The sequence below is a fragment of the Anopheles nili genome, chromosome 3, assembly GCF_943737925.1.
Source record: "Anopheles nili chromosome 3, idAnoNiliSN_F5_01, whole genome shotgun sequence".
NCBI classification, from domain to species: domain Eukaryota; kingdom Metazoa; phylum Arthropoda; class Insecta; order Diptera; family Culicidae; genus Anopheles; species Anopheles nili.
Window position 1 is genome coordinate 63,530,173 of NC_071292.1, and position 71,234 is coordinate 63,601,406.

At 50.6% G+C, this 71,234-nt stretch overlaps 2 protein-coding genes across 3 annotated transcripts; one reads left to right on the forward strand and one right to left on the reverse strand.

The window, feature by feature from the left end:
- Positions 1-9,893: 9,893 nt before the first annotated feature.
- LOC128724809 (uncharacterized) lies at positions 9,894-10,654 on the reverse strand. The gene is made up of 2 exons (XM_053818530.1): positions 10,409-10,654; positions 9,894-10,325 (listed from the first exon to the last, which is right to left on the reverse strand). Exons 1-2 carry the CDS (start codon positions 10,652-10,654, stop codon positions 9,894-9,896), a joined length of 678 nt encoding a protein of 225 aa, XP_053674505.1.
- Positions 10,655-18,431: 7,777 nt separating this feature from the next.
- Positions 18,432-24,706, forward strand: LOC128725213 (ras-related and estrogen-regulated growth inhibitor). 2 transcript variants are annotated; one of them, XM_053818938.1, is made up of 4 exons: positions 18,432-18,519; positions 22,624-22,680; positions 22,819-22,896; positions 24,181-24,706. In XM_053818938.1, the coding sequence occupies exons 1-4, from the start codon at positions 18,432-18,434 to the stop codon at positions 24,591-24,593; spliced, it is 636 nt and encodes a 211-aa protein (XP_053674913.1). In that variant the 3' UTR covers positions 24,594-24,706. The 2 variants fall into 2 exon arrangements, with proteins under 2 accessions (XP_053674913.1, XP_053674912.1); XM_053818937.1 differs by having other exon boundaries at positions 22,819-22,892; positions 24,162-24,706.
- The last annotated feature ends 46,528 nt before the right edge of the window (positions 24,707-71,234 follow it).

Below are 71,234 nucleotides of genomic sequence, written 5' to 3' on the forward strand. Positions count from 1 at the left end.
AAAACTGCGAAAAGAAGCCGAAACAACACCACCGGACCACTTCCATAAAGCCCCTTCGCGAAGATGACCGCAGCACGCTATCATCAAGGCTGGCATTCGCGAGGTCGCGTTGCGTGCGGTTTTTGTTTCTTCTTCCGACGACGATCGGAGCGGAGAGTTGTACAACCGACGGTTCCTGGCGTGTATGTTCCGCGTTTGCCTGCGATCACCTGCGATCGCCTATGAACCGCAATGAACTCGACAGAATGCCAGCGTGGTGCAATCGCCACAATTTTGGTCAGCTAGAGCGCGGTGAACCGTGACCGGTGTTTAATTTGGCGAAAAATGTAACCGTTTTTCACCTTACCACGGTAAAGCAAACAAATGATCGGTGTATTCATCGATCGAGATCAAAAAGAGCAGGAATATGAACCTACGGTTGTAAACAGGGACACGAAGTGATTAGCATGCTCTGACAGGTGTTTTAAAATTAAAAAAAGAATAAACAACGCAGGCCATGGAATTTATGATCCGCTCGGTATGCGGAATTAGTACGCGTTATTTTCGCATTCAGCGTTCAATCATACCGCTCATTTAAATATGGATCTTGTTTTTCTCAAACATTACCCTGCCCCAGACCTTGGTCATTACATGGGTTGCTTGAGCAATAACAAAAAAATAACAGGGCAAAAACACGATGTAAATGTAAATACGCCTTCCGCGAAATAACGGAAGCATTCAAACAAATCATAAATCTCGTCGTAACGGCGCTGTAACAAAACTCGGCGATCGACACGCACCGAGCGTGAAGTTTGGTAATTTCTCAGTTCAAGAGAGGCTGCGGGGTGTTGTTTGTTTTGCGGATGATCACCCGTTGAAGGAGGCTGAAGAGAGGCGTGTTCTGGGGGAGCGTGGAAAGGCAACAAAAAAAGGCACAACCAAACTGCAAGGATTTGCCCGAGCCGGTTTTTCTTCTACAGGCGCTGCCCGAGCCCCAAAACGTCTTCTACAGGCGGACGCTCCATTAATCAGCTCGTCCGTCCGTCAAACGCTTTTGGCAGGGAGTCCACGAGTCCAGAACGTGAATTTACGCGCTTCAGTCCCGCGATCCCGCCACTCTCGACGGCCCAGGATTATGCTAATCGGTCGCGGGTGAACTTTACATTATCGACAATCAATCAAGCCCAAGAGCCCCAAAATCCTCCCCAACCAGGCGAAGCGAAGATGGCGGTGTTTTGTACACGCGTATATACTCACACACGTTTTGGGCAACTTTATGAGCCGTTCTGGTGTGATTGTTTTGATGGGGCTTACCATTATCCGTACCGTGGGGCGCAACATTCCTTCACCGATCGTTCGAGATGATTTCTGACAGCCGAGGACGGGATGGCGTGGGCTTCCTGGTCTGGCCAGCGAAAGGATTAGCCGAAAGTGTGTGCCAAAATTCGACCGTTTGCGGTCGGTTCGTGGCAACAAACAAAAAATCAACTCCCTTCAAGACAGAAGAAAAAAAAACCCCAACAAAGCGAGCTGCAAAATTTTCCACCCTCGAGCAGGAGCGCTTGACGACAGCTAGCTCCGGTGCAGCCTTCGGTTGCAGGCGAAGGCGGACGGGCGTAGAAGAAAAAAAAAAGAACCACCGAATAAGACAACGAAGCTAGCAAACCGGCTGGTGTGGGACATTTGGGCATCCAGGGGACAACTTTTACCGTCGGCTGCGGTTGGCCGTACTTGGCCTATGACAACCGAATCCGTGTTGTAGCCGGTGTGGCGTTGTTCAAGCGCAAAGGTTACACCGCCCGCGGAAGGCGAACGGCCCCTAGCTAAGCTGGTGGATTAGCTCGCTGGCAAATAAGTCGCGACGCTTGATTGTGGTATTAATTCCGTTGTTTTTTATCTCGTTCTCGACGCGAACGCCCCGCTGGAATATTCTCGATGGTTTGTGGTGGGCCTGGCCGGTCCAAGCAGTGCCGGTCTAAAGTGCCAGCCTGACAGCATAAGAGCTGCCTGGGAGATGTCACTCCGAGGTGAATAATTCGCAACAACGCTAGTGTCTGACGTCACTAGCGAAATTGATGGTCTCGTGCGGGTCGGTGCGATCGATCAGCCCAACCCACGCGAAAAGGGCCACCGTGAAATTTCCCATCGTCATTAAATTTAACGAACGGCTCAAAAAGCCCGACCACCGGTATGAAACCGAAACCGAAAGGATCAGCCCCAGCCTCCGGATGTATCGATTTCGGGACTGCCCCATGCAAAGCGGTGATCTCGATTTGCGTCATCGAGTGCGCAGCCTAAGGCTGCGTGATCGTTTGATCCTCCCGTTGACAGTGTGAAAGGGACGCACATAATTGCGTCGGCACTGAGGGTTGAAGAAGCAAAAGAAAAAATATATGCAAACCACCCTCGAGCGTGCAGGACGCAAAGGCTCCCGGATGAGGAAGCGACCGAGCCAAAATGCCCTCCCAAAACGGGGTGGAATTCAGCCGAATAAGGGTGCCAAATTGGATTCGAATCGGCAGCCGCGAATCAATCGAGCGGTAAAACCAACCAATGCCACCGTGCTCACTCAGCCGCAACCGGCAGTTCACCTGCAGTGGGTTCGTTGTTTGGGGGGTTTATTAATTCCGTTGTTTTACATTAGCTCAGTTGAGCTGATCGAGGGCGCGAGCTGAAGCCGCGAGAAGGCAACGAAACCCAGAAGGTTTTCATCGAGTGGCCTACGTGACCGCGGCATGGTTGCCAAATATTGGGTCGTTTCCCATTCGATTTGATCAACGGTGGGCTCGATGAGTAACGTTCACTAGAACGCCATTGTCGAGCAGCAAATTCCGGAACCGCGGGTCAATTGCACTCGTCAAGGAGCCGTTTTCCACGCGGTTACGTAATGCTATTCGATCAGAACCCTCACGGTTAAGGGTGCTTCATGCACGCGCCACATTAGCAAACGACCGGTCCGACGTGTGATTAATTAGCGCGCAATCGAATCGAGAGAGAGAGAGAGAGAGATAGGGAGCGAGACCGTACCCTGTTGTGGGCAATCGAATGGCATTAGGCTAATTGCAGTGATCGCGGGTCTCCAGCGATTACAGGAAAATCCGCGTGGTCGCCATTTTCCGAGAGCCGCCATCGATAATGTGCCGCTGGCTAATGAGTCAACGTGGCTGGCGAATGGGCTTCGATGAAATCACGCTTCCAGGCTTGGGAAGCTTCAAAGCAGGGGAGGAAATTATCAATTTTCCGTATGACACCGAGTCATGAACTTTCGTCATAGTTTCCGCGTCCAATTATTAAACAATTTACAAGAGGTTCTGGGAAGGTGCTAAGGGAAACTAGAACGTGTGGATAATGATACCCGTTTGGGTAGCTGCTATAAACTGCCCGGTGGTTCTATAAAATATAGAATGTGCGACTATAAACGAGCAATACTAATTAGCGAGTGCTCGACCAACGGACGTAAACACTTATTAAGATAATCGTCCTAAGAATGTTGGTTTAGAAGTAATTTATTGGACCAATTGGGGGTTTTTTTTGCTTAGCTGTATCTTAAAGAGAATAAGCTACTTTTACTACGACAAAAGTGTACGAAAATCGTCTCGAGCAATCAATTTTGAAAGCCATCTATTTGCGTTGGATTATTGCTGATTTTATCGTACCGTTATAGCTACTGAAACCAAGCCTTTCTAATCAACTCCCCCTTTTTTCCGCCACATATGAGGCATAAGGGGGTGGCAACAAAAAAAACTGTAGCTTTTTGCATTAACGTGCCGCTCTCGATCACCCTCACGACGAGGAAGTTTCGAATTAGAATGGCATCTCGATCGTCAATCGGACGCTCCAGCTAGCACCGGGTGGGCCCTACGTGACGAACGGTGACATAAGCGAGCCTGATGCACATCAAAAGCGATTGTACTTCCGGTAGGCTGATTTCGCTTCCCACCTAACCGCATGTAGCTTCGTTTTTTGTTTTGTTTGAAGGGCTCCAAACCCACCACTAATATCGTTGATTAATTCACAAATCCGATTCTGCCCAGCGGTTCTGAATTATGCAACATTCTCCTTTGAGCGGCGCCGGTGAGCCTGTTTTTTTCATCGCACTTTGATTTTGTTCCTTCTTCCTACCTTCCGTAAGAAAAAAAAAGCCCTTTCGGAAGGCCAACGGATCGGATCGAGCCCGCGTTTATGGCGGCATCGGGTTATTACACCACGATCGCAAATGATCGAGTCGATTGGGGAGTTAGATAGTTTTTTTATTGTTGCATTCGTTACTTATTCATAATCATCCATCCACCATCGGCAAGTGTCATTTAAAGTTCTGTGAACCGAAACGTGTTGATAAAAAACAAAACCAAATCCCTCAAAGCCTGCCCTACATGCCTGCCTTCCTTCAGCATCAAATATCGCACCCGGGCTGCTCAAACGCTCGTAGGGTCTCGTCAAGGTTTTATGCTGATCGTTCGCCGCGATGTCTGGTCAGTTGCGATGTTCTCCATGCGTGTGTGCTTGTGTGTTTCCTTCATTGTTCCCCTTCAGACTCAGCCCTGCTGTCGGCTCTCGATCATTCGATGCACAGCCCGGGGGTGAATGTTTGTTGCAATCACGCGCACGGAAGCGATCGGAAGTAAGGCAGCAGCATCGCGTGTTTGCCCTCCCCGAAAAGCTCCGACACCAGGTGCCGGAAAACCTTCCAACGCGACCGGTGGCAGACTGGAGGCTGAGCTTGGAGCTTGTGTGTTTTTTTTTGCGTTGCCGCTCAGTTTTGCATTTGACTTATATATGTAGTCTGTTTTTTTTCTGTTCATGTGTGTGCTGTTGCCGTTCTACATCCACGCCGCCGTTGCACATTTGACCCTGCCCCGGCTCAAGGATCAGCGTTGCACGAAACGAAGCAACCCGACGGCTTTCGTGCTTCCGATAGCTTATCAAGGGGTGGTAGTAGACGAGTGTGGCAATGAGGAGGGAGGGGGGGACTCGTCAAATCGGATTGGAATCAAATCAACCTCCAGTCGTCTCGGAATCCGCTGGTAGATTGACCACTCGGCGAGCTTGGCGTACGTTCACGCGATCGCGCGATCGAGGATCAGGAAGGGCTTGGATAAGGGGTGGTGCACCCCCTCTCTGGAGGGTTGTTGCGGAACTTCTGACTCATCAGCGTGCGATCGATTCCATTTCGGTGGCATTTGATGATTGGCGATGATGAGCTTCCTTTGTGCGTTTCGTGATGCGATCGGTACGATTTGTTCGCTAAACTGTTCTACTAAAAGCTCACCGCGAGGTAACCAATCAATCGCCTAGGGGCAGAGGAGAGGAGAAGAGTGGAGAGGAGCGTGTAGGAGAACAAATCGTGAGCTGCCTTGGGGACGGAATTACGGTTTCTCCGCCAGCAGAAGGAGATTTCCGAGCGTTACGAGCCATTTTTTGGAGCTCTACCTGTTGCTGATGCATGTTTGCTGTTTTTTTTTCTCTCCTCCATCGTCATTTTGATTGCGAAGCGAAGGGGAAGGCCGTGCCAGCGCCATTGCTTGTCACCCCGGAACGAATCAACCCTCCGATGTTTGGGTTACCTTTCAGAACGCCTTCAAACCCCCCCACGGGCCAAGGAGCACGTCATCTGCATCACGGCAATCGGCGCGAATTTATCGAGCGGTCCTATTTTAGCTTTTTTTTTTTAGTTGTTGCTCTCACGTAGGTCTTTGGGGTTGAAATTTGCAACCCCCTTAAAAAACGGGGCCGGATGGCAATGAACTGGCCACGAATTTGCAACCCACCGTGTCCTCGAGCCGGTGGCGTGCCGTTGACGTGTGAGCGAGAGAGCCGTAAAAAGAAAGAAAGATAGAAAAAAATTGCGGCCCGCCGAACCGAAACTTTCCGCGCGAATCACGCCAAGATGCCGACCAACACCTCCAGCGTGTCACGAGACGTCGTGGCGAGAGATCGCGAAAACGCACCCCCGTCCTCCGAAGGCCACCCGCCCACCCACCCACCTACTCGATCAACGGGAAGGGTGAAGCATAAGTCGCATAATGACGCTGAAAACCGCGACCATGGTCCAAGTTCAGCGTCAAGTTCGTACCCTACAGGTCTACCCGCTTCGCTATGGCCTCCACCTGCAACACCGCCAGTGGCATATGACGGACGACGGGGATGTGGATTAGCGCCGTCATTCGTTTGCTGGCTCTTTCACCCCTTCGAACGCTACCTCGAGCAAGGACTCGGTATCCTTCGGGTTGCCTTCCAGTGGACGGCATGAATGGACGCAATCTTTGAGCGCCATTCGGGCTCGAGAGTGTTTCCGGGTTTCTGGGTGGGTGAGGAAGTGGTGAGCAGGAACGCAAGCGGGGAAGGACTAAAAAGGGTTCGTTAGATGGGAAAAGGATTCGCCGACGAGAGCATGGAAAAATGCATTTTGCAACAGAACTTTTTGCAAGAATTTAAGAAGCGTTCATGCGTTCGTTGTGAGTCATTTAAAGGGTGATTTTAAATGAAATGAATGTTATAATCACGTCTCTAATATACTGCAAGCTAATGGCACTTATCTACATTCCAGTTCAGTCTAGTTCACTATGAAGAATTTGCTTGAAAACCCTCCAAAAGGCGGTTGCCATGGCGACCACTTCCTAGAACGTCAGTTAACTCATGGTGAGTAAAAAAAAAATCTCAACCTCTCTAAGAAAAAAGGCGCAAGTGCTCCACTGAAATCACAAAAAAAATGGAACCTAACCGCTTAACATTGACAGACGATGCCTTCGACACGCATTTAAGCGTGTAATAAAGATAATTTCCCTCTTGCTTCGGCACGACCGCCAGACGAAGGTGCATTATCATTTGTCTTTCAATTACGAGGAAATAATGCCACGCAGCCTTCGGACCTCCCGCTCCTGGCATTGACCCGCCTGCATCTGTTTCCCCCCCCCAGGTCGCTCCCCTACCCCAAGGAGGTCCTCCACCGGAACACCGCTCAATCACGCTGGGCGACATAATTTTCCCACCTGATCGCGGTCGTCTGCGGTGGCCCTATTAGCTCGATTAGAGTTACGGATTGTTTGAACAGCTGGTGCGTCGAAGCCAATAAATTAAGCGCACCAGTTGCATTTAACATTTTTGCCCCCCCCCCCTCCCCCCGTGTCCCACCTCCAGTGGACCATAAATTGCCCACCCCCGTTGGTGAACGACACCCGACACTAATGGGTCCGCTTAGTACGCCCAGGTTCAAAGTGTCAAAGTGTGCCTGCCGGTGGCGAGAGGATTCGAAATCAGTGCGTTTTGAAATGTGGTTCGCATTGATCGATCGGTCGTTCCGATCGTAGCTTCGATGCTGGTGATGGGCTTTGGCACTAATGTGACGGCGCACCTCATCTCCTCACGGGGTGCGAGACAATCGAACAACCTGCTAACGTGACCGGCCCGGGTTCGGTCGAGAGATAATTCGCTCGATTGAGGTGGGCAACAAAAGCTCGGCCTTTCGGTGGACGGCTTACATAACGCTTCCACCGCTGCTGGTGCTGGTGATGATGGTGTTGTTGGTGATCACGATCACGCGCCCGTCGGAATCGATCATCTCCGGATCGCGTTCGATCCACCTGATGGTCTGATAGCGCACAAGGGCAGCCAATGTTGCAGTTGCAAACCAGCAGGGCTCGCACGAGCTCGCGAGTCTCACAGGTGCTCCAGAATAAGTGCACGGGCCGGGTGCGAGACTGGCACAGGTTCTCCCACCACCCACGGGGCGACTGCATTCCACGATCGGTGTTTGCACTTGCATCGATGCTATCGGCATTATTAATTATTGAAAATTGCACTGCCGCATTCGTGCAGCTTCCCTTCGCTCGCTTTAGGTCAGCCTTTCGCTTGCTTTGGTTGCAACACACGTGTACCACCGTAGTGAGAAGGTCCTCACCGTGAGTCCTCCTGGCTGGAGCGTCGGGGAGCGATCAATCACCCGCACGAAAAAAGCATTTCAATGTTTGTCCTCGCACTGTCACCGGCTAAGGGTCCTTCTGCTAGAAACAGGAACTCACCCGGACCCGGACACAAGCGCCAGTTCCGGCTCTAGGGGACCGGCTCTAGGTCGGGTTGAAATAAATTACGCACCGAGAGAAGGGCTCCTTCGGAGAGCCCACGCTATGTTTCTTTTTCTTTTTTGTTGTTGCGAGAACTTATTCTGCCGCCAGAACGTTGTGGCGATCTGTGGTTGCCAGTTCCGGGTTCTGGGCAGCCGGTGGAGAAAGCAATTTGTGGTCAAACCCGCCGGATTGCGGTGTATCCGTAAATATCCGTAAATAATGACCCGAGACAAAGTGGCTAAAAACTGCTTCGCACACTCGATTATCGCCGCGCGCATTAGCCTGGAAACGGGGCGCGTCATTAGCGCGTCATGAGTGCCGGACACTCGAGCCACCCTTTGTGGGGGTGTGAGGTGTCAAAGGGGGGGGGGGGGGAAGGGCGATGGAATTGAATTTGTAATAACTAGTGATTATTGGATAACTGCATATCAATTGCGGTCAAGAGTTGGTCGCCGGGGCACTGATTTAATGGCGGCTGGCGTTTAGCGCAGAATGATACTTTACCTTTTTTGTTCTTGCGGTTTTTCGTGCAGCTCGCTTATCGATTGTTTGCACGCCATTTTGTCTCCCACACCCTCCAGTTCCACGGTGGATAATGATAATGTGAGATTGATGCTAGAGTGGTGCTGCAGTGTGGAAGGTTTTAATGCTCGCACGTTTTCGCTTTCGCATAACTGCCCTGCCTAGTGCCTAGCTTTCGTGTGGGGGTGGAATTTCGATGACAGTTTTAATGCAGTTGTTCTCACTGCCCAAAGCTCACCATGCTCGCCCGCGCAAGTGGTGGTGTTAGTGGGACGCAAAAACCGCCATAAACGTGTTCTAGCGCGAGCTCGTGAAAACGCGCCGATGGTGAAATTTCGTGTCCGGTTTTCCGGGCTCCGTTTTTGCCCGGTTGTTGCTAGGCTCCGTTTGGCGAGCCGACCGCTGAGTTTGAAGGTCCAATGTTGCATTATGGGCCGGTGATGAGTGTATAACTCCCGACCGGTAACGTGTTCGCAAGGCTGCAGCACGTCGGTCGGGCGTCGAAATAATAGGTGTGAACCGGAGCCAGTTCCGCGCGACCACCGGGAAAGGGAGTTTGGCTGGGCAGTGGTTTCGAGCCTTCGCATTATACCGTTTACCTAATGGTACACCGGGTTGCCGGCGGCGATCGGTCGCAAACGAAAGTTTTATGAGCGGCGGGACCGATTACATGCGGTGCCGGATGGTGGCGCGTTTTGGCAGGGCGGAGATAAAAACATAATCATTTTCAGTTTTATTAACGTGCCGCTCAAACCAGGAGCGAATTGCCAATTAGCACGTGGCTTCAGCGAGGGTCATTGCGGCGGGTTTTTGGCAGTTTGGTGAAGTTTTTGAAACAACACGTGTACACGTTTAGCAGTGTTGTTTTTCACGTGCTTTCTTTTTGATGCAGCTCATTATAATCTGAGTGAGCGGATTCATTGATGAGTTGTTTCTCGAGTTTTTTTATTTATTTTGTCTGCAAATACGTGTAGGCTAAGTGGACAAATTAATTACAATTATAATGTACTTAATTTTCCGTTAAACATGGTAATTGTTAGCGCCCTCTGTACTGTGGTAGAAAAAGCTGAAAAGTTTCAATGAAATGTTTCACCGCAGAACTAATGAAATATTTCAGCCAGATCGTAAGTTTGCTTTCTCGTTTTCCCGCTACCATGACGTCACTAGGAAAATTGGCAATAATTTATTCGTTTTTTTTGGAAAAAGAGGATCAAAAAACAGTAATTTAAATGTATTGCGCCTATTAAAGCATTCTTTACAGAGCTTTGAAACGAAATTTCAGCATCCTACATCACCGGCTATTTAGCGCGCCCCGTTTTTGTGCGCTCATTAATGGTGCGGTAGATGCTGTAGATTATTGATGAGCGACGACAGCGTGATTTCGGCTTGAGCAACGCGATCCATCAGTGCACCGATGGTCCCACCAGCCGAGTAATCCGCCTGGGAGTCAAAAATCGACCTCAGTTCGCTGAGCTCCCCGAGAATCCGTTCGCGAAACACCGGATCACTGGAAAACCGTCCAGTGACGGATGCAATCCCGTCCACGTCTGACTTCCGCATTACCGTCAGCACTTGCATGAGAAGCGCGAAGGGTTCCGGTCGCGGTCGAACCACCGGCGTCGGAAAGGGCGTCGAGGTATACCCGAGCGGCTCGAAACGGGGTGGCGTCCCGGGAGGTGTGATGTCCTCGGGTGGGGTGACACTCATGCCGATCGGAAAATGGTCCACCAGATGGCGCGATTCTCGTGGCTGGAACTGGTGCTGCGCGACAGGCGAGAGCAGAAATTAACAATTCTAAAAAGGTGTGCTTAAGAGAGTGTTATTTTTGGACCGGATTCACTTACAGGCATCGACGAGGGAACGCGAAACGATGGCAGTGGGTTGCGGAGCAGAAAACTCGTCTCCGCGAAGGGCTCCCCGAGAAAATCTGCCACCGCTCGGTGCATGGGAAGTAGCGCCTTGCGAAAAGGCTCCAAGAACGGGTGGCATTCGTGACGCGCGTAGCTAAGCAGCGAAATCACGAGCGCACCAACGCGCTGGGCCAACGCCACCAACAGTTGACAATTTTGATGAATTCCAAACGATTCCATGCCCACAGGACACTTCTTCTTGTCGTTCGTAAAAGGCTGATAAATCGCCCGTTCTGTGACAGGGAAATGTTTTCGTGAATGAGGTTGCCTACTTGGATCCGGTCTGACGTCACACTTCAAAGCCGTCAAAGTGTCTCTTTCATTGGTTGCTTCGACAAACAGGGTTTTGGGTTCGCTTTTAATCAATAAAAGCAGACCTCTCGCCCCGGGTCGATCGATCTTGGCGCAGAGAACAAGAAAAAAAAACATACACTCACCTCGCGGAAAGTAAAGCGATAATCAGCGCGAGATGAAAGCGGCGATCCATTTCAAACGCGAATCGAAACCATTTTTCACGGATTGCACGGTACCTTCTTTCACCGCCACCTGCGCCTGGCTGTGTGTGTCCTGTGCAGTGTTACTCCGGGGTACGATGAAAAATATCGCCCTCAAAGGCGAATCCACATCCTTCCCGGGAACTGATATCCCTCCCAATCGGCGTATTTGTTCTTCTTCGCGGGTGGAGCGAAATAAAAAGAGACCGGCAGGAGAATGAAGCGAAAACATAACGCGCCCGCAAACGGAGTAATCAATCTGTAAACAGTTTGGGGCTTACCGTTCGTTGATTATATTTTTCGTTAATGGTATCGAACCGGTGTTGTTTCTTCCCTGCTGTCCTTTTCTTTTTTTTTTTTGCTCGTGAGCGCCCGTGCATCCTGTCGTCCGTTTCGTTTCTTTAATCGGCCGGTTTGGTGGGTGGCGGGTATTTATTGTTTCTCTTGTCGTGCTTTTTTTGTTGTGCTGTTGTTGCTTTTTGGGAGACCCCACCTCGTTAGCCGGTGCTGCTCGGTGGTCGGTTTTTCCGCTGCTCGGTGAGGTGTGAAAAGCGCTCATCCGCTCCACGCATTTCCCCGCAGAAGGACGCCTTTCGCTGGCGGGATATTATTACAGCTGCACCGTTAATTACAAACAGATTGAGGAAACGGCGAGACGCGCTGGACGTTTATCCGCCGTGGTGATGGTGGTGGGGGAAAATGGGTGGAAAATTCCATCAAATGAACAGCCCGTAACCGAAGGGAGCATACCTTGCCGCTGTGTAAGCACCGTGTGAAAATGCACCACAGAACGTTGGTTGGTTGAACGTGGCTCCGAAACGAAACGCTCCGGTTGTAAGAAGAAACGAGTGAAGATAAAGAACGATGGAGACAGAAAGAGAGAGAGAGAGAGAGGGATAGATAGAAAAAAAAACAACACACTGGAAGGAAGGCAGAATTGCAAATTAAAACAAAAACCTACTCGAAAATCCTCCGCTTACACGACGATGAAATGTTGCCCGTGCAAGGGAGACAGAGAGAGAGAAAGAATGCTAGAGAGAGAGAGAGAGAGAGCGTGCGAAAATCATTGAATTGCGCACAACCCCCGCAACCGGTGCCGCTTTCCACCCACGCGTTCAGGCACTCCCCCAGCCCCGGGCGATATTTTCGCTGGATATTTGGATTAAAGTACGGCACGGGCGAGGACGCGTGTGGTAAACAATTGCGGATGGTGAGGCCGCGCTTCCACAAGATGGCGGGTGCGTCTTCGAGCGGATAAAATTCACCCCCTCCCCACCCTGTTTGGGGGTGGTTGGCTTGGAGACGAGAATCGGTACACGCTCGGTTTTGACCCCAACGTCACGCACTCACATACGCACAGCGGGAAAACGAAGTAGGCGCGAGTAGGGTTTTTTTTCTTCTTGTTTTCGTTCTCGATGTTCTGCTTGCTTTTTTTTCGCTTTTTTTTTGGCAAGCCATACACCGCCATCTTGCCGAAACGCTCGTCACGTAAGCCGGGCGTAAGTCGGCGTGCTTTCCGCTGGAAGAAACCGCCGACGGTGAAAACCACCGCCTTTCGCGGACGTTACCCCCGGTTTGAGGGTGAGATTAAAACCACCCCCCTGTGCCGAGGCCACACAACAGGGAGCTGGGGGAGTACAAGATCACTCCCTACCACCACCCACCACCGCCCCCCCCCCCATCCACCTTCAAAAACATCCCGTGATCGATCGAACCTTGGACGAACGAACACGCGTGACGAGCGTAAGACGCGCTTTGTCTCGAGCTTCAAACGAGAGCAATGGCTGACCTCGGTGGGTGGAAAAGCGAAGCGGGCACGTGGGGCTGGTGTGTGTGTGTGAGGGGGGGGGGGGGCACCACAATCGATCGAAGCCGCTTTAACGGGCGGAAAATGGGGGGAAAAGCGTCGCCTCGAAGCAGTTTGATTATCTTCCCCTTCGGCGGGTTTCGGTTAAGGGCCCCCTTTTACGCCTGCTTCCATTGAATGTGGCCCAATAAAGGTGGTTGTGTGGGAGGAGAGAGAAAGAGGGCGGGGGGGGGGAGCGGGAGCGCTGGAGGGGTCCGTAATTCATTATTTTAGCGCACGAGCGCACTGTTTACGCTAGCGATGAAAAGCGATGAAAAGTGTCCTTATCGAGCTGCTTTCCACCGGGGCCGCGAGATTAGTTGACATTCGCTGGGGCCTGGGGCTGGGTGGTGGGTGGGGTGGTAGGGTGGGTGGAGGGTTGGGGGGGTGGGGTTTCTAAAGCACACCCTTTTGCTCCAACACCCCGACCCGCTGCTCGTTGTGTCGCGGCTGTTATTTTGCTCATTTAGTGCTTCAATTGACGCGATTTGTGGCAACAGGATGCGGGCTTCACCCAAGCCCCAGCCAACACCCCCCCCACTCCACCTCTCTGCTCCCACCAGATAGTTATCCTTTCGCCGGGAAAGCCGCCGGTACCGAGATTTGCTTGATTTTGCTTGATTTTCCCGCAACCCTCCAAACAACCTCGCAGGAAGCGTGCGAATCAAAGTCGCGCTCAAGCCGTGAGGATAACAAGCCCCTCCTTTGTCACTAGCTCCGCTTCACCCCTTCCGGAAAATGGAGGGAAAAATGGAGGGAAAGTTACAACACGAGAACAGCGTTTGGCGCGATACGATGGTTCCGTTCGCTTTCGAAGTGTAAATAATTACTCAGCGTTTCTCCGGCGAGCCGTTTTTGACAAAGTGCTTCTTATTGCGAAGTTCGGTTGCGGTTAATGGTGGCCGCGGGGGAGGGTTTTCTTTTCCACACCCCCCCCCCCCCAACGTTCTCCCCTTTTTTGCCTCAAAACCGACAAACTTAATTGATTTCCCCCCATGGTGCGCGGATGGCGTGGATTTTCGAGCGAACGTGCACCAAAGCCCGAACGAACTCGGGGTGGATGGGGAGTTTTTTTTTTCCCACCACCGAGCACCGGCTGGCCCGGGAAGCCCGGAAACCCGATTTTCGCAAAGTGAAAAACCATTTTTCATTTTCCTTTACTTTCCGTGTTTTGTGTGTCCCTGTGGCTGTGTGTGTCTTTTGCCACGACACGGCTACCTGTTAGCGGAAGCCATTGGCAACGGAGACGCTTGCTTGGATTTTCCGACTTTTCCCTTCGGCGTTTGCTTTCCATTCAAAAAGGGAGGGGGTGGCTTTTTCGTCCTTATTCATTCCTTCATTCTACGCCGGTGTGTTCGCTCGGGACGGGCTCCTTTCCCACCTCCGTGAAGGCCACCAATCACATAACAAATTTCCTTTCTCTGTGGTCGGATTTTTCTATGCCGATTGATTTGAAGCTGGGTGGTGAACCACCGACCGCCAACACCGGTGTGCGACAAGCGGCATTGGGGGCGAAAAATTGCGTCGAAGAAACAAGGAGGGAAAACCCTGCCATGGGGTGGTGGGTGACAACGGTAAAATCGGACAATCCAGAGCCGGAGTTTTAAACCGACCATTTCAACGTGGTCGGTGGAAGCGAAACGAACGAAAGCACACAAGCGTCTGGCTGGACGTGGGACGGGGGGTTGGTGATTTATGATCCACAAATGAATTCAAATGCAAATAGAAGTTTCCTCACCATCGGCGTGCGGGTCTGGAACGGGCGTGCGGGTGGCTCGAGGGGTCAAGAAGCTGCCGTGGCATTGACTAGATGATTGGTCGACTTGTGGCTAGCAACGAGCGAAGGCACGAATGGGCAGCCGGCTCTGGCGCCGGTTTTCGAGAGGGGCGAAAATTCCAAATCACCCCCATCGTTTTGGGGGTGGAAATAACACCCAGCGGGTGTGTGTGTGTGTGTGGGTGTGGGTGGGTGGGTGGGCGTCTGCATTGTATCCATCTCGTAAGCGGTTCAAGAAGTGCAAATCAAAGTAGGTGAATCGGCGAAAGCAAATCCCACCGACGATGCGTCCCCTACGCCCTCGCAACGATACCTTCTTTCTCTCGCTTTCTCGCATCCTTCTCGCTTTCTCGCGCGGTTCGCGGGGTGGGCTTTTGTTTGCACAACATTTTCATAATTCCCCACGAATGATTTGGCAGTGAAAACACAAGCAAATAAATTACTTTACTCGCACCCATCCAAAACGCTCCGTTGGGAGACACCCCAGCGTGGTGGTGGGCGGTGGGTGGTGGTCCCCAGTGGTGCGGGTGGTTGCGTGCCAACAAGTGGTACCGAGCTCTCGAGTGTTGATGTTTTCGTATTCTTCGCTGCGGTTTGTTTTCGATGTTCGGCCACCATTCCGATCGGTCGGTCAGTTTTCTTAGTGGGCTTTTATTTTATACGCTTACTGGTTTTTTGTCCTTTTTTGTTAGTACAGCTGGTGGTGGAGCTGGGCGAGCAAAAAGAAAAAAAAGGTTCGGTTTCTTCGAGCTGGCGGTTGGTGGAAAAGCTACCTTTTGTTTAATTCGTCCTCGCTTAAACGACGGACAGGAAGGAAGGAACCGCCCGTGTTAAACATAAAGGCAGCGAGACGTTTTTCCGTTGCGGGGGAGGATGATTTATGAATTTTCGGTTTACTTTTCGCTTCGGGTAGACCCTTCGAACATTACTCATCGAGCTGATCATATTTTCAAGAGCATCCCCTGAGGATGGAGCGCATTGTGATGTTGTGTTGGTAGCGGAAAGTGCGATACCATTTGTAGCAAATACAATTTGTTGAACGTTCTTAACTATTTCCTGTTCAAATAATGCTTTAAAATGCACGTTTCTGAAAGAGAAATAAGAAAAGGCAGTGCTTATACACACCTCATCTACACCACAATGCAGACAATGTATCGATTGAGAGCACGCGCTGCATTCAATGTGTCAGTTATTTGCATCGGATTAACGGCTCCAACGTTGCCCAAAGCAACCCAATCAGCTTGCTCTCGGTTCATCCCGATGCGTTTTCCACGTCATTCCACAACCGTGTACCGTCGGTTGGCAATGTTTACCCACCGCCATAATCAGTCAATAACTGGGCTGGGCCTTTCCATCTAATAATTAACTGATATGCGCAACCACAACGCAACCGGGCGCGTAAACACACCGGAACGAAACCAAAGCACGCACGCACGGCGATGCAGTCGTGTCAATACGCGAGCACGATAAACAGACAGCTTCTCGGTCAGCCTGGAGAAGGGCCACCGACTCACCCAGTTCCCATGCCACCCACCGTTCGAGCTCGAGCGAGAGACGATCCTTCCCAAATGCCTTTCGCGCGGAATCTCCGACGGCGCGTCGAACCATTTACCTTGGGATGAATTTTCCGCTGTTTATCATCGCGCACGGTCTGATTTCCACCCGACAGGACGGACGGGCCCTCTTTGCGTCCAGATGCTGCCCTGGTGCTTCGGTGGGTTTGGTTTGGCGGGCCGCAAACCTGCCCCGTGGTGGTATTTTTAGCCCACCACACTCACGCTGATCGTGCTCGGTCGGTTGATCGTAGACGGGCGGTTCTTCTGCTGCTGCTTCTGGCACGTCCAGAGAGTGAGTGAGAAAGAGAGAGAGAGAGAGAGAGAGAGAGAGAGTGAGAGCAGCGAAAGGGCGAGTTACACGGTACAATGAGCTAGCGGCCCGTCGGAGGAAAAGCCAGGCTTTTCCTGCTCCGATTGCCAAATCATGCCCGCACTCGTGCGGACGGTTCTTTTTTTTTGCCCCTCGCGGGAGGACTTCGCTCTGGGGGAATTAAAACGCGAACCGACAGTTGGCGTATGAAATATTCCGTGCTGCTTACCGCGGCCACAGCTGCACGTCGCTCGGCTGATCCCACGGATGGAGATATAAAAATAATAATAATAGAGAGCGAAAAAAAAAATGTGTCACCACGGCGGCATTGTTTGATTACGACTTTTGGCATACTTATGCGCGATGGGTGAGCACATTTCCCGGTCCCGTACGGTTCACCGGTGGCGACGTTTATTTGACGGCAGATAAATCATCACCCAAAATCGCATTTCCCTCCCCCCCTTGGGGGTCTGACAGGAGGCTTCGGTCTTTCTGCTTTTCCTTGTTGGAGGGTGAGAAAAAAAAAACATTAGCCTGTACGGCGTGGCATTTTCCGAACGAAACTGCGCTAGATTGCCGCGGATCAAACAATTAAGTGGCAGTAAAACCATGCACCACGCGTCACGCGATCGCGCAGGCCGCCCGCGGCCGAGCTGCGTCTACTCGCGTGAGCTGCGTGAGCGCCCTTGCGCGATCGCGCTGAACGCCGTAGTAGTGAGTTTTCCCGCACCGAAGCAGGACGCGCGTTGTCCGCGGTCCGGTGTGCGCTAGTATTCGCGTGTGCGATCGTGCACTCGAGCTCGTGTGTGATCGTGAGGGAAACGGAGGCACGCACGGGAAAAGAGACAAAAAAAAAACAGCAACCGGAAATGGCAAAAATCAACAGCAACATAGTGTTAAGCGCCTGCAGTTTTCCACGCGCAAAGCCGCACAGTGAACCGCGTGCCGCGTAATTGGAAAGCAGGACACCGCGCAAAATTCGCTGAAACTTCGCCCCCTCCCCATTTCCGGGTGGGCTTTTTTTATTTTGCTCGAAAGCACGGTTGATGACATTTGCCGTACCCCGTGCATTGAAATTAAGGTACACATCCGGTGACAGGACGGTTCGGCAGTCCGGGGCCACAATGGGCATTTTCCGGTCAGTTTGCTTGCGTGTGGAACAAACGTGAATGTGGAGGCGAGCGCCACCGAGGGTGAGGAAAAACACGGGATGAGTGTAAAACAATTAAATTTTCATGCACCCCACCCCGATCACCCTCTTCCCACCCCCCCCCCCCTTTCCCTTCCACGTGATGTGCTGTGATGTGGAAATCGGCTTCAACCCGAGCTGGCGGTTTGGTGAAGTGAAAATAAAAGCGTGAAAACGGTCGCACACTCTCTGGTGGAATAATTTCAGCAAACGAATAAAAGAAAGCTGCCGAGCGTGTGAGGGGTGGTGAGTGTAGGGAAATAAGCACGCACACACGTCCCCACGTTCGTTCTCTCGTGCCCGTGAAACAAAGTCAGACACGAATTTTGGGGTGGAAAAGTGGAGCGAATAAATTCGCCCACGGGAAAACGATTCGCCCACGCCTACTGCCAGGAGTAGCCGTGCCGAGGGGCATTTCTGCGCTTCCACCGGCGTTTGTGTGTGTGTGTGTGTGTGCGTGTGTTTGTGTGCCCTTTTTCCCTACAAAAAGCCCTGACAGGTATCCCGGAAGGATTCCCTGCACCCGGCACAAGCGAACAGGCGGCGGCCTGTGTTTACATGGCGAGGTTAATACATTTAATGCTTCATTAAACAACTGTGATTGCTGCTGGTTGCGAAGCCACAAACCTGTTTATCGGACCCGGTTTTGGGGAGGGCGGTGTGCGGAAACCCTCAGTTCCGGGCTGGTGTTTTCTCTCTCTCTCTCACACACACACACACACTCACTCGGACGATTTGCCGTCGCATCAGGCTCCATTTTCCCGCGCTCCACATAAGCTATCACCATGACGACGCGAGGCATTCGAAGGAAAAAATCATACCTAGCGGAGATCAAGGTGGCCGTGATCGGGGCACCGTGCGTTGGCAAGAGCGGTAAGTTGTGAGGTTAGGTGTTATTTTTTGCTCCCTGCTGCTGCTGCTGTGGGAAAACTAGCTTTAGCGCGGGTTTTGGTCGGAACTGGTGGTCGGAGGGCTTTACTTGCTCCCCGCTACCAAACCACATTGCGTTCACGGGCGCGACCCATGCCGGTGGCTGTAATTACCGGTGAGGAAAACGTGGAAAAACAATCAAGCGTTTGATCCTGTCGAGAACGGTGTCGATATTAAACGGGGAATAGGGATGATGGATTAGCGTCATTTAGTAATTGAACATCGTGTTTTAGTGTTACGAGTGGAGGTCCAAATTAAAACCTTTTGAAATGATCGCATTTATCCTGGCTGGAGTATCCTTCGTGTGCGTCAATTCACGTGTATTCACGTTTTGCTGTTTTAAAGCCTTTCAATTTCACAACTTTCCATGGTTTCTGAAGCTTGGCGAATGAATTTAAACGAAGCTATCTTGGACGGCAACATTTTTGCATTAACAAAATACCAAATACTCCCACGTACAGCGGAGATTAAATAATCAAGCGCACCATGGCGTGCGAATAATCGCTCGAAAGGAATTCACCAACAACGAGACCGATCCTCCTGGAGAGAGGACGAAACCATTTAGCACCAACTCACCAGCCGGGCTTGGAAAAGAGATATTTTACTTACTAATAATCCCAACCGGTGCGATTTCACGCGGATTCGCGTACGTAAGCAACGCACCAGCTAAAGGACGTCAGCAACCGAAAGGCGACGTTGTTCGCGAAATTAGTCTATCGTTCAGCTGTCATCGAGCTCACGAATCCCGTCAATTACTGTCCGCGTGGGTAAGCCTCTGTCCACTCTCCCTTTGTTTCCAGGTGTCGCAAAGGACGTCGCAACGGTAACGATGATCCTCGGGAGCGGTGTGCGAATTCACGCCTGTCAGTTGCGCGCGCGCGCGAGTCTACCGAAAAGAAAACCCCGGTTACGGAGTTTTCCGACACTTCGTCTGTCCCGGGTTTTCTCGGTGACTTTCTCCACCCACCACCGGGGTGGGGCGTTTAGCCTTCGCAAGCGACATCCGTGTGGAATAATCTCCTGTTAAGCGTTTTGTTGCGCCAAAAACGACGAGAAAATCGCAAGAACGCCAAGAAGCCCCCGGCCAACGGAACGGACAATGCCAATAATCTGGCCTGACCTAGGTTTTCAATCACCGCCTCGCGAGCGGGACGTTCTCGTCCCGGCGGGTGCGTTTTGTTGTCCAAAAATACCCGGCAAACAGCGGAATCGATGGGAAGAAAGAGAAAGCGAGCAACGCAAAAAGAAAAACACAACCCCCGAGCGGCCACGGAACAAGCAGCTGGTCGGGGAGATGAGATTAAGCAGGAGGTGGGTGGAAACGCACACACTCGCAACACCCACCGAGAGGACCTTGGCAGAGGTGACCTGGGAGGGCCGATCACTTAGAAACTAATTTTAGCTCCACCACGGCTGATTGGATGCCATTTGTCGACAAAAACCCACCGCGGTTCATGGAGAAACGGGCGTTCATTCGGTTCATAAAACCGACACCGAGGATTCCGACCGGTTCGACTCGGTGTCGTAAATAATATCTGCTTGAGAGCATTTGCCATAAATTACTACCTACCCGGGTGTTAGTTTTGCGTTTGAAGGAGAAGAGTAAGCAAACAAAAAAAAACACACGGAAACAAGAACGCCTGTAAAATCACTCATAAATGTGGGGTGGCGTTTTATTTGATCGAGCGAAGGCATGGGCAAGGAAATGGTGGGAAAAAAAAGCACTGGAATCGAGCACGGGAAGGAGCGAGTGACACGTTTACGATGCGCCAATGGTAAATTATCTGTTTATTGACACCCGAGCGGTGAAGTGTTGATGAGGCTAAGATGATGGCGCTTCATTTTCCCGCGTGTTGATGGCCCGAACAATTGCTGTCGGAATGGAAAAGCACCAGCAGTGCAAACACACACACACACGCCTTGTGGGGTAGATAATTTTATGGTCATTTCACTCCCGAAAAACGAAAGCTCACACGGGGTTTCCCTGGGCCTCGCACGCCATCACAGGATTCGATGGGGCCCTTTTTTCACGCTCACTGATCTCCAGCATCAAAAAAGGGATCCGGCACCCGGCAAAGGATGCTTCTAATTTCTCGCCTCACCCGCACGGCAGTCGTAAATTTATTCTTCCGCAAGAGGTGGACGACCACAAGCGAGCGAGAAAAAAAAACAACCACCCAACCCCGACGATGGGAAAGAGAAATGGAAATGTTTCCACACTATAAAACGCCCATTAACCCTCCGATCGGATCCGAGTCGCTGGCGCTGGGACAGAGGTCGAGCTGGTTTTCGAACTGGACGGGGTGTGATATGGGGGGTGTGGCTCATCCCCACCCCCACACTTTGCGGGTCTAAACACGCCGGTCTAACCTCGCCTCTAAACCCATCCACTTCGTGTGACGAATGGGATCGACAGCTGCAAAACGCGGTTCGTTTATTAATTTAACCGCTTCCGAAGCGGTACACCTGCCGCGGGATGACTCGCCAGCAATGGACCACGAATGGCGTGAGTGTGTGTGTGTGTCATTTTTTAGGAGGAGGCAGAATGTTATGGGTTTTCCTTTTTTCATCTATCCAACCTTCTAGCGCTGCCACTCGACCTGAGCCAAATGAGCCGTGTTCATCATCGGAAAACTCGCGCATTTCGCGGAGGTCATAAAGAGCGAAACATAATCAGGCGTGAGTCAGGCGAAATGGGCGGCTTGGAAACAACAGCAACAACCACAAAAAAAAACGATAGAAAACATCCTTCCGGGCGGAGATCATGCGTGTTTTAATTGATTGTCGAGACTGACCGGGTGGAGAACCGTAATGAATGTATCGCACGGGGAACATTTATTGGCTTGTAAAAAAATAGGAAATCACCCTTTACTAATTATGCACTCGTAACGGTGCGACAAAATGATGCGTAAACAGTGATTTGTTCAACTCGAGAGGGTTTGGGAAGGATTGAAACCGATAAATTATTGCACATATTGACCTTGCTGATAGATAATTCTAGTGAACGCAGCAGCTCACATTTCCGCTAGGTTCTTATTACGGGGAAATCAGGACATTGATGATTCAAGCGGTGGAATATGCCAAAAAATGAAACCTAGAACGAGAGGCATTTGGTCAGAAAAAAACCTGAATAAAAAATAAACGTTCAACGACCACTTCGCGGGACGATCAGAACGCGTATTTGAATAGCGACGCTCGAACGGACGCAACTCTTTTCCGATCGCTAATTGAACAATTGAGCACTGCAAATATCGAGTGGCAAGATTTCGCAAAAGCATAATCCCCGCTGGCTGGCCTCTTGAGGAAGATGGCGCTCTGGTTTTTTCCCTTCTTTATCCTTCCTCATCCTCTCCGGTTCGGAGCCCGGCATCCTCGGTTCCGATTTATTTGCCCACCAGCATCCGCGGGGGTAAACAAATCAAACCGATTGGCTTCCCGGCGCATCTTAACCGTCGCTCGTCAATGGCCCATAGCCAGAGGGCTTTTCCGTGCGCCTCGGTTGCCGGACTGTTGGCGTTATCATTGCGCCTGGTGGCGGTGTTACCGGTAATTGGCTCATTGAATTATGCCAACCGTGGCCGGAATGCGAGATCCTGCACCGGTTTGGTTCGAAATGGCCGGGAAATTCCGGGAGTAGCGCTTTTTGGGAGTTCATCTACCGAACGTTTCGTCAAATCGCGTTCAACAAGACGAGCTGGAGCGCTGAATAGAACGACTGAATGTGCTCGCTCTGTGTGCATCTCATCATGAGTGGGCAAAGATTAATATTGAGAAAGGCAGCACCAGGAGCAGAAAACGACTCGAAGTTGATTAGGAAAAGCTGAGGAACATCATGCTTTGATTCGCTTTGCTTTTTGCACCGCTCACGTTAGCTTCTTTCCGGTGGAATCTAATTTCCACCAAGCGCACCTTGGCTGCACGAAACCTAATGTTCGCCTAAAAAGAACCAAACTACACTAGCGCGCCATTTTGCCTCCCGCGAGACTTCATCGAACGTTTTGCTAATGCGTTTATAATGCCGGTTTTCGTTCTTCTTTTTCCGGGCAGCCCTGACGGTGCGCTTTCTGACGAAGCGCTACATCGGCGAGTACGACCACCAGGCAGGTAATTATCTTCATCAAGCCCGCGTGCAAACGTGCAGATTTTCATTAAAACCGGTTCTTCATCAACCCATCCTTTCGATCGTACGCACAATGCGGTGGAACAACGGCACGGTTCATCGGACACACCTGGCGGGCACAGAGAACCGACACAAATATGAAATCATGGTCGATGGTGAGGCGGTCCTGTGCGAGATCTGGGATACCTGCCCGAAGGTAAGTGGTGACACGTGGGCTCATATTTCGTAATGGCGCCTTCCTCGCAATGTCCCAGCTGTGTAAGAAACCATCCCGTTCTCGGGACGACCCGGAGCGTGAGATCGAAGTAGCCCGAAGGGTTGCTGACGTCGGCGCATTGTAGCAACCAATGAAGCCTGCGTGCACGGGCTGTCAAACTGCGAGTCAAGCGCGTGTGTGCGTGTGTGTGTTGGTTTGAGTGCACCTTTCGAGCGTTAGAAGATGGACGAAAGCACACAGAATGTACCGAGCGAGCGGTTAACGGCTGGTAGCGTCCCATCGAACGGGCAATTAGTGCAGGGATTGATGGGAACGATAATCACGCTCTCGGGCACGCTCTACCAAGCCGTTGCCGGTGACGACGGTGGATCCGAGGCACTGCTGCAATCACTCCAGCACGTGCACGACCGATTGGTACGGTTGGTGGACCAGATCGAGCCACGGGAGACATCGAGCGAACCCAGAACCCAGCGAACGAATGCGGAGAGTGTTGGCGTCTTCGCACCGAAAGGTTCGTCGACGAGAAAGGACGAAACCACCCCCGGACTAGGCACGGAAGCAAACCGCACTGCTTCGTTTGTAGCACCACCGGGATGGCGTGAAATCAAGGACCTCGAAAGCTATCTGGCTGGTGGGGCCGGTGACGAATCGCTCGATGTGACCGCTGGATCGGCTCATGAACAAACGCACAATTTTCGGACCTTTGATGCGGCGCTAGCCCACAGCAGCCCTCGAGTGGTGGGTGATTCTATGGCCGGTGGGAAAACGACCGGGCAGACGCACGTGATGGCCGCGTCGTCGAAGCGCACGATGGAGGAACTGCTAAAGGGTCAGTTTGCGATCCGCGAAACGAGCAACTACGCGCTGCCGGATGGAAGCTTTCAGAGAAGCACGAAGACGATCACCGGGCCGGATGCGTCCGTGTTGGCTCGTTGTTCGCAGCAGCTACTGGAAACACCCGCTTTGGTGCTGGGAAATCGCACGAATGTCCTCCCGAGCGCCCCGATGGAAACCGAGCTACCTGAGGAGCCGAATGTGGCAAAGAAAGGAGCTTAGGCTGTCCTGGAACGCCTCAAGACGACATGGTTGAAATTCCTTATGACGCTTGCTCGCTTAAATTAACCGTTTTGTATCACTCAAGATAAACCGATTAAATTGAGACTTCCTTCTCTGTTTCTTTTTTGTTCCCCTGCTGTCACGTCTGTGTGTGTGTGTGTGCGTTTCTGTGTGTTCGATTCTATCCCGCAGATCGAAGAGCACGCCGAAGCGGTCTCATCGCCTAGTGCCACTTCAGAAGCGGTTCAGTGGGCAGATGGGTTGCTGCTCGTTTACTCGATCACCGATCGTGATTCGTTCAACTACATCCGGAAGGCGAAGGAAGAGTTGGCTGGTGATACGCCGGTCGCGCTCGTTGGCAACAAGGTCGATATGGTGCACCTGCGGCAGGTCAGCACGGATGAGGGCGAAATCCTGGCGAAGGACACCGAGTGCAAGTTCTTCGAGATCTCGGCCGCCGAGCACGTGTACCAGGTGGCGGAAGCATTCCTCGAGCTGTGCCGTGAGGTTCTAACGGCGAAGCGAAAATCGAAGCAGAGCTTCATCGACAAGATCGACCGAATGCTGAGTGGTTCGCGGGCGTATAGCCGTGGGAAAAGTGATAGCATCTCGCCGAAGGACTGACTCACTCGGCCAGGGGGTGTAACGGTTATGTTCATTCTTGCTAGCTGAAGGTTTATTTTTCCAGGTGGTTTATTTTAGTAAATTTCGTGCCGTTGTGGGAGAATAAAGAATTTTTGGTGGAGAAAAACAAAGAGAATGTGTTCACCGTTGCAATGCGTTTGTTGTACCATCGGTGTTGGGAAAAAAGGGACGAAAATAAATCAGGTCGTATGCAGGTGCAGCGACATTTAAAGCAGGTGTACGCTGGAGCTCCGAAATATCGAAACTGCCCACCCAAACTGCCCAGGAATGGGCGCAGCAAAAGGATGTGGAAAAACAAAAATGCCCACCGCAAATGCGACCCCCAGCCCACGGGGCGACGAAGGTTGACGGAACGTCACCTCGAGAAAACCGCCGGCGACAATTAGCGCTGCAGACCGGAACGGGTGCATGGCGCGTTTTGTTTTCCTTCTGCATCATCGTTTTTTTTTTATTATTTCGGTTGTTGGAAAAAATCCGCGAATCGCGTTCCAAAAATAGCAAAAAATAATATGCCCACACAAAACAAACGCCGTGAAGTGGGTTGCAACAGAGGCTGCAAAAGCATCGCCTACAGCAGGAACAACAACAGCAACAGCAGCAGCAGTACCAACAATAATAATAATAATAAAAATATCCGTTTCGGGTTTCGCGGTTTACGGTTTCGGTGGATGATGGTGGGCTACATTTATTATTTTCGCGTTTTTTTTGTCATCGGCACTTTAACGATCCTCGCAGCACTTTTTGTTGTTGTCATGGTGATGCTGTGTGTGTGTGTGTGTGTGTGTGTTTGCGTGTTGTTGTTATGTGTGAGTGTGTGTGTGTGTACACAAGCTGTCAAAGCTACGGGAGCGTATCCGAAGCCAGAAACGGGATCACGTAGCGTCACGTTGGGGTGTCGATTTCGATGGAGGCGCCTGGTGACCCTGGCGAACCGCGCTGATGAAAAAGTCATTTCGATGCCAGGCAGGGGGGAGGGGGGGGGGGCAAGGAAAGCGAAAACCTGGGTGGATGGGGGGTGAAAAACCATTGACCGATAAGCGCGACCGTACGCGACGGGCGATCGAAAACGGGCCGCCGACGGCCAATCAAAGGAAGCCACGATTTGTCAGCCGAATGGGCACGATTTGGTGCCGCTCGAGTGGAAAGCGTCGCACGATGAGCATGAAAATATATTGCAATATGGCTCACCTGGCTCCCGGTGGCTGCGGCGGTGGTGGTGGTGCCAAAACGAGCTTTAAAGTGGTGTTCGCGTGCCCGTCACCGACTTTCCACGGTTGACAATAAACTGCAATTGAGCGGGACCCTGAGTCTAGCGCCGGGGTCGGGCTGAACCTGAAGCGGTGACGGTGGAGTGAGTGGGTGGGCATAAAAAAGTGATCATAATAAACACACCGCACTCGGGGTTTGCAGTTTGGCTGGGGCCCCAGCGAAGCAATTTCGGCACAGTTTGGAGCCAAATGGGACCAACGATTGAAGTTTCTGCTTCTAATGGAGTGAAAATATTGAATAATTTATGGACTGCGACTCACAACAAAATAAATTGCGTGTAGTATCAGATTGAATGGGCTTTCGGTTGGCAGGTTGCGTGAGAGCGCAAAGCCGAGCGCCCAGCCGGGCCTGATTGCACAGGGAGGAAGGCCCTTTGGCAAAGGGCACCGATTTTGCGGCTCCGAAACCGATACGGCCACCGGGAACTCAGGCAACCGGGCTCGGGAGAATTGATGGCGTTCAGCGCCATCGGCTCGGCATGCGGACAGCACCCGGATGCGGTGGATAAGGTGGCGAACGGTACACGTACGTTATATTATGCATAGCGAAATGTGAAAATTATACCACAGCAATAATAAAATAAACTGAAGCGGTCCTTCCCTACGGGCACGGGCACGGAGTTGCAAAAATAGAGTATGAGAGGGAAAGAATGCGAGGTGCACGGGATGCACCAACGAAGAGAGTGAGAGAGAGAGAGAGAGAGTGATCGAGAAGGGAATTGGGGTGAGTACGCCAAACGAAGGAAGCAGCGGAGGATCGAGGTACGTTTTTTGGCGCCCTGTCGCGAAGGACACATGCAGCATAAATGTGTTTTTTGTACGTGTTTTGTGCGGCTTAAATGTTTAAATGCCGCTTTTTCCCACCGCGGCCGCCGCCGCCATCAGCACGCGTGGGACAATAAACAACGGCACCGATCCCGAACGCCTTGTAATCGGTTATGTAAATTTATGCATCCAATTCCACCGCCCGTCTGGAAACGTGTGATTTAACGGCCGTGTAAATCCGGACGGATTTTACACAACCGTTCGTCAAGCGTATTGCAGCCATTTAGGCGCTCTCGGGCGGTGAACGATGGAATGAAAAATTAACAACCTCCCAGCGCATTAAGGACCTGACGCGTGGGGTCAGCTGGTAAAGAAAATGAAAACCAATGGAAAGGCTAACACCTCCCCCCCCACCCCCGCACATTACGAATAATAACCCCCGAGGAAGGGGTTTTTGGGAAAGTTTTCTAATTAAAATTCCATGACCACGGGACGAGGGTACGGAAATGGATTCATCGACGGGTGAAAAGAACTACCACCGGGCACCATGCGCCTCCATCGGCACCACACCAGAAGCCAAAGCATTCCTGCCAATGCGAGGCGACCAAACAAACGGGTAAGAAAATAGTTTGCCTATAACCGGGAGGGGCACAACTATGCCGAAGCATCGCAAAACATTTAACGGTCTGTTTTGTAAAGAGTTTTCGGTTTAAGCGATGCCACAAGGAAGAACCGAAAGAAGAAGGCAAGAAGAAGTATCATCTTCCCGGGTGCGCGTTGACCGCCGGCTCCCGATGGCTGGGTGGTGTTGATGCCGGGAAATGGCTGCTAATTTTCATTTGAATGCGCTCGGGCGAATGAGCGAACGAACGGTTGCTGCCGCCATAGTTTCTCACAACTAGACTGCTATTTGCAGCAAAACGTACACCAGCGGGTGGCGTGGTTCGAGTATCCAATACAACAGCAAGGAATACGATAGGAGGGGGGAGGTCAAAAGGACGCCTCGTTTATGGTGCAAGACACACGCACGCAGTTACGGTTGGCGAAATGCGTCGTAAGTTTAATTTAATTAGAATTATTTATGGGTAATGTGCAATGAAACTTGCATTAAAACGGGAGCGCGCCCGGGCGAGGGCGAACCCATTTTGATATACGCTCTCATCTCCCTTTCTCTCTCTCTCTCTTTCGCTCTTTCTGTCTTTCTCACTTCTCGCAGGGAGTGTTAAGAGTTATTGCCTACGCTTCATGCACCGGGCGTCCGCCGAGATGCATGCGAAATGTGGAGAATTTATTTATGAATTCAGCATGAGACCTCTCGGGTGCGGCGCGACGTGAAAATTGGTAGCGCCAGCCAACGTTTCGGCGATGTGGAAGCAATAATTGCCTTTCTCTTGATTATTGTACACTGAACTGCAGGCGCTCCCTTTCCAAGTGGGTCTCATTTGTGTCGTGAAGCGGGTTTTCGAGCTATGTGCGAAACACTTTCCATTATGAAACGATGTACTAACGTCTACGAGCGATAAATAGTATCGCTTCTTTATTGTATTTTAAACTAAAAACTCCTTGCAAAATATTCTTTTACTTCAAAGGCTTATCGAAAAATGCCAACCCGCGGGAAATTCTTTAATTGAATTGCGCGCTCGAAATGACGCTCCGACAATTTATATGTCCCGACAGGCGACAGGTTTTCCTGCTCCTGCTTCACCATGCAAATGACCTTATTTCCTTATTCCCGTGGCATCTAAATTCAAACAAAATGATTGGCAAGTTGCATGATGGGGCAAATATTTGCGAACGCCAATTTCTATATTATTCATTTCGTCGCAGGAAATTTAATAAAAATGCGCATACAAAAATGTGCTCACCCTCGGAGGCACGTGCAATGGCATTCAAAAAAAAAGAACGGAGGCCATGAAGCAATGGCCACCAACGACGCCATCGTCACCGGGACCCTGGCATGTGAGCAGCGGCACACTATTGTGCTATTATATCCAATAAATACGCATGGGTGAGCCGCTAAAAAAGCTGTTCCGTTCCCGCCGGAACCGGGGACGGGAATCGAGTTGTTGCCCTTCCGGTACAGAGCGTCGCCTATCCGGTCGCCATTCGCGTTTTCTTTGTATTTGCTGCCTCTCTCTCTCTGTGTTTCTGTGTTGTCCCGCTTTCGTGTACATTTCCTGCACGTTTCCTTCGCCCGAGCATGTGGTGCATATGGTGCCGAGGACCTTTTTTTTCTCCCGTTCGCGGTGCATCCATTCGCGCTTGCATTGCGCTCCCCCGATGCAGATGTCACTCCACACAAGCCAACATATCCTGTCAATGACAACATAAAACATTTCGCTGATTTTGATGATGGGTGCGAGAGGGTGGCATGGGTTTTTTCTCACGTCATTTTTTTCTCCCCTCGAGCAACGGGCTCAATCTCGTCCGGGGGTCGGTTTTTGGTTGTCTTTTTTTTTTGTTTTTCGGCCTGTTATCGCACACACTATCGCGCCTTCCGTCTGTGGCCCCTGGACCGAACAAAAGCAAAAAACCAAAAAAAAAAAACGAAACGCAGATGAGAGTTGTTTGTCTGCGCTGTCTCCGGCGGAAAATCATCGTAAATAAATTATGAAACCAACGGTATCACCGAGCCTCGAAAGCGAAGCTTTGGACGGGTCTCTCTCATTTTTTTTTTGTCTCGCAACCCCTCCCGCCTTCATGCTCTTCACCGCAACCGCGCTCACACCAATATGCACCGGCGATAAAACGTGCAAAAATGCGGTACCTGTGAGCGATTCGATGCGAGCTCCCTTTGCTCGGCGGTCCATTATCACGTGTCCTTGCACATCCCACGCCATTGCATTGTTGACTCGGATGGGAGGGGGCGTGGGAGTGCGGAGCCAGCCGCATAGAAGATGGTTTAATTTTATTCCATTCTTTTCTGGAATGGGCATCGAAAATTGATGTGGTTTATTGAGGAAACAATTCGTCAAAAAATCATTCCCTCTGAAAGCACGGGGTCCGAGCCGGCGCTTTTGTGACGGGACTGTTTTTTTTTTTCGTTCCTTCGCCATACGGCTTTCGTGGCCGTACGGCTTTATTCCGTGAACTATGCGTGTGTGCGATGTTTTTTTGTTTGTTTGTTTCGCCTCCACTTTTGTTTGACAGGCCTTCATTTTATTGCACTTCGGGCGGGGTTTTTGCAATTTTAACGACGAAAATAAAGCGAAAATCCCATCGCAGCAGGCGCAGCGATGGCGCGGTTTCGTTGAGCGTTACATTTTAATTTGGCAATTTAATCACGTCCGCGTACGGCGGAACCACGACAAGTGCACCGGATGTGTAACAACGCGAGCGGATTTATGTGGGACCGGGAAAATAATCACGATCCGTGTTATCGCGTTATCGGTGCAATTTTGTAAACGCGAGCGCGATCGTCTCTTTTAAGCTGCAGGTCTTACGAAAGGATCAAATACAAACCCACTACAACGGTGCACCTCGGGAAGGATTCCAACAATTGCAGCATCAGTGTGGCCTTACGTGTGTGTGTGTGCCTGTGTGTATATACAAACACACGCTTTAAGCAACTTTTCGGACAGGCAATTTTCACGTAACCCCTTTTGAGAACGTTTCCCAGAACATCGACGGTGTGACGCACGCGAAAAACCAGCCATATCGCGAGCAGAGCGCTTCGCCTTTTCAACGACACCTTGTGCAAAAGGTTTCAAAACCCCCCGCCGACCACCCACTCAACCCCTTTCCCCACGAGTGAAACCAGCCACTTTTATTGGGTGCGGTGGGTTGCAATAGTTATTATCAATTAAATTCACATTTGTAATTGAATTTAGATAGTTTTGTTCGGTGCAGCGTGAAATTTGCGCTGCAATTCGCCCAACCACGCACGCAACCCACCGCCGGGCATTAGCGCGCGAAAAAGGGAGATTTATAGCGCCGGTTGGGTGTGTGTTTTTGTGTTGACAGTTCGAGTGCCCACGATAAGGATCGTTTAGCGCGTGTGGCCGCGGGTTGTGAGAAGAGGCCCTCGAGTGTGCGAGAGCCGCCCGAGAGAGGGGGGAGGCTTTGTTTGATGAGTTAGAATAAATGGAAATATAATCAAACGCGAACGCGCTATTAATGGGTATGTCGATCGGTGCAGGAAAAAGTGGGTATAAATTGCACCCCGAGCTAAGCGGACAATATTGACACCGATAACGGTCGCTTCACCCGAGGTGGTGACGGGTTTCTACGAGTGGAAAATATAAATAAATTCATTGAGCGGTTTTTTGTTTGACCCAACGGTCGTACGTTTATCTCCCAATGCCCACTAGGCAGCGCCCCTGCTAGCGTGGGGCGTGTTTTTCCGACGTTTTTTTTGTCCACTCCCTCAACTAGTAAATGTGACGATAGCCGAGATAGGTCGCGTAGGTATTTTAGCGTGCTTATTTGTCGCCACCCCCGGAGGGTGCGATCACACAAAACGGAGTAAAATTAATGATGTTTATCCGAGCAATTAGCGTGCGGGATCACCTGACGCCCGGTGATCGAGAATCCCGGTGGTTGGATGGTTTTTAGGAGCGTGAGGGCAAAAAAGAAAATGTACAAATAAAAATAAGCGTTGTACTAACACGCCATGTTTGTGTTTCCCGTAATTGATCTCGCCGGTTAAACTGCCTCGCGTAAAACAAATCGGTAAAATTTAATGATAATCAACCCACCCACCGGTCCAACTCATCACGCGATCACCCGGAGGCTGGGTGGCTTTTCCGACTTTCGCGTTCAGCATGTTCCATCTGCGTCCCAGGTGTGGGCGAGCGAAATTTGTTCGCCATTCGAACATGCTTTTGCGTTTACTTTTTTTATTTTAATTCCACTCAATTTTACGATACTAACCGCAGCGCGAGTAAGCGACAGGTCAGAGACTAGCCGGCAAGAAATAGGGCGCAACAAACACACAGCAGAAGGAGAAGAGAGAGAAAAAAAAACAACCCCGAACAGCGAGCTAATGGAAAACTTATAGCAGGTTCGTGCGGAAGGTGGCCACTTTTAGTGTAGGGGCGTAAAATCAATCCATTCGGCCTCGGGGTCTGACCCTACGGGGGAGTGCAGCATTCGAAACCGGCCGGGCCCCCAGGGTGGATCTGATTTATGTCGCTTTTTTACTACCGCTCACCCGAATGGGAACGGCCAATTCGGCTTGACGCGTGTCTTAAAATCGTGGCCGTAAAATAATTCCAACCCCGGCGCACCTGCGCATAAGAAATTACTCGATGAAACTCACTCACCGGGGGTGGGTGGTTTGGGTGTGGGAGGGCTGCTTTCTTGCCCCTCCCTCCCCCGGGTCGAGTTGCTCCACCGGACCGGGGCCCAAACCGAACCATACGCACACCGCATACGGCGGTAAAAAGCGGTGGAAAAAGCGTAAGTATACTGTTATTAGCCAGCTCAAGCGCCAACTGTGACAGGTGGCAGTAAAAGCTGTGTACGGAAAATATACCTAAAGTGCCCACGGGGCTGTGTGTGTGTGGGTGGGTTTGAGCGGGACGTGCTCAGGTGGAAAGCCGCGATGTGGTTTTGCTGGACCGGTGGGACGAAAAAACTCACTCCACCCGTGGTAGAACGATCTGTAAGTAGCGAAGGAAGAGAGCGAGTTGGAAAAGGCTTATTTTACAACCGGAACATCAGCGGTTCCTGCACCTGAATCGGTTTATGGCGCGTATTTTAGGAGGTGGATTTTTTTTCCCTCCTTCTCACCTGTCACGCTTACACGGTGGCTCAAGTCGCGATGCGAAAGGATGCCTACTAGATTGGATTGAAAAAGCACCATAATGGTGGCGGAATCAGCCATTCAAACTTTCACTTCAATGGCGTCTTTCTGTACGACTTAGCACCAATTAAATGCGCGTCTTTTTGCGTCATCGACAGCTTGAGAGCAAAATTCAATCGATGCGATGGGGCGAGTTTTCCGATTTCTTGAATGGTCGGGAAATTCGCTAAAAATAGAGCCTCGAAAATTCCCGTTCATTAGTTTAAAACCCAAAGAGATGTCGCACGTACGACATGCGGGAGAAAACCGTGGGCTGGGGAAGGCTATTTCCCAGGGCAACGTTTAAACGCTGCCCGGGAGGCAAATTACAGCATCGAAGTATGACGAAAGATGAAAGCTGTTGCGGCTGAATGCGTAATTTACTTTCCCCGAGGCGAACGAGCCCAAGCGGCAGGCGCCACCGATGAGTGGTAACGGCATGCTGAAATTACGATTCAATATTGACTTATTGGCTTATTGAAATAAAATATTCTTTCATCTTCCATCGCCGCAGATCAATCGGTCGTAGAGAAATAATTTTACCCACCCACGGCCCGTCCGTCGGGCGGCAGTGGCTTTACTTTCAAACGCCATCCGGCTCCTGTGGGATACGCGCCCGCCGGTTTTCCACTCGTTCGGTCTCGCTTTGTCTTGCACGCTGCGTTGTGGTTTGTCTTTGGTGTTTGATGCCACACTCCACCAGGATCGATGGTGATATGCGACGTTGGTTGAGAGCGAACGAAAAAAAAATGCAAATTCGAAAGTCAAAATAAAGTTTCCCATTACGAGTTGGATTCCCTTTCGAGGGCTGGGGCTCGTTTGCGTCGGTGTCTTGGAAGAAATGAAATAAAAAAAAATCCCACACGCTTCTTTACTGTCTATTTATCTTGCCTGCGGTCACATACGGCCTATGTGCGCCTGGCACACAACCGAGGATACGTCCGGTGTGAGCTCCATCATGGCGTATGCCGTAAATTAGGGTCCGGGCGCCATTATCAAGCCGGCAGAAATCAACGAACGTTATGTCTTTAGAGCCATAAAATAAGGACCCGATCAACGGTACCGTGCGTTTCCATGGCAACCGCTTTGGATTATCGCTCGTCACGCAAACGGTGGCCCACGGGATGGCGCCCACGATGGTTGGGTTGCGATATCGCGTTTGTGGTCATTTCGCTTCTTAAAGCCGTTCGCCGGACAGAACATCGCCCGCAGAGTGTGCCAAAGTGCTAATGGAATGTACATTTTGCGGGTCGTTTAATTTATCGAACACGGCCCGATCGCCGGGTGGGCCGAGTGGTGAAACGATTATTCCATGTGAATGTGTGTGTGTGAATGGGGGTGTGTGTGTGTGGTCGGGAAAACCTGCCAGCGAAAGATCCCGGCCGGCTGATAGAGGTATTAGCGCCCGCTCAACCCGGCCACAGTCCGATCATCTGGAAAGTGGCAGCCTCCCACCGAGCCGCACGATTGATGGAGGTTATAAACGCAGAATTTATTTGGATTTGATATCGAAATCATTAGGAACGTGATCCGCACCATCGCCCACTGGGACCCGGCCAACTCAGGTCTCTCTCTCTCTCTCTCTTTTTCCCACTCGATTAACCGTATCCCCGTTTTGGGGTGATAGTGGATTTCGTTGCCGGTCCGGAAATATTGAAGCAAGCTCAAGACGGCCACTAAGCGTGCTGGGGAGAAGGAAAAAAAAAGCTGAAATCGAAAAAGGGCACAAAAAATTGGTCCCGAAATTGAGATGCTGCCGGACTCAGGGCGCGTGCTGGATAAAGGCGGAAATTGGTCGAAATGGAGGGATTTCCCTGTTAACAGCGCACCATTAGCAGGTAATGTTTTCGTGTTTGTTTCCTTTTCCGTGTTCACCCAGCCCGGCACGATCGTCTGGTGCTTTTATCGATCCCAACCTATTAGGTTTGATTGTTATCAGTTCGGTCAAACTACCTGCAGCGGTAAGGCGATATGCAACGAGCGCTTCTTAGACGGTCCGGATTAAGAAGTTGATAAAAATCCACTGCAAGCTGTTTGCGAGCTTGTTTGCTTTTTTTTTGGGGGTTTGTTTCGTTCACTGCTTCGCAGACCGCTCTTCAGCGCGAAGGACTTAACTTTGCGACCGGTGCGACATTATCGTAAACGGTGGGGAAAATTGAAATGGGGCGCGCGAGATGAAGTTAAAAACTTTCCACCGGACGGCGGTCCGGCGTGTAACGACCCTCATTAAGCGCACTAACTGGCCATTACCGTGACACGTCAAATTAACGTCCAGTTTATGTACCACCGTTAGCATTATCCCTCGCGCGAGGGTTTGCGAGTAATTGCATAATGGTGCCATCGATCCGCCCATCGGTCGATTCCCGAATCGACAAAGCCACCCTGCAACACCCGCACCAATCGTCTTCGATGCGCTTGGTGTGGGAAAAATCCATCACCCTACTGACAACCGACGTGCTGCTGCACTCGAACCATCTCCGTTCTCGATTCAATCTTCTAAGCCGGGTCCTAGTCGTGGTACTGGTGGTGGTGCAACAAATTTCACCCGAACGATAGCTAACACCCAATCACACGTGTTTTTCGCACACGCCCCCAAGCTGCAGCAAATAAATATGTTAAACGTCACTCGCTTTGACAGACGACTAAAAGCTCCTCCTGGCGCCCGTCTCTTGGTAACCCGGCACGGCCTACTGCGGTGAACCGTGCAGCAGTGCAGCAAGCAGGGCCCGGTCTCACTGACAGTTAGTTTGGGAAGGAAATTTATGTGTCAATCTTCATTCCCGATTCCGAGCGTCACGTGGGCGAGCGATTGAGAGGTGGAAAAGGGGTTTTTCCCGAAATGCTGCTTGAGTGTGCCTTTCACGGGGGGGTTGGATGCATGCCAGCGGCCACAGGGTGATTCTGGGGGAATGCAGATTTTCTCCGTTCGGTGCCAACTGCCGAAACCGACGTTCGTTACTATCTCGCATTGACGGATTTCGACGTTGTGCCAAATGCCGCTGCCAAATGAACAGTTTGCCGCACAGTTTCACCCGCTGCAGGGTGGCTGGGTTTTTAGTAACACCATCCGTTACATCGAACGTACGCAACGCTGATGGGCGTGTTTGGGAACGTTCGTTTTTTTTTGTCGCTTTGGTATACTTTTTCTTCTCCGTTTTCAGTGGAGTTTTAATTCCATCGAACCACTCAGATGGAGCGGTGTATGGCTTTTCGCCCGAAATGAGACGCTCGACAGACAGCCGAGACCGAGGTTCGTTTTTCGTTGGTAAAACGTTCCACATTATTCGCAAAATGCGCCCGCCAGCAAACCTGCTACCCAGTGCTGCCGGAAAATTCGCACTCGCAATGGAAAATCAATACATACCGGGAGTGAAAAGCGAACGCGAACGCGAACGAATGCAAATACTACCGTGCGGTTTGAGTCAGCCAGCCGACTTGAGACGCTCGACGGCAGTTAGATCGACGAGGAATTCTCATCGCTAAGCGCTCCGGGGGAAACTCGCTCGTTCGGCCGACAAACTTTTCCCTCCGCAACAATCCGGCGATCCCCGGTGGCATCGGTTCTCCCGAAAGAAGAAAGAAAAAAAAAGGCCCATCAGGTGGGGCAGCGACTTCGACACGCCACGCGAAATGAAGATGTTGCGTAAAAGTTTCATTATTTTCCACTTCACGGCACTCCCATCATAGCCAATCCTCCATGGCCTCCATCCTGCGGATTGTGGAAGGGACCCGCTTTTAATGATGCGCGGTGGTGCCTTTTTAATGATGAATACTTGAATGCGTGTTTCTTTGCTGCCCGCGTGCCCGAGTTTCGGGAAATAAATAACAAGAAAAAGCAATTATTTTCTAATTTTGCACTAAATGATAATGACAGCCGCGGCAGGTGATGGTTCCGTTGCGAGTGGGAGGGGTGTTAGGGGGTGGTTTTTGCCCGCGTGAGGTGAGGTAGGACACGTGAACGTGCACTCGGAACCATATTCTTGACACGCGGCTTCCTCGTCCGCAAGCCTCAGGATGAGCTGTCTGCGAGGCGAGGGAAATTCATCGTCACCGTCTTCACGCTTTTCCACCAAAAAAAGGACAGCTTCCGGAGGTCTTCCCTACGGAGCGCGGTCCGCAGCGTCCATCCGTCGTCGACCGTGCCCGATGACAAAAGGCGATGTTTATCTGACCAGCTTTGTACTTTCGAGCGCGGTTTTCTACCGCATTCGCGTGACCGGTGAGGAAATTTCCACCCTGCCCGCGTGGGTTGGGTGGAAAATTTTCCACCGGATTCGACTCCCCAGCTAAGGCACCGGTGGAAGGAAAAGTTCGGTGAGTTCCGCGAGGCAAAACTTCCCGACAGTGATGGGTAGCCAAGCGACTGCGAGCGTACGGAATGGTTTAATGGTTTACGCTAAAAAGCACTCAACGGGAAAGCAAGGGAGGGTGATGGTGAAAGGAACTCCCCACCCACCCCCCCTCTCACGCCGGGAAAGCGAGAAGCGAGCTTAGAAAAGGGACTGTTCGATGTCGCGACGGGTAGTAATAAAATACCTTCGAAATCGAGACGCGACGTCCGAAACGGCAAGGTAGCCGTTCAAAAGTCATCCGTGGGGGGGGGGGGTGTTTGTGGGTGTATTTTTTTCTCATCCCACCCAACAGCCGCTAAAAGTTCGATAAGTTTCACTGTCACGGTGGGGCCTGTTTCTCTCTCACTTACACTCTCTCTCTGCTGGTTGAATTAATTCCGTATTGTGAGCGCTGGAATTTACGCTGGAATTTCAACTTATTCCTTGCATTTAAATTCAGTGGAACGCCAAAAAAAAACCAGCCCGTTTGCAAGAAGGTCCTTTTTGGTCCTTTTTGACACTCCCACACCCCTAGGCTTTGGCTCTTGGTTCACGATTTAGGAAAAACCTTATCGTTGCGTTTCATTAAGCAAACGCTCATCGACGATGAGTCAAAATATTCACACGTAATTGATTTGTTCCCCGGTCTCGGCTGCCAACCACACGGCGTGACCCGTGGCGAGTACTGCTCGATTTACTCTTCACGAGTTTTCCACGAACCACCCGCACGAACCCGGCCAGTTCCGGTTGCGGCCCCAAAAAGGGCAAACTATTCGGTGAGGCGTTAATATTTGGTGCTAAAACAGGGCTCCCTGTGTGACACTGTGGGTTGCGGACTTCGTCCTTTTCGTCCGCACTGGGTGGCGTTTTTTTCCTTCTTCCTCTTTTCTCGCTCTCTCTCACTCTCTTGGTGTCCTGATGAAAAAGGACCCCAACGGCGTGGATGGCATCGATCGGCCACCACGGTTACCGCGAGGTGCAACGCGCGGACGTCGCGCTCCCCATCGGTGGTAGAATGGGTGGCCCTGGTGAATAAATATGAAATAAGCGGCTTGTGCATATATTTACACACCGTTTCACCGAGCTGGCAGCATGCTGGTTGCAGGATGCGCCGGTACGATGCCACATTCGCTTGGCCACGGGCAGGGGCGCGAAATTTGAACCGAACTTGACGAAATGAGCTCACTCACCTGTTTTATTTATTTATTTATATATTTGCTTTAAAAAAGAGAGTGTGTGTGTGTTTGTGTGTGGAAGGGGAGGATTGAAATAGTTACCAAACCCGGTATGCCGGTGGTGCTGGACTTGCATGGAATGCAGGCACCGATGCACCAGATGCACCCCGGATGCATCGCCACACGAAAAACGGCGGAAGGGCGCACTTAAGGTGAGGCGTATCCGAGTTCCTCCCACCACCACCCTTCGATGGTGCCACACACACACACACACACACACACGCGGGCGGGTGAGAATTCCTCATGCGCAAACAGCACGAGCATTCGGGCTCAAAAAGGCCGGGCTCGATCGCGGAAGAATGCACGCGAATGCACACGAGCCCTACGCACCCTCATAGAACGCGGGGTGAAAAACGCGATGCAAGCGGAGTGCACAGAAATGTGCATCAACCTGGGTGATGTTCGCGTTTTTCGGGGCAGGCTCTCTCTCTCTATATATATATTTGAATTTCCGCAGCAATTTTCAAATTTTCAACATCAAACGCTCGGGCTCGGTTTCGGTACGCCTCGTTAAATCCGCCACGGCGAGTCGGGTTTTTTGGGGCAAGCAGTGAGATCCGGAAAGGAAAACCCGTTACTGTTAAGAGCCCACAAGCCGCAAGAGTACCGTGAGGGTGTGCTGAAACCGGCTAAATGGTAGTTTTTTTGTTATATTTGCCACCATCACCACTGCGGTTACATCAATCCGTCGTGTGCCATTCCCTTAGATGTCTTTGTTCGGGTGTGTTTAATGTGGCGTTTTGGTGGCACCTTTTTTTCTTCTTCTTCTTCTTCCCGCCAACCTTCCAAGATGACCCCGTGGGGAATTAATTTTAAAAGTGAGCGGCACTCCCAGTTCAACCAGCAGATTTGTGCGGTGCTTGCGAATGAGCAAATATGGCATTTCCCGTGTGTCTTCTATCGTCCTTTTGAACGAAAGCAAACCAAAAAAAGAAAAAGCTCACTCGTGTCTATTTGACTGTTCGCTTCGTTAACGATTTTGCCACCGGTGCCGTCGCCGTCGCGACCACCGTTGGCGGTTGTCTTATCGCACGAGCGGCGAAAGGAATTAGTGGCTCCCAAGCTCGGCCGTGCCATCTGATACCCGTGCCATTTAGGGCAAGCCATCGCCGTCGTCGTGGTGTAGTCATCCTGAGGCCATACGGCCATTTCCCATGGCACGGCTCATGGCCGGAAGAATCCGACCATTTGGCACGTATGGGGAGCATCACACACACACACACACACATTCGCGGGGCCACTGAAAGTGCAGCGAAAAAAAAACAGACCAACATCACAATCGAAACGGACACCGGTACCAGTGCGCTGGTAGCGACCAGCGGCTGGTGGACACGGAGACCATAATTCAAACCGAAAACTGAACCCACGCGAACGAAAGGCAGGTCCTGGTGGATCCTGGTGGATTCTGGTGTGTCAGCAAAATTTCGGCCATCCACCGCCGGTACCTTAAAACCGAAAGGCATCCCTGGATCTGGGACCTCATATTTCACGGAGCTGAGTGAATTTCGCCATGACCATTATCCCCGGGAGGCGGGTAGCGTGGGCTAATGTCCTGCCACGAGTTCGCCACGTATCCTTATCGAGGATCACCGTCAGATGGGAGTAGCCGTGTAGCTTCCTTAAGCTTTTTGGGGGGGGTGTGATTTGTTTTTTTTGCAGAAGAGGCGGTGATGAGAAAAAAAATGGAAACAAAATGGGCCACCCTTTTCGGTGTCCTTTGGGCTGGTGCGCGTCATTGGATGCACCGTTGGGACACGGCATGGCCGACCGAACTGCAGTGATATCGTTGCATCATCATCATCATCGTCGTCGTCGTCGTCGTAGGTATAATCACCGCGTCAGATCGTCGAGTCACCGCGCACCAGAACTCCCCAGAAAGGAGCAGGAAAACTTCGTTTGCCGTCGGGTTGCAGTCATTTTCGGTGCTGCTAATTATTCGGTCAGGTCTCGGTCCCTCCCAGTTTCCGGCTAATGTTTGTGGCTATCATGAGGCTCGAAGGCTCGAGGGCTCGAGAGCTAGCGCATCGTTTTATTCGATTCCACGCGCAAACCGGACGATCGGAGTGCATCCGAGTGCATCAAAACAACTCTCCTGGGTGGGTGGACCAGACTGAATTTGTGGTCCTCCTGTCTGCCTGGGGAAGAGATCCTACCGCGTGTGCCAGGTCCGAGATTTTGGCAATTTGATCTACAACGGAATCTGGTCGCGCGCGCGCCCGCGTGGACTCCAGTTGTTTGGTCGCTTTTGTGAAACTTTGTGGTCAGTGGATGCATTTTCCCGCATCGATTGCACCAGACTGGCCAGCAGCTGCTGCGAACAAGGACACTGCACAAGGACGCGTTGCCAAAGCTAATGCCACTCTCGGGACCGCGTAGTAACATGCGGCACAAAACGACAACGGCGTGGAAAGCTGCCGGAAATGTCCGCAACTCCGGCACCCATCCCAGGTGGCCGATGGCAGCTGCGAGCGAACACCGTCCACGCTCGTCGTCGTCGTCGTCATTTTGTCGACGCGCTGCACCCGCACAACGGAGGAACAACGTGTTTTCCCATGTTGTGCGGAAACGAAAACAAATTCCTGCACCTTCTGCTTTGACAGTTGATGATGCAGGAACATCACCGGCGTTGGGTCTGTGTCCCGGAAAAGGCACCCCTTCGCTGACTCTCTCGAGCCCAAACACATTTTCCGAGACCGAGGTGGTTGTGTTTGGTGGGACAAAAAGCAGCACGATCAGCAGCAATTGCAGCTCGCCAGCTGCAACTCGTCGCGTGACGCGTGAAATGGAGACAAATTCCCACCTCCCTAAGCTGCGGTTCCGATGTGCTTCGATGTCTTTTAGAGCCAGCCTTTGGTGGAGGGAGGATTGAGGCCATCAATCTCAAGTTTGCCGGATCGGACGCAAACGTTCCTTATCCGCACACGGTGGGCTTCCTGGCTTGGTGACTTGGTGGTTCGGCAGGTTCACCGGAAGGTGGATTAGCACGAACACGGCCTAACAACGCGACGCCAGGGCTTTTCGCAAAGATAACTTCGGCCAAACCTCCGGCTTTGACGAGGGTAAAACACGATTTGCGGTGCATTATGGGCGCGTGCATTCGGTGCTTTGTGCAGCTTTTCGTTCGAGAGTGGTTGGAAATTAACATTGATTGTGCGTTTTATCAGCCCGTCCTGAGGGAAACACACTTCGCACTAATCTGTGTGGGTTCGAAACTTCGTACACCGTAAACCAGGGGTGTTTCAGGCTGTTGTCTAAGGATTATCCGTTGTGAGCGAATCCTGGAACGGACATCAGGCGTATCGATGTCCGCTCGTTCGGCAAAAGAAATACGCCCGATGATGTTGCAGGAACGAACCAAAGCGATGATAAATTATAGCCCCTGCTTGGGTGCACGGTGAAGACAGCCTTGCACACAAAAAGAACCTGGCCCCTAGCTCGGGTTTTACTGTTATTTGAAAAGTCCCACCCACCGATGCTTGAAATCCTAGCACCAGCAACAAATGAGCGCCAACGCTTCCGGTTCCGCTGGCCGCACGGACGAGCACATCAATCACACAGGGGAGTAATAAATGTTCGTTATCTTGGTGGCGGATGGCGCCGGGCCCGGGCGTATGGCGTGTGGCCAGCGATCCCAGCGACGAGCTGGGGGAAGTTTTCTTTTACAGGTAAACTTTTCGCCTCCCACTCGGACCATGTTTTGAGTCTGGCTGGTCGATGGCTTAGACCGGGCTGCTTCAGCTTCCGCTTCCGCTCAATCGGTCCCGTGGGCCGACCGAAAACTGCATGCACCGAGCTCGAGTTCGGTGGAGACAGTTCTTTTCCCGTTAAGCTGGTTTTATTTTTAAGCACAATGATAGTGTTGCTCGCTCACTTCGAACGGAGGTCCTTAGGGATTGTGGAGGGGGGGGGGGGGGGCTGAAGCGACGATTTGTGTATTCGGTAAACGAGCGTTAGCTTCAGGTGCTTCAATAATCCAGCAGAGCGAGTTTTGGGGCAGAATCCCTGGCCCCAAAAACCGATGTATCCCTGGGTTGCATGCGATGAAGCGCCGGCAAAGCGCAGGAAGAGTTGCAGGAATGGGCAAAGACTGAGACCACAGTTGCAGCCGTGGAATCCGGGATCAAAATGTTTCGTTCTGGTCGCCCTTTTAAAACACGCTCAACACGTAACGAAGGAGCCGTAAAGACCGGATTTATGGCTCCCTCGGAACGTTTTTATCGAGTGCTCGTTTTGCCACAGCAGCACCAGCAGCAGCAGCTGGTCTCTCGGTTAACGAGGGCAATGGTGGGAGTGATTGGCATTGGCAACGGGATACATCCGGGTGGTCGCTGTTTAAGGACTCGTAACGGAGTGATTAGACCGTTTGAGGGGGTGGTTCGTTGCGAAATTAAAGCAAAGCAACGTCATTTTCAAAAACACCGATTGTGCCTGCTTTGATCGAAACCCACACGTTGGTTGCAAATCGGCAGGTTTTCATCAGCGGCGTAAATCTCCCAACCCATCGAGGGATCGAGGAGGCCATGAGATTGCGCTCGCTTCGAATCCTTGGAACAACAAAAAAAAACACACACGACTATTTACGAGAAGAAAAGGAAACTCGAAACCAAAAGTGTAATTCGTCTGCCAAAGTTTGACGTCGCACGGTAATGGGTTGTGGGTTTTTTGGTACCGGTGTGAGGAACAAATTGTTGAATTCTCTCCACCAGCCGCGAGGATTGATGAGCCCGAGCCGGTTTGCGACGACGAGGGAAAAGTTTTAACATGCAACATGGCATTTATAACGCGTTCGTAGCGCGCCTCATAAATTTCTCCGGCTCGAATTATTTCCGCGCGCCGGTTTTTCTTTTCTTCGCTCACTCGTTCGTTTGTTGTTGACTGCAAAATTGTTGCATATAATTTAGAAAGTTTTCTACGATGGCACATTCGTGCTTTGGAACTTTCGCAATAAAAAAATCGTATCTCCTTAATGGACGAAATCGACTCGTTACTTGGCCGGTCGTGAAAATGGGTGTGTAAGGGAATGTGTCTATTTAGAGCCCACTTTCCCATCCGTTGGTGGAGGTTTATTTTCCTCCCCCATTTTCATGTGTCAACATTTGCTTTGTGACATTCTCATAATGTTCTTTCAATTTTACATCTTCACAGCCCCCGATTCTGGCACCATTTCCGGCCTAACAATAAACTTTCAATCCCCATCGCACGTAAAATCGGCGCATAAATTCTCTCACATGCATTGGGCTCGTGCTACTAATTCGCCTTATTGCACCCGGGAGCAGCTTAGCAGTAATGATTTCAACCCCTGATCTATTTTCACGTAATGGGTAACCTCCTCCCGAAACGAAACGGCATCAGGATGCTTGCTTTATCGTTTCTTATCGCCGTCTCGCACAATACCGACCGGGTTGGAATGTGAATTCGATCGAACGGCAAGCGTGAATGCGAACGGCACGTTGCATACACCGGCTCAAAAACCCTCTATCCGGCTCAGACCAATAGCACGACTATTCGGGCGCTTCGAAAACACCCGGCCGTGGCCATTTCCACGGCCAATAGGTCGCGTGCCAATGAGCAATTGCAATACGCGCGGGCCATAAATCGCACGCGAAACTTTCGAAATTCGGTAGCGCCGGCTCCAGCGTGAGTGGGTGGTTTTACGTGTGCCAATGGGCCACTAAAAATCATCCCCGTACGGGGCCTGGGGCAGAACATTTTACCCGTTTCATTTCGGGACTATTTCGGGCATTTTCGACCCGGTCCCGGATGGCGTAATGCAATAAACGAAGATCAATTGTTTGGCGGTGGGAAAACGCGGGAATGCTATCGGGAATCGATTCAAATTGGCCACCGGACCACGGATCGAGTGAAGGAGGGGTTTTGTTCCCCGGTGCTGGTAATAAATATGGTGGACGTGTTTGTATGCACATGCTTTTTGGCCCGGTGGCGTACTTCCGGTGGGTGGAAAAAGCGCAAACACGCCACAACTGGCGTGAAACACATTCGCTGGCCAGCTGCCTTTTTGCTGACAAAACGTTCACGCAAAAGTTACAGCTCACGTGTGAAAGCGCGGTGACGAAGCTAAAGTACACATTTAGCGCTAGAGCGAACCTGAAAGCACACGCAATAGCTACAAACGAAAAAAAAACACCACTGCTGCGTGTAACAATGACGTGATCGTGCGGTGAAAGAGACGCCTCCCGGCGGAGGTAGAGCAAATTTGCGCTTCCTTCCGCAAACAAACCAGGTGCTCCCATCGATTTGCCAACTCCACTGCAGTGGTAATAAATAGGAAATCTTTTATTCATATTGATTCGAGCTCGATTGGGATAGGAAACACCGAGCGAGAGAGAGAGCGAGAGTGAGGGACCCGAGAGGCGCACTGGATGTCTGTGGAATTAATTGAAAACGCTACCGGCTACCAAGGGCTGGTCGGGAAAACCACCGCTAATGCTAAATTTACTGTCCGAGGTCAATTTTCCCCTACCGAGGGTATATTTAAAGGCTCCGTGATGGGAATCGGAATGATTTCCGGCTCTGTGTGATTCCCATTTTCAAACACGCTCGCCTCGGTTGGGTTTTTTCCCCATCGAGTAAGTAATCGGCAGGTGAAACCGTTCCCGGTTTCCCGTTCCCAGGTGAAACGGGCAACTGTGAAATAGACAAAACGGTTCTAATCAATAAAGATAAATATTCAAGCGACATTTAGACGTTTTCTGGGGCTGGAAAATGTATCGGCCCACCTGCGCCACGGTAGCAGCATGTCGGAATGCTAGCAGGAAGATGGATTCGGGTGATGATGGAAATAATGCAGAGCGCTTAAATTAACGCTATTTTCTCGCTTCTCAACGGAAAGAGGCGTTTTGAAATTTATGATTACTTCTGGCGGTTTGCTTGAGGTCAAAGTTGTCGCTTTCACACCGTTCGGTAAGAGTGATGAGAGTAATATTTCCGTGTATGACCATTATTCATCAACCGGCCGGATTCAAGAACCAGCTTTCCTTAACCCCGCATTGAGGAAAAATAAAATAAAATGCCACCAATCTCAGTGCCGCCATTGTGATTGATTTCCAAGCCAATGCACCAGCGAGCCAGGCGCTCGATGGGACACGCGGAAAATGGTAAATAAAACTTCACGAATTAGCCAAGACATCGAGCCCGGGCACTCGTATCAAAGCAGTGCCAGATGTTGGCAACAGTTACGCTCATCTCCGGGGACGCGTGTGCAACATTGCCAGATGAAAAGGACCCGCCTGGAGTTTTCCCTGTACACTTTCTCGTGAAAAGAAAACACCGAACGAGTGGGAAAGTTTTCCCGTGAAAACATCTTCACTCCGCGCATCATATACTCATTATCCTGGCTCGGGTGCTGGAAACTACGGTGACAGAACAGCGGTACGATGAGCACCAGAGCCAGCTCCTTACGGACCTGCTAATCTAAAGCAAAAAAAAAGCCCAAATATGGCTGCACAAAATTGTCCCATAAAATTGCACCAACCAACGTTGCGACGGGCGAGAATATGAGATGCAATCCAAGTGTGAAGTGCATCCAGCCGAGTGGCCGCGCAAGTTCATCCTGCCGGCGGGGTTTTCATGGGGGCGAAAAATAAAGAAAGAAAGAAAGGGAAAAGTTTAGCTTCGGCAGTAAACTTTCGTCGAACTTTTCTTGATATAATTTCCGTCCCCGGGTTACAGAACCGAGACACCATCCGTGGATCGGATTCGCGCAGCTGGAAGTCGTCGCCTGCTTAGCTCGACCGCTCGCGCCATCGTCAACTTTGTCGTCGGTTGCATATTTTGTCCGCGCTGTTTCTGACCCGCCCCTTAGCCGGTTTGGTTTTCCCTTTTTTTTCTCGTTTTGTGGCTGTGTGTGTGTAGGTGTGTGCTGTTTCTTTAAAATTTCTAACCAATATTTTGCCACCGTTCCGACCACGGCGTCCGAATGCAAGCCAGGGGTCTTCGCTGGTTTCAAGGAACTGGCTTGGAAAATAAAAAAACGGGAACCGCAACCGAGAGCGGGGGAAACAAAAGAGAAAAAGTTCTTCCCGTGGCAGCGGAAGCGTGAAGAGCAAAATTGTCTACACAAAAGCGGGTGCGTCCCGGTTCGCCGGTGGACGATGGTTATTTTGCAAAACTTACATTATTTTGCCACCTAGCCGCGGGTTCGCGTCCGCCGAGGTCACCATCTCCCCGATGGTAGGTGGTACGATGGGTGAGAGGAAAGAGGGAAAAGAGAGGGCCACCGGTTACGGGAGGGCTCGAGTCAGCACGTAATCCGCACCCAGGGTTCGGTTCGGTGCCTCCGAGGGTGATTGTGCGCCGCGCAAGGTGGCCCAAAATTTGAACAAATTGAGTGAAATTGGATTAAAAGTTGATTAGAGGAAAATATCCATCCCCAATCGCGCCCGCCCCCAAAATGGCACACGGGAGCGAGAGGGAGGAAAAAAACAACGAGCGAAAGAAGAAAGCGATTTGTGGGGCATCGGGGCGAAAAGAACTCAGATAGGAAAGTTTATGTCGCACGCGGAGGTAAAATATATCGCAGCGCAGGGGTTTGCGCAACGAAGCGCAAGAAGGGAGAAAAATGGCGGCGTCTGACAAAAATGTGCAATGGTTCGTGTGGTTTCCATGGCAACCGTTTGGTGATCTGCATAGCATACGTGGTTGCGCTGGAATTGCAAGATGCAATCGCGCGTTCTGCAATATGCTTCCCGACCGGATGCTTATCGTGGCCCTTACCTGTCAAATATAAAGTACGCGCGTTGGAGGAAATTAAGTTGGAGGAAAAATTTTCTCCCCCATTTCCCCAGTCGTTCTGTTTTCTATTTTCTCCGCCTCCATTTTCTGGTTCTCCCTCGCGTCCGGCATAAATATAGCGCAGGTATATTTTCGCACTCGTGTTCATCCGATCGTCGTTCGCCGGGTGCCCATTCGTGAGAGAAAAATTAGCATACTTTACCGGTACGAGGGTGGCACGAAAAGGACCCGGTTGCGGGAACAAAATGGAAATCTGTTCCGCAAGTAAATTACACACCTCGTAACACATCAAGCGTTAGTTCTGTCGGCACCAAGCGAGTGAGTTCGCTCCGTTGCGGAATGGCAAAAATTTTCTCCGAGACTCGAGCGTTCCCCGAGTCGGGGAAAGAAAACAGGACAACACGAAGAAAACGAGAAAGAAAGGAAGGAAATCCACCAACGCTTGCGGGACGATCGCACGAGAGAGGAAGCGAACAAAAAATAAACGCATCCCAATCGAATTTTATGTTCCGTGTCGCAGAAGACGCAAATGATAGACTCGGTTCGATTGGAAAATAGGTGGCGGTTCCCGTGTATCGGTGGAATTTGCATAGTAATTGGAAAAAGAAGAAGCGCGCTCAGGGACGCCGTACCTTTTCTGGGGGGGGGGGGGGGGGTTGGGAAGTAGCCACCCGAGTGGTGAAGGAGGACGATAAAAAAAAACGAACTCACAGCAGCGTCCAAATGCACGCGTACGTGTGCCGAGATACCTTCGTGCGAGGGCGTGCAAAACTCAGGGAAGGGCCAAAGTTTTCCCGCCAACCAGCCTTCGGTTTCGCCGTCACAAGGACATGTCCCCACAGGACGGTGCTGCAGCCGCCATGCTCGACGTCAGTCACATCAATAAAATATCCGACCCGGTGGTGAATGAAATTCCATTTTAGAGACGGAATGTTTCGATAGTTGTCGTGTCGGTGCCGGTTCACTCAGCGCACATTTCACTCCCTCGAAACGGGGCACGCCGAACCGGGACACATTTCAAATGCCCGGCATTATTAAAGCGCGAAGGTGCCGGCCCCGAACCGTTGCGGGCAATTCCTGGCGTACGGGAAGCGTGCCTTTGTGCGCCATCGGATTGAAAAGTGCAGCCAAAAAAAAAAAAGAATAAATATAGCCAGGTTTTGGCGCGGCACGGAATAGCTCGGCTCGATTTCCGGGCATTCGCGATCGTGCTTTATTGCCACCATAAAGCCATTGAAATGTATACACATGCATGCATGTCTTCCGCAGGTTTTGAGGGAAAATCTACACGGTTTGACGGCTGACGGTTCACAAAGACGCCCAGCTCTCGGTTGCGGCTGCCAAAGGGGTTGATTATCGTTTTATTGGCCGCATTCGCAGTGGTGGCCGCTTACGCGAGCGGATGGTTTTATGGACGACGATAAATCCAACATTGAGGGTGGGAGGTGGCGTTTTTTGTGCGCGTGTGCGTGGGTGTGTGTGCTTTTCTTCAAAGCAGATAGTTTGACGTGGAAAATGGCTACTTATATTTGAGGAAATGTATCACGCGCGGGCCCATTCCAAGTCACAAAGACAAAAATACGAGCCTCTTCCGGTGGTGAAATGATCGCTTAAGAACTCGTCCTCGGTCGGGCTCGGGTTGCATTTGTGGCATCGCATCATTACCACCACCACGGGTGGCATAAATTATGTTGCTTTGGCCGTCAATTAGCACGACCACGACGGAGAAAGTGCAATCGCGAACCCTCCCAACGCCGTTGCTCGCCTTTCGATGGGTTCCCGGCCGCCTTTATGGGTCTCTGGTGAGGCGTGAAATATTCAGTTAATATATAAGACCACCGCGAGCACGATCACCGGTGCACCGTTTCCCTTTCTCCCGCGGGGGTACAAAGCGCCACCATCCATCAGCGTCTGGCAAAGGGGATGTCAGTTGCTTCTCGGTGCGTCCTCGTCGCTGGTCATAAACAATTTACTAACCAGCTATCGGGTGGCAAGCATTGAACGCTGTACATTACGACTTCGGTTGAGCAAAAGGGGGGCTTTCGGTCCACTGGGCGCCTGGAAAAGCGAGCCAGTTGATTTCCACGAATCTAGCGCGCTACAAAGCTTCCCCCCAACCGACTCGAACTCGCGCTTGGAAGCTTGTCGAGATGCTCCTCACACGCGTCCAGTGAAACGAAGCGGAACTAATGATGCTCGAAGGAGACGTGAACGTTTCCAGGGACTCCTCCTTCCACCCGGCTGTGCCACTATCAGCCCGCGTGCAGCGTGGGTGAAGTGTGTGTGTATGTGGGTGTGTGTGAAAGAGAGAGAGAGGAAGAGAATGATACGCAGCAAAGAAGAAACCGCAGATAATGGAAGCTGTCATGTTGAAAGGGAAATATGGCCATGTTTATGCGCAATAATAATATTTTACGACGAGAAAATATGGGCCAAGTAATGATAAAAGTATCCGCACTCGCGCTGGTAAAGAGTTCCGCTGCCACAAGACGTCGGTGAGCGGAATCGTAAAAAAAACGAATCCCGGTAAGAAGCAGCAGCAGCAGCAGGAGCAGGAGCAAAAGGCGGCCGAAGCAAACGGAACTGAAATCTCCACACGTCGAGCCACGGCAAAGCTGACCAGCGAAGACATGGTTGCATTATGGGGGAGGAAAAATCGAGCCCCGTACGTTTCCACATTTTCCCATTTTCCATATTTCCTCCGTTAATCTGGCCCAGTCGACGTCACCCAACGTAAGCCCTCGCCAGGAGCGAAGCGGAAAGCTCTGCGCCAGGCGGAAATGGTGGAAACGAACAACCACAAAGCTCCTTATTGTGGGGAGAGTTTGATTGGGACTAAGTCCATCTGAAAGCAAGGCACCCGGCGGAATACCGGAAGAAAATTGCAAGTGAAGCTCGTCAGACCGACCGTCCGGGAAAGCGGTCGATGCATCGGTGGGTTGGGCGCGAACTGTTGCTGATAAAAATGCAAATGGCGCTGGAAACGGTACAGTGCGAGATTGTGAGTGAAAGGATACTTGTTCGTTCGTTAGTTGAAGAATTGGATGATGGAACAAAATGGGGTTAGTTGAAAGAAGAAAAAAAAAAGCGGACGCTCTCTCTCTCTCTCTCTCCTCATCGTGGGTGATGAATATGAATGGAAGGGCACAAAATTGTGGTTCTTTCGAGCAGGAAAAATGGCGAAATAAAGCGAAGGAGAAAGAGAGCACGAAAGGTAACCAAGCAAGGCAAGTGAATGCAGGATTAGTGATGAATTTGTTTGGCTTACAGCACACAGCACAATGCACGCCGTCACCGCCGGTGAATGGCGATTTTGATTTATGATCCTCAGACTCAAGCTCCACCAGGCCGCAGGTTTGTTCGTTAAAGGTGCACGGATTGCATTACAGGTGTGCAGAGAGTCGGACCGATTGCGGCGCCCGAATGCCACTTGGAATTTGTGCATTTGTGAAAACCGCACCTCGAACAGAGGGAGGTTTGCAAGAGCGAGAAAAAGCGAGCAAGGAAATTGTACGCTCAGTGGGGGAAGTCTTTTGGAAAAGCATTTCAAACTTTTGTGAAACGAAAACTTGTCCCACCAAGAAGTAACTAGCAGCGAGCAATGACAAAAAGGAGTAAAAAGAAGTTCCCGTTTTTCATTCACTCGAAAATATGTACCGAGCAGCGGGCTGGCGGGCAAGTTGGGCCCGGGTGAAACTGAATTATTTACTAGAGCAACATTATTTTGACCACAGGGTGTGTTTTTCTACCGGTTGTCTTGCTCCGGCACCGTCGGCACTCGCGCAACTTCCAATACTCGGGTGTCCACCCGAGCAGGGCTCTAAACTTCACGAGCAAGAAAAAAAAAAGACGAAAACTGTCAGGAAAATCAATTGCAACTGCAACTGTTTCATAGCACCGCGGCTGCCACTGGCATCGGTCCGAGAACGGCATCAGCAAACAAGCAGAACACCGACGGATCGGTGGCGACCTCGCGAGAGCGATAGAGCGAGAGAGAATGAAAGGAAGAAATTCACCAAAAAAAAAAATAAAAAACCAGTCACAAAATGGAAGGGAAAGAAAATTGCGGACAGTTATTCGAGCAGCAGCCAGATAGCCGATCGTCGATCGCCATCGACAGCGCCCGGGACGACCGGACCGGAACGGTTTCGGACGAATGTAATAAAATGACCAAATGATGCAGTTCCGGTGAGTTTCGACCGGGAGGTTCAAATCGACCGAATGCATCCACCCTGCTACCCCGACGGACGGACACACCGAAGACGGAAGAATGCAATTAAATTCTACTTTGACTTAGCGTTGTCCTTGCTCGGGCGAAACTCGAGCAAACGCAAACGTGCGGCCCGGCACGACGGGCTCGCTTCTGCACTAATGGAAGTTTCGATATCGAGCGCCCGATCTAGAGTGCAATTTTTTTTTTTGCGGAATGTGAGCGGAGAGGGAAGCTGCACTGAAAGAAAAAGCACATACAGAAAAAAAAGGTAAGAAAAAATCACCCACCACTAACTGGCATTCGCTCGCTCGCCCGCCCTGGGGGGAGAGCACAGTGAAAAGAAACAGGAAGCAAATTTATAAACAATATCTGCTCGAACGTGAAATGGAAGCAATGGGGTGAGGAAGGGAGTGGAGAGTAGGGGAAACACACACACACACACAACTAGAAATGCACCGCACGGAAATGAACATCACCAACAATAATGTTATTAAAAGAAATTGCTCTCGATCGAATAAATTCCTGCCGTTTGAATAGTTTGAGGTCCCACCCACTGGGGTGGACGTCGAAAGGCGAAGGAATGCCGTCCTGTAATGGAGCTCAGGGGGGTGGGGGGGTGGGGGGGGCGGCAGTACTAATGTTTCATTCATGCTGTTCAATTATCTTTCGCTTCCGGTGCGCGGCTCGTGGCGTTGGGGGTGAAACTCATTCGGGGCGTTGGGAAATGTACTTTTCCGGCTGTGATCGGGTGGAAATTGGATTCCGAACTCGCCGGTGACGTCTTACACCTTTGCGAAAAGCGGGGGCGACTATTTTTGCACCGTGTTGAATGAAGTTAGATGAGTTTTTTTTTGTTGTTGGTGGAATGTAATCATGCGAGAGCATAATTGTGACAATTGACGGACAAATTGGGGGCGCAGAGATTAGACAAGCGCTACGAACGATCAATGAGATGTTGATTAACATTACTCCATGCATAATGCAAAAGAAGATTCTGTAATCGTCTCTTGGTTTACTGATAAGTTTACTCCATCAAAAAAAGGAATAAAAAATAAACGGCAAAGCGTAAAGACGTAGTTTATGCACCATTCACTTGATCGCTCACACTCGATCAACTTCTAATCAATAATCATCCTTTAGCCGAGTTCATTGAAACAAGAAAAAGCGCATATACGCTACGGTGTGCAAAATTCACTGAAAGCACTCGATTTATTTCTATTTATCGCCTTTCGCAAGCGCCTCGATAGCTGGATTGATCGTCCCTCACCCAAAACCCGCGGGTAGCCGCTCGGTTGGCATAAACGTTGCTCGTGCTGCAGTTTTAAGCGCTTACAAATTCAAAAGGCCCGCCCGTCGATTTATTCCTGGAGCAGTATCCTGCCGGGCATCTCCTACCAACCCCAAGCCAACGCTCATATACATGGCCTCTGGCAAGTCTATCACTTTCATGCAGCCGCACAAAAACAACAGATAACATATTCCCATTCGTCGTTGAATAAAGATTTATTCATATAGACTCTTTTTTCATTGCTCGCTCTCTTCTCTCTGTCGTCTCGCATAATAATAATAATAATGATAATAATAATAAAACTGATGCCACCATACGTGTGTTATCTGCCGTCCTTTCACTCGTGCGCCTCCCATCCCACCCCGTTTGCTCGGTTCGGTTCGACATGACGTTTCCCGATCCTTAGCCCTTCGATAGCCCGGGCACTGCGCCACATCTCGCTCCTGTTCGCTCGTACCGCTCGTCGGCCATGCTGCACGCTGCTGTGTGCTGCGCTTAGATAAATAATTACTGCAGAATCGTATCATCATAAATTCATATTTCACCATTCGAATAAATTTCACACCACCCATCCCCGAGGGTGGTGGCAGTGAGCCGGGTCTAGACGGGGATTTCCTGCGCTAAAGTGCATCAGTTTGGACGGGATCGCAGATTCAACACGCTGGCCTTCTGGCCGGTCCGGACGGACGGTGACCCAACGCCAAAGCGCCGGAAACGTCCGAAAACAAGTTTAGTTTTGGGGTCGCCATTTACCTCGTTTTTTTTTTCGTTCTTGTTTTGCCTGGCTTTATGTTCGCCGGTGCCCAATGGGATGCGATGCCTGAAGGGAGTTGGGAAAGTTTTTGTTTGGTTTTGTGTTGGACGCTCCACTTCTCTATTTGTTGCATAAATATGCTTGATGGGTCCCTTGCGGTCAGGATGCAGTGCCGCAGACCCAGTGTGAGCCTTTTGTTCGAAAGCGCGTTATTTTGTGCGATAAATTTTTGGGCAATAATGGCAGTGGACGGGGTAATAAAAAACTGAGTCCTCTAACGCATCTAGCTGCAGCGAACTAGTTGGCACAATAGCTCAAGCAAACACCCGTGGAAAGCCTCCTTCCAAGGGAGGTCTTCATGGCCTCAAACGTTCCTGCAATAGTGTCGCGAGAGCCTTCCAAATAACGTGCGCCGTTTTTTTTTGGAGCTTAAAATCTAATAATGGCACCCGCTTCTTCACTAACAAGGGCGCGTGCTCGTAATCAACGGCCGCTGGCTCCAGGCGGTTCCAGTAAGCCGAGTAAATTAGTGATACAAAGCTGCAGAGTAATCGCACCGATTGCAAATTAATCGTTTTGCCATCGACAATTGATGAGGTCTGGTCGGTGGCCGGGAACGAGCTGGTCTAAAAATATCGCCTGCATCAAGCGGCACACAATTCGTGCCCGGGCAGCTCGAAGCTCGAGAGCGAAGAATCTCGGGCAGCGACGGACAGCGAAATTAATGAACCGTATTTGTTGAACATGCCCCCGGGTCCCGGGAACAATCCATTTATCTGTCGAAACAGCCCCCAAAATGGAGGGCAGATGTATCTTTACATCTTGAATGGATTGCTCCGCGCTTTTGAGAGAGCTTTCCATTCAGCGTGTGCTGTCTGGCGTTTGCTCTGTTACATTCCGGGTGTGGTTACATTGGAGCGGGTGGAAGTTCGCTTTAGAACTCGCCGATCATCACCAGCTTCTGCACTGCAACGGGGACGCGTGAGGGTTCCATTGATTTTACAGTTCCATCATTATGAACTTTGACTGCACTATGAGTGACGTTTTTCGGCGAAAGTTTCATCGAAACCGGCAGGGACTCACTCGGGTTGGGTCATGCTGCACCGAGGTCATGCAGCGCTGGGCGATGTATGTTACATCCAGCAAAAAAAAGAGGATACAACGGAGGTCCTCCTAACCACGCAAACTTTCACCAACTCACTCATACAGAGCGTCACAAAAGCGGCACAAAGTTTCGTCGATCGGTTCCATGCTCCGGTCGATTATCAGCTCACAAATTATGACCGGTTCATGTTGGCGCTTTTGTTTGAAATGGTTTGAGGTCGGCGCGCTGTTTGACTGGTGTAATATGGCGAGCGTCCTTTCGGGCGAGAGAGTTGATGAATTGGAAGCTTAACTTTTGCAACCGATGATGGCAGCATGAAACTGAAGCCATGTGCCAAACCAAGCGGATCGTTTTGTAGCACAACTTAGTGTACAAATTGAGTTACTTGCGGCAGCTTGGCAGGATGAACCGAAGTACCCCCCCGAAAGCGTCCCGGAGAAAGGACATCGAATGATGATTGATGAACCACGCAGCGATTAGCTGACCGTGAGCGTGAGGTCCTGCCAGGGTGTTTGAGAGGTTTTGTTTTCGCAGATCGATGAAACGACTGATTTCCAGCCCACCCCAATAAGGCACGATTTGTTTCGTAATCGAGGTAATTGGAAAATCCATCAGCGCGCCGATCCTTCGGCAGTGATGATGCCTGTCATGGCTAAGGTTGGCTTCAAGAGTCCCATGGCGTATCAATCACGGATTCGAGGCTACCGAAAGTAGCTTGTGAATGTATTTTTTGCCACACCGCCATTCATCACGTGGCCGCCAATCGTATGGTGCTTTGACTGTTTGAGTACTTATGGTTGTGACAGATCACGTCTGCGATCGGGAGCGATCGATTTAAAGCTTGTTTTGAGAGCAAAAGAAAGCTCCAATGATTCCACAAGCAGTTTCATCGATAACCACCAAAAACTATACACGCAATTCGTTTTCTCAATTACAATGGGGAATTAATTATTCCCAACCGAACGCGCCGGAAGTGCGATCATTGAGCGGCAAAAAAAAAACGTCACCCCTAGTGCCCCCGGAATGGCCGTAACGTTCGTTTAACCTGCTGGCCCGTAGGCTTGCGTGCTCACTCGCTAATTGATTGCGTGCCGCAAACGGTCACGGGGACCATTTATTAATTTTCCCGCGGATAACCGGAGTTTCCGATCGGGCCTCCGGAATCGAAAACCGCCCGGAAGAAAGACCGGGAAAAAAAACGGAAACGAAACGGACAGCGCCGGTGAGGTTCAGGAAAAAAAAAAGAAAAGAAAACCCGTAACGCCACCGCAAACCCACGCGACCGTGACGCGGGGCTTGCGCGGTTGAATTTATTTACTGCAAACTTTCACCGAAAGGGCGACGTCACCGGTTAAAGTTTTGCTGGTGATTTATTGATTAAATTAGTGACCTGTTAACGGGAATCAAAGTGTCCTGTCGTGGCCACCACGGGCTTCCGGGTACGGAACTAAGCGCGAAACGTGATGAAAATTCGGGCGGGCAGGTTTCGGAACGTTTCGCCACGCGGACACCACCTTTCCACCGCTAATCTAGATTTATTTTTACGTCGGCGAGAATATCGCTTTTCTGTGTCGCTTAGATTTACGGCCAAAGTTCCGTCAGCTATCCCACCCAATGGCGTGGCGGGTGGGTGCGGCCGTTTTTCCGGTGGGTGGGGTTGGGAGAAAATTCGGTTGCGGTTTCGCGTGTACCAACGGCGTTTTCTGTATTTTATTTGCCCGCCACCCGCCAATGATGCGATTTATATCGCGTTTCACAAGCGCGCTTTCCCGCGTCGCAACGTGCGCATAATTTCCACCCATTCGATTTCGTTAGCATGCTGGGTGGGAGTGCGTGGGAGGCATTGGGAGGGTTGGCCAGGACACCGCGAAAAAAAAAGAAAACAACACGAAACACGCCACGAATAATTGAACGTAATGATGACTTGTGAGGGAGCTCGATACCCTTGTTTTTTTTTTCTCTTTGTTTCTGCGAGGATACACGTTTGCGTGTGGTTATTTTCTTTCTCTCTCCTCGTTGGCTTCACTTAACAGCTTCGATAGACAGGCGAAATGGGCAGAATTCAATTGAGCAAGGACCTGCGAGTTTGCGGACAGCCTGGGTTAACCCATCAGGTCTGATATCGGTTAATGGAGGGAAGCTGTAAGCGAACCTGCGCGGTCGCTTCGGGCGCCGGTTGTCAGGAAAAGTTTTTGCGAGGGTAATTTTTATTTATGCCTCTTCCGATAACATCGACAGCCGGCTGTTTCGGTTGCGGGCAAACTTTCCACCACCAATATCAGGGTTTCTCTCAAGATCGGCACTGGGCCGGCTTCGTGGGAGAATATTTCCGCTTTGCGTTGGTTTGTCCGTAAAATACCACGAAACATTTGCTTTCTCAGCAAACAGCTAAGTTATATTTAATGAACATTCTACAACCGGCCCGGCTGTTCGGATGTAAATCATTTCTGCTCGCACTGCACCGTGTCATGTTGCACGCCTAATCCGGCAATTAAATTGTTACAATAACTGGATTACAGAGAACCACCCACGCCCACCCATCGTTGCGCCAAACTCACTTTACGGGTCTTTCCTCACGAGTAATAATTTCCAATTATGTCGCATGTATTCAGCATGCCAGCCGGCAGCGTATTAAGCACCCGGTCCCGGAGCTTTGTGAGCCCAAGGCAAAAGCCATGCGTCACGTGGCTCGTGGCGTCGTTGTCCTGGTGTGTCCTCCGGAAGGATGCGCCGGGTTTTCGGTTTCGTAAGATGCTTGAATTTATTCTCGATCCAGAAACTTAATTCGCATTTCAAGATTCGAAGCCCGCCGGTAGCGAGGTGCGCCGCAGGGTACGAGTTTGTTGTAGTTTCGACGCAACTGTGTGCACGGCTCGCCACAACCGGGCAGACGGGCGATGGGCTTACAGCAAACGAGCAAACGTCCTTGGCGCCGTCTGTGGTTCATTCCCCCCCTAGGGGTCCTTTGGAAGTGGATCCCTGGCTCGCATGCATCCGTGTAGTGGCGTTGTTGCGCCTCGAGACACACGAGCCGTGTGGCACTTTGCTGCAGGGTTTGATATTAATTTTCATTTGTACTACTACTATGTGTGTTGTAGCGAAGATGGGTGGCTTTTTCCGACCGCAACCAACGAAACCAACGAAAGCCCGTCAACCCGAACCTGTGGGGCGAGTGTTTGGGAAAAACGGGGAAATTTGCGAGAGACACTTGAACGAGCACGGAAACCGAACCTTCCCCCAGCAGGCGGTAGGTTTTTGATAGACGCGATGGAACGCGAGGCAGAAGCGGAGGCTTAAATAGAAATTAATGGCACGAAACTACATGATGGGATAATTTATTGCACAACTTTAATTTAATTAGAGCTAGATTAGCCGTCGGTACATGCTATTACCGAGCGTACGAGCGTGTCGTCTGAAGGCACTCGTCACCATGATTATTCGTAACCGTCCGTGTCCGTGGGTGAATGAGCCTTGCTCGATCCTGCCAATCGTCAGGACGAAGATCACGGGAGCACCACTCAATCACTCACAATGGTCGGAAAAAATTACGAACGCAATCGTTCAGCGCATCGAAAGCGCCGTCTCACAATATCGGTTCGTTGGTGAAGTTGTTTGTTTGGCCCCCGAGCGCTCGAAGCCAGCGGAAAGTTATTGATTCAATCAATCAATCGTTTCCATCAGCTTATTATTGGGGATTCGCTCGCTGGTATTAGCTTGCTCGCAGCAACCGCGTGGATGTGAAGGGCCAAGCAAAAGGCACCCAGATTACGGCCCCAAGAGAGAGAGAGAGAGAGAGAAAATAATTTTAGCGAAGACAATTTGAAACCGCTGCATCTTTAATACGCCTTCGCTAGATGGCTGGGTGGTGTTTTTTCTTTCTTCTTTTTTCACTCTCTCTCTCTCTCTCTCTCTTTCTCTCGACTTTTCACCACTTCGCGTAAATTGCCACCCACTCTTGGGAGCGCTCGGTACGACGGCTGGATGGATAAAAATTACAACATTGCAGCGCGTTAATACCGCCGCTGAAAACGAGCGCCTCGTCGTGATAAATGAGTTATGCTGACTTTTACTGCATCGCACAAAGTTATAGCTCGAAGGCGTCATATTTATATTCATTCCGGGCTCTTTCCCGTTCCCGGCGCAATCACTGCACCACACGTAGATCACACCGGCCGGTGGGATGCGCCCCCTGGCGCCCAGACCACCCAGGACGAAGTGGAATAGTGGGCCACATTCGGTGGCATGGTGGTCCGACGGAAATGTTTTCGGTGGCTACCGGCCACCTTCGCGCGAGGTGGTAATGCCTTCCGTCCTGGTGCCTGACGGTCTTGCGAGCCGTTCCCGTAACCGAACACCCGCCACCGGTTATCAAAACGCGAGCGGGCATCGGTGAAACGCGCAGGAAGGACGATAAAACTTTATCCATTATGTACAACTTGGTGCATGTGCTCGGACGAACGGTGGCAGGATACCGGTGCGAGCCGGTAAAACGAGCGTCCGGCGAATCCCGAGACAAAAGCGAGCAGGATATAAAACAGACAAAGGCAGAGAGAGAGAGAGAGAGAGCGAATGTGAGAGGGATATAAAGGGCCACATGTTCGTGGTCGGTGGTCTCTGTGCCGGGGGGTTTTTCGTGGGCATCTAAGTGCTTTCACCGCCCAACCGAAGAAAACCTGCGCCCCGGAGGCACGCCGAGAAAATGGTCAGAAGCCCCCCCCCCCCCTGCCACCTGCCTCCCACCCACTGGGTGTGTGGGTGGAAAGTTTCGGAGATTCTCAGAATTTTCAATGAAAATGGTTTGTTTTGCACTTACTAGCGCCCGTTCAATGAAGAGTGTTTATTTATGGGATAATTATCATGGTGATGTGGTGCGGTGCTTCGGCCCCAATGTCGTGGAGTGGAGTGGGAGCATAGTTTGTTGTGTGCTCGTGATATTGGTCTCCCTTTTTCCGGGGTGTGGGTGAACGGTGCCGAGGAACACGCGCGCGCGCGCGCCCAAGGATGTGTCGATGCGAAGAGCTTCGGCCAATGGAGTTGTTAATTTTGTGAAAACAGTTTGAGCTGTTCGTTCGCCCGTGGTCCAGGACCCTTAATCATGCATGGCAGTCGTCTAATGAAGTCCTTAAACTCGCTCCTTCGAGTGGGTGTGTTAAAGTACACACAACACCTTTCGTGAGGAAGAAGGACTCCGATGTCCGTTGGCGCGAGCTCGAGGATGTCAGAAGCTGTGCCAAACTCTGACAAGAACGAACCATCAGGTGCGTTTATTTTTGTGACGCCCAACGTCGGATGGCAGAGTGGCCATTACGCCACCCGAAGGCAGCGATATTTGCGCGCAGATGATTACAAATAAATCGAATACGTCAGAAAGATGTCCGTCACGGTTCGGTGCGCTTTTCATCAACTGTTGCTACGAGCGCGTAGCTGGCATGGAGCAGCTTAAAGAGCCCCACGGCGCGAAACGAGAACAATTCCCGGGCTTTTCGGAAGGCCTTCTGCTTGCGGCCTGTGGGTGGGAGATGGAATTTTTACACGAAGCGGCAAAGGGAATTACATTTTCTTCGCGGGATTCTTCTTGTCATTTCCGGCGATGTTTTGTGGTTCACTCGACAGCTCGACAGCGAGCAGCGGCGAATCTTCACTCGTCGCGGACCTCGAGCTTTGGTTAATCCGCACAGGCTGAAGGGAAAATTGGTTCCCGCGCTGGGCGAGTGCACATGTCGTCGCGAATGTTGTGGCTAACGAAGGGGAAGTTAAAATTGCTGCTTCGCATTAATGGTGGGTTGCGATGGTTGTGGTTCTCGGGTGGAATGTTGACAACCGGGTGTGTACCGGGTGGGGTCTGTGTTTTATATTAAAATGTGCGCTTCTAATTCGCCCCGAAAACATGGCCCCGTTTTAAAGCTATAGGAGCGATCATTCGAAGCACGTGGCTTAACGTTCGCGCAAGCTATACAAGCTTCCGATGGCATTAAAACTAATCGAAATACGCAGCCGTTTATTGATTTTATTACGGGCTAATGGGAATAATTACCCAATTGCAGCATAACGGGGATGTTGTTTTTTTTTTCGGGAAAATTTGATAACAAAAAACCCTCTATCACACGCGAGGGATTCCATATTGTTCTAATCCTGCTCGTGACAAACGCCACAGTGGCTCATTGGGAGGAGAAAAAAAAAACCTCACACAGTTCTGCTCTATGATACTCAAAATGAATTTATCGACCAACAGCTTCATCGCGCACAGGGGGTTTGTTTTATTTCGCTACTTACGCCAGCGGTGAGATTATCCGGCAATTAATAGCTTGATTTATGCGCACTCCAACACAAACACACTAACGGAATTGGGATTGGTTTGAGAAGCACTAATGAGCACCCTACGCTGCCACTCGCTCAAAGCTTTTCGATACGGTCCGGTCGTTCGGTTTTTATCCTCGGTGGGCTTTCCAAGCCGACAAAAAGGAGCGCAAACAAAACGGCATCACACACAAAACAAAACGCCACAAAAGTGTAATGATGTTCGAGTTAATTTGACTTTATAATTATGCCGCGGCTAATTGGCTTAGCGATAGTGGCGCTCGACCGTTCGAGCCGGTCAATAAAGAGAAACAAATTGATGGGTAGGATTACATTGCCGAAAAAAATAAGTAAAACAAACGGACGATGTTTATGAGCTTCCGTTAATCGTCCCACGAGTATGTGCGGAATGCGCAATTAGGGCGCTGCAGGATTTGAGAAACGATGTTCGGTTCCTTCTTTGGCATTCTTCGTGGGTTTGAGACAATGATAAGGCGCATTGGTTTGGCAGAATTTGTCGACATTGAAAGCATTTAATTTGTTTCACTCTCCCACAAGCAACAGGCTGTAACATGCGTTTTCTCGCAATATGGTGGGTTTAAAATGTTTTAGTTGCCCGAATAGCCGCAATAAAAGCGATACACGTTAAGGGCATATTGCATGTTTTTTTTTCTTCTTAAAAATCCCCCTCGTCCCGCATCAAACAAATAAAAGCATCCATCACGGTCTTCCGGTGGTTAGTCTTTCGGTCGCTATTAAAACATCCTTCACAAGCCGCTTTCGAGTTTCCCGCCCGGTTGGAAGCGCACACGTGGCGATACGCCCCCGTCATCTAGCTCCGTACCCCATGCCATATTAACTTCCCGTTTTTGGGCGCCCCTTTCGGCTCAAGGGTGTCGGTGTGGGTGTGTCGAAGGCAATTTGCTGAATTCCCAACACAAAACCCAGCCAGGCGGTGGGCTTTTGTGAATCGGAACGCCATGCTGTGCCTTCCGGCACTAAGCACGATGTCCTACACGAATTGCCCGACGATGTCGGTGGTATCATTTTAAATCTCCCACCGTGCGCACCGTCCGGGCAAAATGGCGTACTGCAGGGCCGCAAAGGCGCGCACATACAAGCGAGCGAACCAACACGGTACGATGGCGCAGTTTCCCAGCGGGATATCTTCTCAACCATTCGCCCGGCCCAGCTCGAGCATGGGCGCAACATTCTTGCAAAGATTTCCCTTACAGCCCAAAGGTGCGATCGAAGCAGGCCGCTGGTGCGGGATGCTTTTCACGATCTAGTCACCAGCGGGCGGGCTGAAAGTGGAAAGTTTTCCCTAGCAACCGTTAGCAACCGTGTGACGCGCCAAGTTTCCAAGTTCGCCAGCGCGTTCGCGCTCTTTTATGGCTTCTCCCAGTCGAGCGAGCTTCATCATTATGCACCATTTAAAAAAAAAGGCGCGAGTAACGTTGGGTGGGATGTATTTTCCCCACCCACCACCCACAGCCATATTTTCGATACTTTTCGAATGCGTCACGCAGCGTCAATACACCAAAGGTGGGCCCTTTTCGTTTCCCAACGCGCCGCGCGAGCTTTTCTTGACCTGCCGGCTGTTTATCGGCCAGGATGGCCAGGATGTCCAGCCGGCTGCGAATGCGGCTGGAGCAATTTGCTGGATTCATTGCGCACGGTAGCGCCATTGTTTGAAGAGCAAACGGCATGGTAATGCGAGCACGCCCGGCGAATACGCAATCAGATGGGGATGTTTGCATGGGAATTTACGCGAAGCAATTAACTGACCTTCTGATCCTTCTGAGCCGGGCACAGGAAGCCACCCGCTTTGGTGATCCTGCCGCTTCGCTCCCGAGTTTCAGCTCAAGTGATGGAGCTTCCTTACTCCCGTCAGCGGTGGTGTGGTGGCAGAAACGGCAGTATCGTGAGCCGGAAATTGAAACAAATGTACGGCAGCGGGAAAACTGGAACACGTCCAATATAAAGGGCTCCCGGATGGACGGACGGATGGACGGACTGCCTGGCAGCCGAACTGACACAACATGGGCACAAACAAATGCTGGGCGCTCTCTCTCTCTCTCTCTCTCTGCTCGCACAATCATCAACCGGATGTGAAAAACGGGTCGCCCGGGAAAGGGAACCACTGACGATACATCCTGCCCGGTACCGGGTTTCGTGCGCTCCCGCCTGAGGTTGGTTGGCTCTACTTTCAGCCGATAACATTGCAACTTTCCCGCGCTCACAAACTCCCCCGTCGTGTAAAATAATTATGGTTCGGTTTGAGGTCACGATGTAAGCCATGCGCCCGGGCCGCGTTCGCTCGCTAGGCAGCCGTTAATGAACTACACAAAATGCTAATGTTACATCGGTAGCACCCGGTGGCGCTACGCGGGTGTTTTCATCTCCACGCGGTGGTTTGGTGTCGATGTCGAGCTTGTGGAAAGGATTACGTGCCGTTATGGGGCTGTTGTTACCCAATAAGCGCGTAGTGGAAGGTTGCGCGAGGACGAAATGGCTCACACGAAACAAGTTTCGCAAGCAACTCTAAACGAGGTGTCTCATTTTGTGGAGCTGCTCATCTTTTTTTTCTGTGAAGACAAAACGTTGCCGGTTTGCGGGAGTGTGTGTGTGCCTCATTTTCGATAAAAAATAAATCACTTTCCACCTTGCTAAATGACGCAAGAAAAAAAACACACACGACAATCGTCACAACGAAACAACCGGCCCCGGGGGTGGGTCCCTTTTTCGAAAGAGATAAATATCATTGCTTTAACCTGTGGCGGCTTTAACCCTTTTCACCAACGGGTCGCCGAGTGCGACGACATTATCTAAGAATTTATGGTGCAATTAGGGTCGCCCAATTATCCTTCTCGGTTTGGGCCACCCAAAATCTCAGCCTTCATTTGGAGCAGGGCGAAGAGTTCACCGATCCGGAGCCTTGCAGGTGGGAGAAGAATCGATTTCGGTGCGGCTTTTTCACTCCGCTGCCAAAGGACACCCAGCCCACACGCGAGCCATCTTTTAAACGTTACTCATCGGCATCGAGAAAGTAACGTTTGCGAAAGCAACAAAAAAAGGACCTTCAACGGGGAAGAGGAATCTGCTTGCTGTTCCTTCGCTTATTTATTGCTCGCTCTTCATCCGTCCGTTTAGCTGTTGATGAGCAGCCTTCCTGTGCGGGTGATGCATCAAAATTCTTCTCCCACCTAGCACCACGTGAATGTGTGTGACGAGGTGGCGTTCTCACCACCTAGCCTAGTGCTCAGTCGGGTGTTGGTAGACGATCCTCGGAGCATGGCAGAAAAATGAAACGAAGCACCGAGCGCGCGTTCAGCCGAAAATCTAAGCTACCACGCCGAGCGAGTAAGCGTTGTGTAATAACACCGTTTCACGGTTGAGCAGCGCGCCTGGAATTTCATTTATGTATCCCATTAAACTTAACGTAATTACGGCGATAATTGATGTAACACAAAGTTTCGTCAATTGCTCGGGAGGAATGTACCGTACATTAGCACGTTATGTGTTGCTATCGGGGAGAATAAATAAACTTTGCGTGATATACGTGCACCAGGAGCTAGGTAGGAGCTTCTACCGAAGGCTCGCTAGTGGCGCTCAGAGACACAACGCTCGTGTGGATGTGCCAAGGGGGTCGATGGTGATTAACTTGCATGGAAACTTTGGCGTATGATTTTTGGAAAACTGTGCGACGAAAACTCGACGACTTTCGACTAACGTTTAAAAACGGCGTAAGAGGTGATCAATCGATCGTTGCTAGATGCCACAACATGATCGTAGCATGAAATGAAAGAACGAGAGAAAACTTTTGCAATGAAATATTCGATGTATATATTGTTAATAAGTGAAGCTTTTTGAAGGTATACAATAAGCGTCAAATAATGCTATCGAAAAGACGATGGAAAACACATTCTTTCCCGTCGATTCCAAGGAATCCTTTTACATTCCCGTTTCGCATGAACACCCTCAGCTTGGTTCATTATTGGAAGTGTTCATTCCATGGCAATGCTCTCGAAGTGCTTCTCACTGGCTCCGTTTTTCCCCTGCACGCGAAGAAAGAACCGCTTTTTTCTTCCGCCAGAGAAAACTCTGAATTAAGAGAGAGAGAAAAGCACCCCAAGAGCGAGCAGCATCTTGTTCCAAGGACCTCGATGGAAAATGGAACGCTCGATGGAACGCGAAAATCAGCTGATTTACAAAACCACCGGACGAACCAAAACGGAACCGCGCGTGTCCTCGGGCAGCAACAAATGAAGATTTCATCGCACGCTCGCACGGAACGCTGTGTGTGTCAGCAATAATTCATCACGAAAGCACAAAGGAAATTCAACCAAATCGGAACGGAACCATCCACCACCCTAGCGCCCAATGTCAACCGACTGCAGTGACCTTATGCTGCGTAATAGGTTTAGGTCAGGTCGGAAAAATCGGACCAAACGCGAGCGTTCGTGCTCGAACGCGTGTGTATGTGTGTCTCTGTGGGGGCCATTTTATGTTTGTTTTTTGCCACCCTACCAGTGCCGGTTACGGATCTCGTCGTCTTATCTCGTGTATAAATTATTCATGATTCGCTGGGTTCGCTTGCGGAGAGGCTTGAATTTTCTAAATGATTTATAACCGCCGTGCCCGGGTGCGTCGGGTCAAAGGGGTGGCGTAGTTTAGGTGTATCTTTTTCTTGCTATTTCGATTTTTCTCCCCCTCTTCTTCGTTGACTTGGCCCCACCGCCATTAGACGAATTGACGTCTCAATTCCGCTGGGCCGGTGCGAAGCGGGTGCGGTCCATTCCGATTGATTTGCTTTTGGAGATAGATTTGTCAAATGAAATGAGGACACAAGAGCTGAATGAAGAAAAAAAAAACAAACAACAAGGAAACACGATATGCAACATCACATTCGAACGCCGTAATCGCAGGCTTGAAATGAGGAGCAATTTTGCGGATTATTCACATATGGGGAGGGTCGATTTTTCCACTCATTTTCTTGGTTTTTCATGCCCATCTTCCGTTACTGTTGTTGAAGAAAGCAAAAACCAGCGGCTGCTCCCAAATGTGATTGGTTCGGGTATCTTCCCCGGCAAAGTAAATGTTGCTTGAAATGCATCACACATGTTTGCTGTAATAAATAAGATCCATCAATTTCGATGGATTAGTGGGAAAGATTTTCCGCGAAACGTCAGACGAGTGGATATCGAATGGCGCATTAGTTGAGGGTAAAACGATAGACCGAAAAAAAAAACACACCCCAACCATACAAACAAATGCTAGCTTCTTGTGCAGGAGGGCTTTTGTGGCGAACGAAGATCAAACAGTGCTTTCGTCGCAACGCCACACAAACCGCAAGATCAACTGCATTCTAGTTGCTGCGAAGGAACCCGATCCAATTGTTTAAGAAGTACAGGCTCGCAAAGCTTTGTTGCCAGTGTTGGCCCCGCCGGCTTGGGATGAAAGAAATGTGACCTTTTTGTTGGGCAAAACATTCTGTCGCTTTAGCAAACTACCGTCCCCACTACTCAAAGGCAGGCAGGGAATGAAGTTTAGCAAACGGAATCCAACCGAAAACCACCGAAACGAGGGCGAAGTGGCACCGCCCTTTAGAAGGGTCCTATTCGGTTGGCAAGTACACCAGCAACCGATCGGTTATTGATTCCAATGTCTCGAGATTGCCTGCAGCAAAGTAACGGAGCAGCGGTAAGCGTGTGCGGCCAATGGATGCATTAAATTGAATTCTTGGCCTGTATGAGATTGTCATTGCCGGTGCCGTTTGATATTTTTTGGCGTGCTGCTTGTTGACCGCCCGTTGTTGTTGGCCGCCTGCGTGAAAGCAAGAATGCCGGACGCCGGCGAATCGATTCGACCGACGTTTGGATCGGGCTGGGAGGTAAGTTGATTGAATTATGTTGTGCCGGCATCGGGTGCGGGAAAATTCGTTTATGTTTTCATCGTTTCGATAAGCTTGCGAGAAGCCGAGGCGGTAGTTTTCCTTACCGCCACGTAGACCCTAGGGATGAGGCGGGACGTTCGTCTGGGTCTGTAAGAAACCCGACCAACCGAACCAGTCTGCACACGTTGCCAGTCCAGTGTTGGCTGTTGCGTGCCCCTTTCGAGTAGCGGAACACGCCGGTGGGGGTGGTGGCGGTCGTGAAAAAAAGTGAATTATATCCATAACGGAATATAAATGCTTTAACCCAGCGACCGTCTGGCGGGACTGCGTAGAGACGCTCAAATCGATCCCGAGAGAGTTCCACCCATCGATCGTGGGGCTCGTTGGATAAAGCGATGAAAGACTGCAGTGGTATAAGCATACGTGATTGCCTTAAAGCTTGCCATCGGAGAAAAGTATGGTTCTACCTGGTAAAACCCACTCAGATAACGATGATGCCCCAAAATCGTACGAGTGGCACATGTCGTTGAACTACGAGTGCCATTAGGTGGCTGGTGCCCCAAAAAAGCCCAACCTCGTAATTGAACGAGAGGAAATTAACACCTGCTGGTGACGAATTCACCACAAACTTGCACCCGAGAGTGGATCGTCTTTTGTGCGGCCAAGCTGCTGCTGCTGCTGAGCTAGTTCAAGAGGTCCTTTGTGGGTTGGTGGGTCGCACCTAGAAACGGGCGCTATGTGTGGTATGCTTTTGTTGATGCTATCGTGTTGCATACATGCAGGCGCTTCAGAGAATCGGCAGGCTCTTCGGGGAATTACATCTGTGTGGTGTTTTTTTTTGTTTTCAGTGCCTCACACAATCGGGTGAGTTGTGTTCAAAGCCCCTGGCTGATGTTTATCTGTTGCAGCAGAATCCGCAAACGCGTTCGAACAAATTCGACAGGTGTAGGGCGAGTGATTCGTATCACGAAACCAAGCCAAAAGGACGAATAAAACCACGCACGTTAGCCTTATCGCATGGCGTGTATTCAGTTTTGCGGTAGCCGGTTTCGTTGGCTGTTGGTTGTTATTTTTCGGTCGTAAACCCCTTACAAATTCCCCATACGACACCGGTGACGTGTTGCGGCATTCGTTGCTTCGTGCTTTCACATCAACACGGCCCAATGACACCAAACCGTCATCAACCGGCCAGCGCAAGGTAGACCGAAAGAGATTAACGAGAAGCAATTTTCACAGCCAGCCAATAGACGCCCCTCCCGGGCTCGGCGTTCGATCTACCCGGGGGAATGAAATGAATATTTACGCAAACGGTGCGACGTTGCGGCGCGTTGAGATCTTTGTCCACGCATCCTCGCGTCCTCATCCATCAACCAGGATCGGGCAGGAGTACGATGCGAAGGTTAAGCAAATGACTGACTTGTGACAGCCGAAGGACGACCGCCCGGACCACACCAGCGGCGCCCGGACGCAGCTGCTGTGCGAAGCGACAGTGACACATGACGCCGATGATGGATTGCGGCCCGCGGTCGGTGAATTTTAGTGTGCTGCGGTTTGCATCGTGCCCGCGGTGCTGCGAAAGGATGATAAATTTTGCACCCAAAAACGTCATTACGCGCAGTCAGCCTGGTGTCCTGTCTCGTGAGACGCCAGTCCAGTACCCAGCCGGGGCGAGTCAAATTTGTCAATTTTAGGGTGCCGATAATTAGCCAATGGCAGACGAGATGGCTTAGCTGTGGGTGGGTGGGATGTTTGTCACATGCCAGGTTGCGTTTGGGTGAAATATTATTTGGTTGAGCTCCTCGCATTGAGTCTAGACGAATGCCACCCCATGGCAATCGTAATCGGGCATTCGTGAATCGCAACCACGAACCTTCCCCGACGAAATGGAAATGGAAAAATGGAACCGGAAAAGCTCTCTCCCCCAAACGAATTTGTTCGCCCCTACAGCTGCAAAGGGGACACTTCCGAGATGAATGGATCGCCGGTGCCGAGATGGAAAGTTTGGTAAAATTGAATTTCGCGCACGCCGACGGAGAAACGCCACGAGCGGAACAGAAGCCACCAGCAATCAAGGTTCTTAATTGTGCCGAATCCTGATCGTACCGATTGCGGAAGAAAAATTGGACCACCCGTACCACGGCACCCCGGACTGGGGCCAGTTTTTCTCACCCTCCGCAACGGACGCCCTCGACGGCAGCGGAGCAATGCTGGCAAGATTATCGAGAGCTGCTCGCCGGAGAGAATGAGAAAAGTTAAGGAAAATTGAATTAATTTTAGACGATTTCCATCAAACTTTGTTTGCGCGGGGTGCGCCACGTTTTGGGTGGGCCCCGATTCGGAATGGAATGGAGCGCAAAATTACAAAAACCCGCGCAGGGACACCGACCGGGCTGGCGACCGGGAATGGGCACGGACAGAGCGCATAAAAAAAAAGTGTGTGGAGGACCCAACCCCCACAAGCCAACCGAAACAAGGGCCCGGGTCGCGTGTTAAATTAGAATATTGACATCCGAAATGGCATGTCGGGGAGAGTTATGCAAAAATATGGCGAGGACGAGCTGCGCCCGGCATTCGATGATATCTGGCTGATGCGCCAGAGTGACCGTGGCCGCCGGGTGGTTTAAAATTCCCATCAAAAGCCAAATTTATTCCATCTTCGATGAGAGCCGCCTGATGGTTGATAATTTTATCTGTTTCACTGAACTCGCCTCGTCTTCCGGTTCTCGGAACTAAACGCTGGAAGCTAACGTGCGTGGGGCCATTTCTGTTGGGGCCCGTGGCCACTCGCTTGATCGAAGTGGACGTAAAACGGGGCTCCATTCGATTCGCTTTTCCGACCCGCTAACGTCGTTCCGTGGCTGATAAACGACGATTCATTTCAATCGGCACCACCTTAAAGTTTCATTCACTTTACCCGTGTGAGCTGATGTTTTTTTTTTGCTTATTTGTATTTTCTTGCTGAGTTCTCCGTCTCGCCACACAGAGCCAAACCAGGTATTTCTTCTAGCAGGTGGTTTAAAAATTCATGTCCAAAAACCAGCAAAACCTTTCGCCAAAAACCCACCCGAGGCCTGAACGCTCGGGTTCGAGCATGCGGTGGTACAGATTTTGGGAAACAGGTTTCTGCAATGTTTATAACCTCCATTTTGAGAACCGGCGTGGGTATCTTCGGAGCGGTATCGATTGGGGCGGTGAAAATAGCAACGGAGGGGGTTGAACCATTTTTCTTTCCCAACGCCACAACCGACCGAAATCCATCAGACATCGGTTGGCTTCTTTTTTCGAAAGAGCATTCCCCTTCCGGCGGGATCCCGTTACATGCCGGTGGAGCTAACGTTAAAAGCATCGCTTCGCAACGTCCAATGGACGGCTTTTCCAGGGCGTAATGAGGGCCATTTTCGGAGCGTTCGGTTTTCTTTAAAGCAACACACTATCGATGAACGGGTCGGCCATCCTTGGCCATCCGCTACACGAGTGGTCCACATGAATAGATGGGAATGGATGGGTGGGTTTGATTAAATATTATGATCAAAGCGTTGAAGGGGAACGCTTTGATGTACCGGTGCCGGGTGCCGATGCATTTAAGCACGTGCTATCGATGAATGATGGTTGCAAGCGTGAGTTGTCAATTTTGTTGGTGCGGTGTAGTTGACGCAAACCAACTCAAACATTTGCTGATGTATTATCCGCACAAATATTATGTCACATAATTAGTGTTTTTCCAATGAAAGTGGATGGTTCAATGTGACAGGTTCGAACGCATGAAATTAATGATCACACCGACGATTAAGCTGTTTGAATCGGTTGGCTTAAAGCATTGTAACACACCATGAAGTTCAAGCACGTTATATTATTTTGTTTTCGCAATTAATTATGCGAGAAAATGAAAATGAGAAGAAAATATTACGATTAGTTTTTTGTTACATAAATGAATTTTGATAATATTTTTAATGCGTTCAAACGCTCGTTGTTCTAAGAAAAATTTACACAAATAATATTATAGATTGTCACCGGATTTGTTTCACTTACCATTAACTAGTTCTCAGAGAGGCGATTGAATCTTTCAAGCTCAAAGTCTCATCAAAAAATCAGCAACATAAATAGCTAGTTCTCATTAGACCACAAGCGCTTCGTCAAAGGGTGTATTAATTGTTTTGTCACCACCTTCACATCAGTGTGACAGGATACGCTGGTTGTTTGGCTGACCTGGAAAAATTTCACTCCCACGCTGCCCGGAAAATCTTTGCACACTACTTGTTGGTTCAATGCCACCATCCAGCACTTATGGCAGTTGCATGACATGCTCCATGTCAACTGTCTCAAGAAGCCAGCGCAACCCAACCCGGTTCCACTAAGTCACCGCCGGAACTGGAGCCGGATCGGTCATGAGTGCTTTTTTGCTGGGTGTCCCTTTTCGGTGGAACGCAAAGGGAGAACGCAACAAAGAGGACAACAAATCAAAAAAAAAAATGCTAGTGACAGAGTAAGGTCGTCGAGATGTGGAGAGACTCCTGCCTGGTCCATTTATCTGTACTGCTGCTTACCTTCCGCAAATAATAGAAACTGTTCCTTTTGACGTTTCGGATCTTCATCTTGGCGACATTAGTGAGGACTTTGGTCTCTCCTATTTCGCCCCCATTTTTTTCTAGCTCTTTTCGCGCGTTCTGATCTGTCTGAGAGGTTTGTTCCAGGAAGGATGCCGGCTGAACGCTCACGGACAAAACGGGCACGCGTGTAAAGGGATTGAGTTAAAAACGTACTCGCCCCGGTTGGCGAGATGGCAACACTTCACTTGACGTACGGGCACTACATGTTTTCCGGTTCCATTTCGAAAGCACTCAATCATTGCCGACAGCCGTATGAATCTGTTTTGTCGCATAATCTTTTTGAAGTTATGTTTCAACCTTTTTTTTATTCTTTTTCCTTTAGCAA

What these genes read in the sequence shown, in the direction of transcription:
- LOC128724809 (XM_053818530.1), bottom strand. Translation starts at nt 10,654, where the DNA reads ATGGAATCGTTTGGAATTCATCAAAATTGTCAACTGTTGGTGGCGTTG. An exon ending in GCGTTCCCTCGTCGATGCCT is followed by an intron (nt 10,326 to 10,408) that starts GTAAGTGAATCC and finishes CCTGTCGCGCAG; the next exon opens with CACCAGTTCCAGCCACGAGA.
- LOC128725213 (XM_053818937.1), top strand. Translation starts at nt 18,432, where the DNA reads ATGACGACGCGAGGCATTCGAAGGAAAAAATCATACCTAGCGGAGATC. An exon ending in CGAGTACGACCACCAGGCAG is followed by an intron (nt 22,681 to 22,818) that starts GTAATTATCTTC and finishes TGGCGGGCACAG; the next exon opens with AGAACCGACACAAATATGAA. An exon ending in TCTGGGATACCTGCCCGAAG is followed by an intron (nt 22,893 to 24,161) that starts GTAAGTGGTGAC and finishes TCTATCCCGCAG; the next exon opens with ATCGAAGAGCACGCCGAAGC.